The following is a 72089-nucleotide window of genomic DNA, read 5'->3' as shown; positions in this document are numbered from 1 at the left end:
CCCAAAGATAGTATCTTTTTTCTTTTTTCTTTTTCATTTGTTTTTTTGCTACCCTGGGCTGGGCTACAGAACCGGACCTGTTTTTTATATAAACCTCGGTATTTCACCTGACTTGACCTGAGCATTTCATTGTCGTGTTCATGAAGATTATAAAACACGGCAAGTCTTTTCAGGTATTTTATAACATTTTTATGAACAAGTTAGGGTAGAAACTCTATCTCGCAAATTGGAATCCACCATGGCAGGTGGAGGAGGAGGTTTTATGCACAAAGTTCTTACTTACTTGATTAATGAATTAGTTGTTAATAGTCTTGCTAACAGGTACAAAACAAGCCCTTAAATTTTCTTATTTATTCGTATGCAATTTATGAAATATTCTTACTTTAACTAAATAGAATTTCTGGCACAATTCATCTTGGATTGTGCTCTTTATAGGATTATCAAGCTTTTAACTAAAGCAAAAGCCTAAAGTGATACACTTTCTTAGAGGGGTACTAAAAATACGTTATCGAAGCGATGCTTTACAATATATACAAAAATATTTTAATTTATTTTTGCAAGTGATGTGAAAACTAAGAAAAAGGAAAAAGATGACGTAAAAAAAGTTGTAAGTAGAAAAAAAAATGTAATTATACGAATTTTTACTCTCTCGATGACTAGTTTTTTTCTTTTTTATTTAATCTAATTATATTTTATAAGCTTGAAGCTTTTATTCTCTGAACAATCGGCTTCTTATTAACTATAAAAGTTTTAACTCTCTTAACAACTAGTTTCTTTTAACTTTTAACTTATATAGAAGTTTTTAGCCTATAAAATAGAATATGCGTGGGCTTATTTTAGGCTTTAAAGAAAAATAAACAACACCATGACTGCTTCAAATGCACATAAAAAGTTTTTTAAACCATGACCTTTGGGAGATCTAAATTCAAAAAAGTAAAACTATTATATATACGAATAATTTTAGATTTCGAAAATTTTTAGTGGTAAACCAAAACTAGTAAAGACGTATCAGTGAAAATGTAAGTAGAATATTAGGAAGGACATGTGTAATTCACGGACAAAAAATATTTTATGATCAATTTTAACTTCAAATGTTTTGATGAATTCATTAATTACCGGATTTGTCCATCTTCTTAAGACTCCTGTTAATAGAAGGAAAAAATGGATTTGAGGAGGTATACAAACATATTACTCCCTTCGTCCCACTATAAGATGACCTAGTTCAAGTTTGAACAATTCTTAAGGCAAGGAATGAAAGGAGATATTTTTTACAATTATACCCTTATAACAATAATTTATAAAATTTAAAATTGATTTATCTCTCAAACTATACCATGGATTTTCGTAAACTTTGTATCATTGAAAAACATTTTAAAACACCTACGTAACGAATATAAACATGGATATCAAATTATACATATTTCTTATATTACCGATAATCAATCAAAAGGATAAATTTAGAAATATCCCATTGTTTAATGAAATAGGTCAACTAATAGTGGGAAAAAAATTTAAACTAAGTAGGTCATCTAATAGTGAGATGGAGGGAGTATATTCTAGTCAGTGTACAGTCAAAGTCAAACTAAGTGATACAAAGAAAAAAATGCCAACCATATATATCCTCGATATTTTTTCGATCAAAAACAAATAACCAAGCACTTGAGAGTTGATAAAACAATGCTCAAGAAAGATCCTCACCAAATAGTTAACGAGATCGTTTGCATAAAACTTTTAAATTCAATTTAAAAACCCTAAGAATCGTCAATCAAAAAAATATGCCATTGATATGATCCAATAATTATTTCGATTTTCATAGAAAGTGGAGATGAAGATTAGCACCTTTGTTTTTGTTTTTTTTTTTATCATGGATGGTTCATTCCGATCAAAGGGTATTGATTTTAGGTTAACGAAAGAGATAACATCTGAATCATTAATCAAATCCGCAAGTTAAGATGATTAAAAATTTTAATGAAAACTAAATGGTTTTTTATGATGACGACGATGGTGTTGGTTAATGGTGGTGTTGGTACTTTGGCGAGGCTCTGTCATTTTATGATAATGCATTGTTATTTTTGTATTTATGCTCATTGTGAGTTAAAGGATATGTTGGACATTTCATTGCTCTTTCGAGAAGTCAATCCCTTCTTGAAATTTTAATTCCCTCTTCGTAACCTTTCCCTCCTCAAATCCAATCCTTCCCTAATAACAAGACTCCTTAGGATCGTTTTTTTTTTCTTTTTCTTTTTTATAACCGATATGAGTGGACACTGCTCTATATGAGAAGCATGATTGCCTAAAACCAGTAACCACCAACACATGGGTACACTTGCCATGAAAACCAAGATGGTATTCTTGTCCTATGTTCCTTGTATTTTCTAATGCATGCCATCAAAGATTTATAAAACAACAGAATAATACTTTTGCATAATTTTTGAGGCAAGGAGGAGATACAAGTATTTTTTTTACAATTATACCACGAATATTTATAAATTCTATACCATTGAAAAACATTTTACAACACTTACATGACGAATATAAACATGACTATTGAATTATACATACTTCTTATACTAACAAATATTAAATTATAAATACTTCTTATACTAATAATAATCAATTAAAATAATTTTTACAAAAATGCCCTAGTTAATGATATATCCATTAGTGAGACAAAACTTTAAAAATGAATAGGTCATCTATTTAGTGACGGAGGGAGTACAAACAATCCCAATAAAATAGGCTGGCCAATGTTTGCACTCAAATCAACTTGATTAAAATTACACAGAAAAAGATCTTGAGAACTAGTTGGTATTGGTATAAATCAGAAAATCGAACAAAAAAAAACACATAATGGAATGAATGTAACCGTCTTTTTCCCCCTTACCTCACTTCTTTAGATTCAATATCGCCAAGTCCAAATGCTTTGCGCCTTTCTTTTATGGGCCTACCTTCTTTCAGTCGTTCTTTTTTCCTGCTCTTCTTACAAGATTTACCAGTGTCAAATCGTATGCCGGGAATTGAATTCCATTTCATATTTTTCTTGCTTCTCGATCTCTTTCATATCCTCAGCGAGAGAATCTAAGTCATCGAATTCACAACTCTTCCCCTTATTCCTGAATACCCACATTCTCTTCACCAAATAATTCTTCAAGAACTTGTCATCATCGTTACTTTGGCCTTGTTTGGCAGAATTTATGATTATCTATTTATGATTATAGATCACTGTAATAAAAAAAGGTGGTCTTTGTCTCCTTGATCAAAGAGTCAATTGGTGGACAGGATTCACCAGAGAGGATCATCCTGCGGTCGGGATCATCCAGATGATGTTTGACTTGGACGGCTGGGAATTTACGAGGAATTCCTTTTATGGAACCAGCTAATTCCTTCGGTCCTTCTCTTTTCCTTCCTCTCTTCTCCTTCCTGTCATCGATGGATGGACATCTGTACCTGTAGCTGCAACTGTAATTCCAACTGTAAGATCAATTCCTCTTCCATTTGATTCTGGTCGAAGTAACTTTCTCTCTCTGTCAAATTGGTAATGCCCTAGATTTTATTTTATCTTTCCTGTCAGCTGGGATAAACCGATTGACGGAAAAGATTTTATTTTGTCGAAATTTATTACTATGTCACGGCCCGACCGAATCTACCGATTGATTATTAAATTTGGTTTAGACTTTCCTCTATAGTTTGGGTACTATGATTCTTTGATGTGTCAGTCTCTGTCTCGCTGCGCAATGGTATTGAGAAAACTAGGTTTTCCTCACATTGATTTTGTTTGTCAGATATTTTGCTTAATTACAGTCCATCCCTGTTAAGGTTGTGTATTAGTAAGGATTATTTCATATCATGGGTAAATTAGATTTTTTTATTTTGTAAGTATGGTGTTTATCTCTTAACCAACATCCCTTTAGTTGGGGTTTTGCTTACAGATGTTAATGTACTATTTAGAGGTTTTTAATTAAGTTCTTCATGAGTTTTATATCATGATTATTTCACGTCTCGAATGTCAGTAAATTGATTTGGGTTTTGAATTAGGGTTAGTGTAAATTATTTTCTCAACTTATTAATTGAGTCATGGTGTATTTTTTTGTATGAATGCCTAAAAGAATTTGGAATTTAATCATTGATCAAGTAATCAGACGTTTTGTGTGGTTCAGTTCTGTTTCTAGAGAATTGTTGTATTCCAACCTTCATTCTCATCCCTGTACTCATGTGTTATTTACAGGTCTGTGACATTCACTTTATGTTAACAACGTATAAGGAGCATACATGACTATGTGTTGTTCGCAAATTTAACTTTTTTTAACTTATTGTGGATCAACCAGGTGATACATTTGCAATATAGTCTCCCGTTAACAAAAAAGCTTTGGAAGTCCCAATGTCCATTACGAAGAGGCCGACCAATCACCTGGGTGAAACAACAGGAAGAAGACCATGGGAGTTCGCATAGTAATTAAGCATGCCATGGACATGATCCATCTCCTCAGGGACTAAAAACCAATTCAAGTTATTGTTGATGTTGTCATCAACAGGTAAATGATTACATCTTATCTTCTACAGTGATTATGCTTTCATCGATATTGAACTAAATCAGACCATGATAACTTTGAGATATTGTATATTTAGATCATGATGTTTCCCCCTTATGTATGGTTTTTTATTATTGCATAGCTAATTATTAGACGAATGTCCACGAGTATCAAATATCACCCAGCTTAAGCTTAAATATCTTCGTATGAGCTAAAAGTACCAGGTTTAGTTTTTCTACTCTGAACCCTCATATCCATAATTAGTTCAAATTTATGAATCATATTTTCCTTACATCTTATCTTCTGGCATTTCTACCCGTTTTTAGTGGACCGGGAGACAATGCTACCCGAATTTGTTTGTTGATATCTCTTCTCTTAGAAGTGCCATATATTTCATTATGTTTTAGCTTTGTGGATATGCTTATACCAGCGCTACAGTTGTAAGCTGTTTAACATTTGATTCATGAGGTGGTTGTTCGCAGATTAATTTCTTCAGTATTATATGTTACTTGAGGTTATTTGCAATATTTTGGATAAACTTAGTTTACAAATGATTTAGTAGTGTATGATCCTTCTATGATTAAGTAGTATGTGTTAAAGATTTTATAAGCCCATATAACAACACGAAGTTGTTCATTTTCTAACAGGTTAACACGACGTTGTTGTCAACAAGTTCAGTCCGAGAAGGCAAGAACTCTTTCACTAGGAAGTCCTCTCAGCATCGAGATCACATCTACTATCGTTCTAGGAGACACCTGACGTCTAAGTTGTTGTCGGCAAAATCCTTATTCAGGTACATATGATTTTATCTGGCTTGGGAATCATATTTTGTAGAGTCATAACTCTATAAGTTCAGGCTCCATTGTTTAGGTCATTTGCTTTCCTCTTTTCATGCATTTGCTTTATTGTTTTCTGCTATAAATGTTATTTATGCAATTGCTTTATCTTCTTAGTGATTTGAATTGCATATGAAGAGATGGGTAAAAGAAGGGCATACCTCTAATCCGTGTACCATGATTAAGCAAACAAAAGAAGAGAAAACTTCTCTCTTCTGAATAAGAAAAGGAACTCTTCTTCCATTGATAGGAATCAATATAAGATACATACATGATTATGGTACCATAAGGAAATATCTGGAACATCTTCTTAAAGAAGTGTGAAAGAAATTGGTATGCCCTTTTAACTCTGATTATTTATTTATGTTGCTTTGGGTATTGGTTCTCCTTTGTTTTTTATTTTCTCTTACAAGAATCGACAAGTTCTTTGTCTTGGTGGATGTCGTTTTAGTATGTAATCTGATTATGGTTTCAATACTTAAGGCTCAAATAGAGTTCAATTTAAAGTTCCATTTGGTTTTACTAAAGATTCTATCTTACCAGAGGAAAGGAAGTTCATAATGTGATTGGGAGCAGTTTACAAGATTTGGTTAGCTATTACGGTGAAGTATTGTTAAAGCAGGCATGACTTAGTTCTTAAAACTCATGACAAAGAGTTGATTGATTTGAAGGTTCATTTGTGAACGAACATCTGAGATAACAAGACTAAGTATGAAGAAAATATGAGACTTGACCGATAGGTAAGTGCATGTTTGCTGTACTCTGTTGTAATACTGGGTATATTTTGTCCATTTTGTTCGTAAAGCTGCTATAGCTCCGCTTCATAATATCAATGAGATAGTCAATTGAGTACCACCCCCGCGAAAAATTGGTAATGACTTTTCCCCCATCACATTAACAGAAAGTGATTTTTCATAGTAATTAAATGAGGCACAAAAAGTCGTAAATGAGTACAACATACTGGGAGGTTCAATTCTTAAACTTATTCCCATTCATCTCACATGTGTTCTTAATCACTTTTCTTTATGCAGGAGTTGTAGGAAGCATCTACGTATAATAGTTGTGAGCTCTGACAGATTCATTGGTTTGATGGTCTATCTGTCTCAATATATCCAGGTAACAACAATATGGATTCATTTTTTGCCATTAACAAAGCTCCATTATCCTAAAAATAAAAATAAAAAGTGTTCTTCAACTTCAGGAAAACAAATAACAAACAAACAAAAAAAATAAAATATTTAGATCAAGTAATAGATCAAAACCGTTGCTCAATGTTTCATATTCATCATTTGAGAAATAAAACTCGGTCCTTTATTCCAAATCTTGTTTAATATTTTAAGGATAGTTTTTCAGAACAAAACTGTTTTTACTTTTCAGAGTTCTTATTGTTTGAATAACAGTAGGTTGCATCTTAATCATGATTTCTAGACCTAGATTCTGCAAATCTTATGAAGATATTTGTTGAAATCCTTAGTACAAGATTTTGGAGTTCATAAATCTTAATAAAAATTTACCTAACTTGGCTAATCATGTTAATAAGAAACCTTTACATAGAGAATTTACCTAACTTAGCAAATCACTCACACGGGTTTGTCTTATAGCTCCCAAGGTTACAAAAATCCAATCCCCCTCTACTAGGAAGCAGAAGACAACAAGGTTGTCTTCACACAATTGGAGGTGTTTGTTTGGGGTCTTCAGCTTGATGAACATAACTCTTTGTAGGTTTTCCGTGAGTAGAATTTTGTGATGTCATACTCTTGGTATTTTCTGCTTGATTTTTCAGTTATGTATATCATTCAGTTAAGTACTGCAGTGCTATGATGGCTGAATATTTTTCATGGTGGATTTGCATTGCTAGCTGACATGGGCAGTAGATTTTCAGAAATTGCTAAGACTGTAACCCAACAGATTTATGATGGAAAAAAATCATCCATTTTTTTTCGGTTTAAATTAGTTATCAAGGATTTTTATTTTTGCCCTAATTTTATGAATGTGGTATGGTTAAGACAACTGATAAATGCCATAAAGAGAGAAGGAAGATAATTGATGAAGTTAATTTCCAACATGTTCCCCTTGATGAATACAAGCTGAACGGGCAATCAATAATCTCCTTCATTAAGATCCTACTTCTCTCCATCTCTGACTACAGTTATTTCATTGTCCAACAATCAGTCATGGAAGGAGAGCAGTTAATCAATCAATCCATCACTCCAGACTCCTCAGTCAACGCTCTGTAAATCGGGCGGAATTGAGTCAACACAGTTTTTTTCAGATCCACTAATTTTTCAATCATTTTCACCAGATCTTTTGTTGATTCGGTCTGGATTACACCTTTTGTTCTCAGATCTGTGGATTACCCATCTTTTCCCATCGAAAATACAAATTTTACATCTTTTAGTGCTCTTTGAAGACTTGAAAATGAGCTAAGAAATCTCGGTACTCAAGGTTTTTAATTTCCATGTCTATTTGGCAAGTCAGATGAAATTAAACTTTACAATTTAGATGGTTATAAATTTGGATGCTTTGGATGTAGAATCTGTGTTGTGGTTCAGAATATGTGCAATGGTTCAGTTAAGTTCTTTGACTTATTTCTAATTTAGTAGTGGAACGTGCTGCTTTTAGTGTAATCTAACTTAGGAGAAGAAATTTATTTGAGCAATAAATAGTCTACATGGCAATGTTCCGCATTTAGTGTAAACTTATTCAGAATAAGTTTAAGGTTCGTTGGTAGAAGTACCAAGGTTATTTCATATTTGTGTAATTAACTTTGATATGGAGTTTGGGTATACTATTTGAATGCTTTAATCTTTTTAGTGGCTAATGGAGAATATAAAAGTTAGTGGTGCAGTGGGTGGAGCAAGTGGGTCATACTCATACAATGGTTTGATAAATTATGCATCATTTGGGTTGGTTTTTGTTTAGAATGTACATTAGCGAATAAATGATCAATCACACAACTATAATCTTTGAAGAACCCTTAAAAAATCGAATATATTTCTAGTAGTAGGATATGTTTCCTTATATTAGTTGGGATTCAGTTGGGTAGTATGATTGTATGAGTTTTTGGCCTGAATATTTCAGGTTCATACTCTGGAACAAGGTGGTCATGTAACAGGAGGACAATGGAAGGATTACTATTTTCCATAGTCAAGGATGGGCACAAATCTTTGCTGGCTTAAGCTTCAGGTTGAAGGTAGCTTCACTTTGCTGCACACCTTTATCCTTATCATTAACAAATGTGTTTTCTTCGGAAAGAAAATGAATAATTGGAATTTGTATACATATGTTTTAGGAGATTGATGTTTATTCATTGGCACAACATCCCAGTCATGATGCTGATACTCATTGCAATACTGAATTTGCTAATTCCATGCTAATGTTATTTACTAACCAGTAACTTATATTTAGTTTTCTTTCATTTTCATTCACATATCCATGCAGATTGTTCTTTCAGTTGTTGTTGGATACACAAATTGTTCTTTCAGTTGTCATTTCAAATTATATGTATGGATTTTTTATGTGATCCATTCACTCACTTGGGTTGTTGTTTATGTGTTTGTGTGGATCAGGCTAGACTTTCACGGAATGTATGAATGGATATAAATTCACTCAGGTTTATATCTAATTTATTGAACTCAATAGGTATCTTATTGAGTTCTTTGTGAATTGGATTGTTTGGAAAGAAAATGAGATGTTTTTTTCCCAACATAGAAAATGGTTAATAGTTGTCAATGAGATGTGTATTACGAAGAAATAGTTAATAGTTAACGTAGAAAATGATATTTGATGTCTATTACGGTTAAAATTTATGAAGAGGGCTATGCTGGTATGTGACTTATGTGATTTGAAATTCAGTCATTTATTTTTCTTGCACTAATGGAATGTGATTTTTTTCTCCACTCTTGGTCTTTTACCAAGGAAAACATATTGGCCTGTCTAACCCACTTAAACTTAATGGTCCATAAAGTTTGTTGTTGAGTTGGACTACTGTAATATTCCTTACAGAAAGTTAGGTGTTCATCTTATGTGTAGAATATAGGTTTTATGCTGTCAATGTTTGAAGTAACTTCATGGCTACAAGTATTTTCTTGAATTGCCGTTTTTATACAACTAATTTTGTTGGTCCTGATGTTTTCCTCATTCTATACTTTACATAATTTCAGGAGTGTTGAGATCCTGCAACTTGGGATCTTCCCGCCTCATTAATGATGATGGTTAATTTTGCTGCCAAAAATGTTGTATGGTAAAAACATTGTGTGCGGCTCTATGGAGTTTGAAGATGGTGATGATGGTTATTTCTACTGCTGAAAATGCAACTCACAAGTACATTGTAATAATCATGTTGGAATATATTCAGTATTCCATTTGCATCATGAAAAAAGAAGAGTTTCTTGATTCATCAGAATCTCAACCAAAAGCATCTCAGTTCTGGACAGACGGCCAACCTAAGGTATAACATAATAATTTACGCTTTACATAAAGAGAATAAGAAGCATTGACGACATCAGTGAAATGGGATATGAATGAATATGTTAGATGGTTATTATAAGACCGGAGCACACTTTAACATAAGCATAAGTATAGAGCCAAATTATATGATGAATAGTGGGTTTTTACACTACCTGTAATCATGATTTTAAGTGGTATCCTTGGTTATTTTGTTTCTAAAAACTAATGTGATAATATAAGAGCCAGGATGCAGACGATCAGGATTGTATTCTCAAAATTCTGGAGTCCTTTCTTTTTTCTTTTTGAGTTCAATGTTAAATTTCTTTATAGGACTGATGTTGTGTCATTTATATACATTTGAATTACTATGGCGTTAAGGCCTTGGTTTTAGGTTAGACTACAACGCTTCTTACCTTCATTTATGTTAATTATGTAATAATAAATGATTTATGCGTTGTTATCATCTATCCTACATCGGATGATCTTGACTTCCTTTTTTCTTCTTCGTTTGACTTATTTTTTGTGTAAATGAAGATGAGCAAAGTAAACAACTGTTGCACCCAGGGAAGAGAAAAAACATTGCATTGTTCCCCTAACAACAGTTGACAATCTTACTTAGGGTATTCTGATCAAGTATCTTAATCAGATTCTGCTTACTGAGCATGAAAGAGAACTTGGTGAAACAAATGAAAATATTTAAAACTGCAACAAACTTGCAACAACTTTTGGATAGTATTGCAGAAGGTATCTATTGTTTTACTGTTTGTTCTGCTTGAGGTTATTGATGATATTTTACTACCAAAACAAGTTTTCAATGCATATATAGTTTGTCGGCATATAAAACATAACAGGGTGTGTTGACTGCTTAACTTTATGGAGGTATACTAACCTGATGTCACATTGCAGACAGATGGCCGGAGGTGGTTATCTTAGACAAATGATATAATTAGTAGCCCAATAGCATTTCAGTTTGATGCAGTTAAAGTAAGATAATTTTATCCCTAGATATTTCCGTTGACTTTATCTTATCGAGTTTTGTGAGTCTATTTTTGTCCGATCTATTTCAACTTTGTGGGGATGGCATATTCTTTCTTTCCATGGTTTATAAGAATGATTTTGTTAGCATCAAAGATTCTGACATCTTTGTCGCGGTGAATGAGTTCAGTTCTACTATAAAATTATGGGTATTGGTAGCTGAGTTGCTGGCATCGTCTATGTATATGACAACAGTGGATGTTACTTATATTTTGCATCTTCGCTTAATGGGAAAATCTCTCACTGGCCTGATTGCAGAACATGTCCAAGACTGCCAGCAGGTTAGTTGCACCAGTCTAATATAACTACCTATAATCCCACAAAACAATTCTGAAGCACGAGAAGGGTTACGGTTTTGTTAGCAGCTGAAGGGTTTTTGTGTATGATATCAATGCGTAACATAGGTTTCACTAAGGAGCTAGAGGATAGCTGAAGAGAGGATGATGGAGGTTCATAAAGGAATACATAAGCAAACTTAAGATCATAAATAGGGTGTCAGGTACATTCTCTTCTTGCTGACTTAGCTCTTCTTGCTGTCTTAGCTCAAATGGCAGAGCGCATGGTTTTAATCATGCAGTTGTGGGTTCGACTCCCGCAGATGGCGTAGTTATTTGAATAAATCAGAACTGTACATGCTTCAGATACCAGTATATAGTGCGACATAGGTGTACATGTAAAAAACCTTTTATCTCTATACATTGTTTTCTATCAATCAGATACTAATACTGTTTTCTCAGCACTTTCCTTTAGAGGAGAATATGTTGATAGTCAGACATCATTAATCGTTACAGTACTCCGAGTTGATTTTTTTTACCCATTTTCTCTATTGTAGAACAATCTGATGAAATGGCGGACTTATTTTTGGGGTTATTTAATCACATTTCTGTTTTGTTAGATAAGAAGATTGAAGAGCGAAATGTTTTGTGACATTATGGTAATTGGACCATGGATGTTGAGAAGGGGTGATAATGGGGATACTGTTACTTTTAACTGCTATACCCATTAGGTGTTTCACTTTCTTATGAGATGAGATGAAAATTGGAAATCTATGAGTATTTAGACGTGAGATGAGAACTGAGAGTAGAACTGACCCATGCACGGGTGATGTTGAAAGGCGTAAGAAAGATGGCGATGTAAGGAAAAGGTTGGATTTGATAAATTCTAACGGTTTCTCAGTGAAAATGGAGGGATCAGGTGATGGACACATTTATGTGTCTAATATGTCTCAATTGTACCTATTGTTAGTGCTCGATTTTGTATTTATTTTGTTATTTTATGTCTTTGTAGGTATTTATAGAGAAATAAGCTCTTGCGGAGAAATTGGCTCGAAAAGTGGTGTTTTACACCCCAGGATAAAGTACTAAAGGCACCCCATAAAAAAGTTGGAAAAACCCCAGAAAATTACTAAAAGAACCCCATGGGAATGTGTTATTCGGACTCCAACAACGGATAAGGGGCGACCACTGGATAAGGGGTGTCCTTCTTCTAAAATTCAAATTTCATTTTTGGCGGGAAAATTTCCTTCTTCACTGGCAGATTTTTGATCGAACTTTTGAACGTGTTCTAGGGAGATTCAATGGCTGATTTTTGGTAGGAAGTTGTGATATGGCCTAGCAAACACGTTGTGGGCTTTTGGTTCGATCAGAATTAGCTAGAATCGGCTAGGCAATCCACGAGTTGCAAACAGGGAAAACACGAATACATGGAGAAGATATCCACGGGTTCTGGAAGAATTTGTACGTGTTCTGATGATGTGTAATGACTTGAACGACTTGTTGGAGCGTGACAAAGATAAACAGGGATAGTTTTCACGTAATCGACAGCTGAAGATACGTGATCGAGATAAAAAAAGGAAAGAAAAATATATCATTTACTGCCGAGTAATGGGAGAATATTTGGAGTGATTGAGCAAGATTTTATGAGGCTGTTGGGTATAAAAAGGATTCTCGAGAGTCATAGAAGGGGATGGAGAGTTGGGGAAGAGAATAGAGAGCTACAGAGAGGAGATTGGACGAGTTGCGGAGAATATTTTTCTGCTGCTGTAGAACACGAAGAACAGACTGCCAAAGACAGTCGTATTCCAACAGTGACAACGACGCTTAACATGGGTCTTAGAGCAACAGTATCAGTGACACATACTGTGGGTCGTAGTTCTCTGGTTTGTAACAAACATAATTGTTACAAACCCGGTTTTGAATTATTTCTCCATTTTCTCCTTGTAAGCACCTTTTTGAGCAATGAAAAATTCCTTTGAGTGTGTTTTCACCATGCGGAGCTAGACCCCATCACTGGGACAACGGAGGAAGCAACTTTTCATGATTGTGGTAAATGAATTAATTCTTTTATTGACTTTTGCATAGATTTAATTGCTTTATGATTTCTATTAATTATTTGTTATTTTGTTAGATGCCGCATGCTTAGTTCTAAATACTTTAGATGCGTCATGCTTTTAACTTACAAATAATATTTTACGAAATCTATTTTTGTCAAAGAACTAGAGTCACAACTTCTTTTGTTTGATCTATATTGTCTAGAAGTAATGACTGAACCACAACAATATGAAAAGTAGTGAAATCCCGAGTCCCGGTCTTTCTTCATCCTGTGACAAATTTTGTATATATATTTTTCCTTATTTTCTTTATTTAGTCTTAAAACAAATTCTCAACAAATCTGAGTGAACGAATCATCTTACTACAACATCATTGAAAAATACCAACAATTTTTGGCGCCGCCGACGCGGATTTGTTTATAAATTTGTTTTTAGTTTTTTTTTTATTTGTTCCTTTTTACGCCTTTTGGTATTTCTTGTTTGCTTTCAGATTTGGAACTGATCTAAAGAAAAGGGGAGAAAGTGCTGAAAACAAAAGCGAAGCCAAAGAAGAAAAGAAAGGAGGAATCCAAAAGGAGTGAAGAAGAAATTTTTTGTAAATAAATATTCTTTTTTTATTTTTTTTATAAACTGTAATTAAGTTTTTTTTTATTTTTGTAAAGTTTTATTTTTGGACATTTTTATTTTTGGACATTGGACATTTTTATTTATTTTGTTTTAAAACCCTACGGAAGGGTACTTTTAAATAAACTGTTTGCAGAGAAGGACGGCGATTACGATATCGCCTCGGCCCCTCGGGTTCGTACATGACATAGGAGTCGTGGCCCGAGTCGACTTCAACGGTTCATCCCCCGTCTGGAACGGGAGGTAAGAATTCTAAACACCCGCGAATCCCCTGTCAGCAGGTTTACTGGATGATTTTGTATGCATATATGTTGAGGACCTGAAATCGGATTTAATTTTCTAGTAAAGGGAAAGGCCTGGCCAAATCAAGATAAGGACTCGGATTTCATCACCGTTTCCTTCTTGCCCGCCTTAGGAACACGTAACCTACGCGAACCTAAGCCTAAAATTTTGACTAGAACGATACCGATAGGGTAACGAGCTTAATAGGAAAGTCTTTCGATAAATATTGGTTACTCTTTTAAGCATACTTCGAAGTTCATGATGGTTTCTGTGAGTTGAATGCGTGACTGTGCCGCCTTGTAATGCGGTGAGGCCTTGGGTATCAAAGATCCATGCAGCTTCCCTCGCCTCTATTCAACTTACTTTGACTCGGATTGATTCCTGAGGGGTTTGCTCAAATTGTAACAAATTCCCTTTCGAAGGATTAGAAGCTGGTCTAGAAACAATCTAAGTGGAGCCATCATGCTTTTTGTTTTCTAGATAAAATAGGCTTGTTGTGGTCGAGTCAGCCTTTTTTGTGTTTGTTTAGAATTCCCTTGCAGTTAGGATGTCGAACTGGTATTATAATAACCAATACAATGAGTATCCGACTGAGCAGCTTAGACATTATCCTTTTTATGACCATAGTGTGAATAGTGATTGGGAACGCGAAACTTTTGAAGGTTATGGTCCATACCATTTTGAGCCCAATTATTATCCACATACCCACAGGTCATACGAGCAAAACAATCCTTCTATTTTTCTATAAGAGTCCCTCAAGAGTTTCAATGAGTCAGCACGGAAGTTATTTATGAAAGATACTTATAATATTCTTCTCCCAGAAGAGTCCGTAGAGCGGTCAAATAAGATATCTCTAGAAGAGACCCTCAAGAAATTTACTGAGAATACAAATAGGATTGTGGAAAAACTTGCTCAGGATAGTCTTAATTTCCAGTGTAGTTTTCCCAATACCACCCTCGAAAATAAGGATAGTTTTTATTCACATAATCAAGATGACGAGGTTAGAAATGGTAACACTACTTGTTTTGATAAGGTTCGATCATTTTCATGTTATTATAGTGATGATTATGATGAGGATAGTATTGATGAAGAACATGAAATATGTAGGCATAGTGATCAGGAATTTGTTACTCCGATTGAGCTTTATAATGATAGTGTTGTTTCTAACAAATCCAAATAATTTTAATAATTATTCACCTATTCAAAAGGATGTGGATTTGATAGAGATACCACCGTTTTAGACGGTGTAGTTCATGATCCTTTAGCCTGCAGTATGTTGGATAATCCATTATTTGATGTGCCTATCAGTGAATCGGAGGAGGTAATATGGTTAAAACCTTAGTTGATGAGCCTTTATATGAAATTCTCTGATAATCCTTTATATTGTGATGATGGTTTAGAGGAAAGAGTGTTACCCTGAGAATACTGTTTTAGAATCTAGCGATTTAGAAACACTAGTCTTAGAAGATGATAAACTCGTAGAAATGAGTGAGGATCAACCCAACTTAGAAGAATCTATTGACCATTTCCAGGAATCTGATGACCTAGAAATTAGGGAAGTTGTGACTAGTCTTTCTAGAGACACAGAAAACTCTAAGTTTGGGGGTGATTATCATTCTCCGTGTGCTTTAACTCTTAGAAAGTACCCTCCTGTAGGAATTGACATTTGTGCCTCAACCATCTTACAAGATTATCTTCATACACGTTTTCCCGAACCTAATGATGTCCAGAAAGAAGCTCAGTTGTTAGAAACCCATCCTCTGGTTGATGTGGTTAACCCAGGCTATGATACCAAGATTGACTTTGTTTTCCCACCAAAAACTTTTCTTCCAATTGTGGGAACTTTTGATTTTAAGATGTGTCGGTTATTAAGTTTTGAGACTAAACCTAATCACTTTAGGATATTAGGGTCGACACATTTTCTTAAGGAAGACCACCTCTTTCATTGTGGTCAGCTGTGTGAGTCAAATCTAATTGACTTAGAGGATCCCCAATTATTCAGGTTGTTGTTATGTGCTTCTAAGTTCTTAGTTGAGTTTTTCCAGACTCTAATACCTGAACCGGATCTTAGCTTTGAGGAAATCCAACCGAGGAAAACCAATTATCTAGACCCAGTTATAGAACCTGAACCTGAGCCACAACTAGATGTAGTTGTCTTAAACAAGGGTATGTTCGGTATCTTTATGGTCTGTTGCAGTTTCCTCTTCTTGTGGGTAATACTTTTTGATCCACATGACCCACAGTTATTCCGACTACTTCTATATGATTCTATGAGGTGACTAATTCCTTCCGATGTCTGGATGAAGACTTTAAACTTATCACTTCTTGGGAGGTAACCCAATATTCTTGCGACACGGTAATATCCTTCCTTATCTCTTTTGCTTCAAGTGGTAACAATTTCTCCTTGTTCATGCTTTTAATTTTATCTTTAGAACATTGAGGACAATGTTAGATTTAAGTTTGGGGGTATGGGAGAAACATTTTAGTCGCATTTTTGAAACTTCTAGCGTCACATAGTACCCGGTTAGCTAAGTTTACATACTGTTTCTCACCGAAAAGATAGAAATTGGAATGCTAGAGATAACAACCTATTGAGACATTAGAGAAAAAGACATTGAGATCCTTGAAATTCAGGAGAGAACTTGTTCCTTTTAGAGGGTAACCGTGATGGACCGAACCATCCATGATGGAAAGGCGAGCAGGTCAGGAGGAAATGCCAGAAAGACAAAGCAACCTCACAATGTAGTCTTAGTTACTGGATTATTACGACTCTCTCTCAGTAGAAACTTATCATCATCAACAAGCGGAGCGACATCAAAATATATGAAGAAAGTTGAAGACGTTTAAGGTTTAAAAGTAACAATAGAAAAGAATATTTCAAAAATCAAAGTTGAAGACTTAGTTACAAAAAGTTATAAGAACAAATGATATAAGTTGTTGAAGTTCATGATACCAAGACATAAAAAGTTGTGAAGATCCAAGTTCTAAAGTCCTTCTCTCATGGCCATTTAAATTTTTGTCTTGTTATTTTTGTCTACAAAAAAAAAATGAAAAAATGAAAAATGAAAAAAAATAAATCATCGTTAAGTTTTGTTCAATAAGGCCATAGGGAAGTAGAAATCTATAAAGAAGTTTCAAGCAAGAAATTAAGGAGAAAGTTTATTGTCAAGGTTCTACGAGGTTCGAGAGTTTATCATCAACAGTAGAAGCCGAAGAAGACGTTTCTACTGAGCACTATGAGAGAGTCGAAGAGAGATGCATTTTGGTTGCTTTGTTAGTCCGCTTTCCATCTGGCACAAGATCTTTCTAGCACTGGTTTAACTCATCACACGTAATTAGTCCAGCTGTGTAGCAGATGTCCTTCTCATCTTTATCTCTCTCCTAATCTTATCCAGCTGTAAATCAACGGACGCATCTTATAATGTTTATCTAGTTGTGTAGCGGATATCTCTTTATCTAGCAGTATTGCGGATGTGTCTCCCCTTTTCTTCAGTCATCTTCAGAGCTGACACCTTTAATTTCTCTGGCATTCTAGTTATTTGGAGATAGGTTGAGAATATGTATGTCCTCATAGATCTTTGGATACTTGTGACCAATTAGAAGTAATGGTTTTGTGGGTACACCTCTGGTAAACCCTCCCGAGATTAACTCGGTCACTAGGGACACCTAGTGAGTTAGGATTTTATTTTCCATATTAGTTTTGCTCGAGGACTAGCAAATAATAAGTTTGGGGGTGTTGATAGACACATGTGTCTAATATGTCTCAATTGTACGTATTGTTAGTGCTCGATTTTGTATTTATTTTGTTATTTTATGTCGTTGTAGGTATTTATAGAGAAATAAGCTCTTGCGGCGAAATTGGCTCGAAAAGTGGTGTTTTACACCCCAGGATAAAGTACTAAAGGCACCCCAGAAAAAAGTTGGAAAAACCCCAGAAAAATTAATAAAGGCACCCCATGGGAATGTGTTATTCGGACTCCCGCAACGGATAAGGGGTGACCACTGGATAAGGGGTGTCCTTCTTCTAAAATTCAAATCTCATTTTTGGCGGGAAAATTTCCTTCTTCACTGGAAGATTTTTGATCGAAGTTTTGAACGTGTTTTAGGGAGATTCAATGGCTGATTTTTGGTAGGAAGTTGTGATATGGCCTAGCAAACACGTTGTGGGCTTTTGGTTCGATCAGAATTAGCTAGAATCGGCTAGGCAATCCACGAGTTGCAAACAGGGAAAACACGAATACATGGAGAAGATATCCACGGGTTCTGGAAGAATTTGTACGTGTTCTGATGATGTGTAATGACTTGAACGACTTGTTGGAGCGTGACAAAGATAAACAGGGATAGTTTTCACGTAATCGACAGCTGAAGATACGTGATCGAGATAAAAAAAGGAAAGAAAAATATATCATTTACTGCCGAGTAATGGGAGAATATTTGGAGTGATTGAGCAAGATTTTATGAGGCTGTTGGGTATAAAAAGGATTCTCGAGAGTCATAGAAGGGGATGGAGAGTTGGGGAAGAGAATAGAGAGCTACAGAGAGGAGATTGGACGAGTTGCGGAGAATATTTTTCTGCTGCTGTAGAACACGAAGAACAGACTGCCAAAGACAGTCGTATTCCAACAGTGACAACGACGCTTAACGTGGGTCTTAGAGCAACAGTATCAGTGACACATACTGTGGGTCGTAGTTCTCTGGTTTGTAACAAACATAATTGTTACAAACCCGGTTTTGAATTATTTCTCCATTTTCTCCTTGTAAGCACCTTTTTGAGCAATGAAAAATTCCTTTGAGTGTGTTTTCACCATGCGGAGCTAGACCCCATCACTGGGACAACGGAGGAAGCAACTTTTCATGATTGTGGTAAATGAATTAATTCTTTTATTGACTTTTGCGTAGATTTAATTGCTTTATGATTTCTATTAATTATTTGTTATTTTGTTAGATGCCGCATGCTTAGTTCTAAATACTTTAGATGCGTCATGCTTTTAACTTACAAATAATATTTTACGAAATCTATTTTTGGCAAAGAACTAGAGTCACAACTTCTTTTGTTTGAGCTATATTGTCTAGAAGTAATGACTGAACCACAACAATATGAAAAGTAATGAAATCCCGAGTCCCGGTATCTCTTCATCCTGTGACAAATTTTGTATTTATATTTTTCCTTATTTTCTTTATTTAGTCTTAAAACAAATTCTCAACAAATCTGAGTGAACGAATCATCTTACTACAACTCAATTGAAAATAACATCATAAGGATTTAGGGGTTAATTTGTTGATGAGATATGTGGTGGTTGTTCTAAAAGAAATATCTTTGGTTATCCATCCTAAAGTAGTCAAGTTCGCTTATACATACTTGCATAAGAACCTGTCTTTTTGTCAGTGTCAAACACGAAATGCTACATTATATATTCTGTAACATGTATGATAGGCTTTGTATTTACTAAAGTACTTGATTAGGGATTATATCTCCTTGATGAACAACTACACGAATCTGGAAAGTTTCTTGACGATTTCTAAGATATGCCAAAACCAATATAAAATTGGAGTGATGTCGCTGGTATATTTAGGAGTATCGGTTGCTGCAACTTGAAGTATGAGATTCTGAAGTCAATGAAGATATTGAACTTTTACCAGGTTCATCATGGTTACCAAACTTCTTTATAAGTTAGGAAAATATTGTTGGTTTCATACTTCAAGGGTTGCCAAATCCTACAAAAATTATTTATGTCGTTTTTGCCGTGAAGACACAATAAATTTTGCAAGAGAAGTTGGATACCAACCTCACAAGAAATTAATTGGTTTCATGCGGATAGGTGATGGGATTTTTCTCTCTCTAAATGGTAGTGATAAACATCATTTGCAAGTTTGCACGTAACTGAATACATGTTTCTCACTGCTGATTCTTCTTGAATTTTTTTGCTTCTTTTCTTGAAAGGTCGTCATGCCGCATATTATATGTACAAGGCTATCAAAGAAATAATTGAAACCAGTGTTTGTGGAATTGATCAAAAGGATCCACATGCCAAATTCCTGAGACAGATTAAACTAATTATGTAGGACGAAGTTCTATTGCATCATAGACTTTGCGTCGAAGTAGTTGATTAAACACTTTGTAATTGTGGGATCCTAAAAGACCATTTCGTGTAGTACAAATATTATGGGCAGAGTTTTTTTAGGAAAAAATTGCCTGATATCTCTGGATGATATTGGAGAAGAAATCGTGGAAGCATGTCCGAATATCATTTCTTTAGAAAGACATCATTCTGCTGACTCTTAGTCAATATATGTGCCTAGATAGGCGAGAGCGGAAAAATGTATCGTTTGCAAAATTCTGAGTAAAGATACAAATGTGGATAATATTATATTTACTATTTTGATTCATATTTACACACGTCATAATATTTCGAATATTCATATTCTGGATATTATTATAGGTTGGTGATAATTCGAAGGAAGTTGTTGATCTTTCCGCGTCAATGGGTAGGTGTAAAAACATGCCTAAATTAATAGTCGTCATTTATCCCTAGATTGCTAAAGATAAGAGAGCGCGCCAAATACGTTTTATAGAGCCGATCATACTGTCAACACGCAATGAAAATGTACACAAGATTAATATGGCTGCTTTGGAAAACATGTCTGCAAATATGTATATACATTGACTTGAAAATGTACACAAGATTACCCATGACAGCCATATTGTGATGGACATGAAAGTGTACCCAGATACATCTAAAAGGTTGAGTCTCGTTGTAGGTTGGGTTAGAAAATATAAGTTGTTGTCAGAGACTGACTTGAAACTTAATAACCAGTTAATAATATGGAAAACACTAACATGCTAAAAGAAACGACTTAGTGAGTATTCCAAATAGTTACGACATATAAAGGCTTCTATTAAAGCAAGTCACAAGAAGCAGGTCATGTTGAATTCTGAAATCAGAGATATATCAAAAGCGTAATTTAGGATCTGAAGCCGAAGTTTTAACATCCTAAAAATAGGGATCAAAATGTTGAAGCAAAGCGTGGCATGTTATAACTAATATGAAACTTAACAAAAAATAAATATTTTTTAGGATAACACAGAATGTCTAGAGACATCCTCGCATCCAAATGATGATGCAAAGTTGTAAGAACATAAAGTTATTAGTACAAGGACAAAGTTGATTATTGACCAAAAATTTATCAGTAAGGTTGGCGTATAGGAAAAAAAAATCAAGGTTAGGACCAACATTTAGGTTGGGGCATAAATTTTAAAATTGAATAAACTTGGTATTAACTCGAATACAAGAAATATCGTGGAGATACTTCATATGCTCTACGTATATACCAATATATGAAAAAAACGCTAAGCCAAAAAATTATATATCTTCTAGTAAAAATAAAATTGATTTTCCAACGATCTTTGATAGAAAGAACCATAAATTAACTAATATATTTGGAGTTCTTTAAATACAAAATTATTTATTTTAAGGTGTATCAACAAAACATAAGAGTTGAGCGTATTATGCGTGATAGTTTACCCATGTGATTTACAACATTTATGGTATAACCACATCTTATTCTTTGAATTCGACGATAATTTATTGTTTGATGTTACTTCTTTTTTATATTTCATACAATAATAATACGGATATAAAAAAATTGAAGCCCTAACAAAAGGTGACAAGATCTTAGAAGAAAGTTAGATATAATTAAAACTGTGGAAGATGTAACTATGACACACTTTCACAATTTCCACTTTAGATGGTGAATGGAGACCGGTTTCAGGAAATTTGAGATTACACCTTAAAAATATCTAACGGGTAATTGCACCATAATTGTATCTAAAGGTTGGCATGTATTGTTTATTTTGATATGGCTTAAAAGAAATGACAAAAGTCATGTTGTTGCAGATGTGAGAGGAAAAATGTTTCCGGATCTAAAAAAATAACTAAAATGCTAGAAATGGGTGTGAAACGTAAAGTCAAAATGTTGTGATACAAGATGAAAGAGGAAATCAAGAAAAAAAAATCCTACGTGGTTATTTATCCAATCAAATCACACAGGAAATCAAGGATCATGGAGAATACGAGGATATGATAATTGCTACCTCAACAAGGGTTGTTGAAATGAAAGATAATTGATTTTGAGAAAGATAAGCTATACATTTTGTAAATTACAAAGACATGGCGCGTACCATGAGTAACATATCATATTTCAACTGAAATAACAAGGCATAGAGAAAAAACTATATAAGTTGAACGTGTATGCAACAAAAATGTGCATAACCCCAAACGGGAAAAAAACGTACAAAGCCATAATTGATGAATTGATTTCACCATCATAACTTTACAAAGGAGGTAACAATAAAAAACAACATGGAGTTGGTAATTCGAAGACACAATATTTATATTAATTAATTAATAAGGATTTTATTTCATTCACGATAATGCTTATGATAATGTGTGGTCATTATCAATTTATCTATTACTCTTTAATATATTTTTTACGAAATTCTCGCATTCTAAAAATTTAATTCAATGCAATACAACCACAACATTTTATTCCGATAACAATTGTTGCATTGTAGAATGGACAATATTTGCTTATTAAGAAAATTTGAACTCATGAATTTGCAATTTAAACAACAAATTATGGGTCGTGGTGAATTCGATAAGGCACTGTTGAATGTAACTTCATCGTATTTTTATATTTAGGAAAACCAAGTATTTAAATTTTGCAATTTTATTTCACAGGTATGAACAACTGATGCATCGCCATGTTTATTCAATTGATTCAAAGTAACTTGGTTTAGCATTGGTCAAGGCATGGATAATTGATTCTCACTGACAACCAAAAACATAATATACAATGACTAGACTGTCTTTGAGCGTTGAATGTCATTACATTTTGATAGTCAGTTTACTTTACCATAATCAAGTATTTTACTTAGCCCCTATATACTGAGCATTTACCTAGCAGTGAAGAAATTAGAATTAAAGATCAAGTAAACATTTGAAAAATATAAAATTAAAAAACTTGTGTTGTATAACCAGAAACATGTATCAAAATACCAAAATCAAACTTTGAGAATGTAATAAGTGATAGCATATTGAATATGGGCTAAACTATTGTGTAAATCTGAATTTAGGCATTATCCATTATTGAATTAACAAACATTATATTAAATAACATGGATAAAAGGAAATATACCATGACGAAAGTTTGATCCAGGGATATAGGTCGGGTGATGCATTGAGACGGAGGAAAAGAAAATCATCGCTTGACAACAATGAAATTAAACTTTATAAAGGATCAAGAGGTCATGGAAGGTAAGACTGATACCGCTGCTGACAATAAAATAAAAACCAAATATTTCTTGCATGATTCTTACGTGTCCTTAATCAAGAGCCCAAATATTCGGATCACGAAGATAAATAGGAAAACTTATTGGAGTATCTAGATCAACAAAAAAACATCGAGAGTTGGGAACGTAAAAAAGATTATTGTTTAAACATATATGTGAAACGAAAAATTGTATGAAAGATTATGCGAAAAAAAGAAAGAAAAAAAAGAGTATGAGTAACTAACATTTAATCAACGCGAAATACTAAAGAAAAGAAAAAGAAGAGAAAACGGTATTACATTAAGATGCTCGATGATTATTTGAAAAATTAAAATTTCATTAAAGATGAGGAAGAACACAGTCACTTAACACTCAAGGAAATCAACAAGGAGATGATTGCGTTTACAGGAAATTGGGATATAAAAACGGTGTGTAAATAACGAGCATGCATCGGTCTTTTTGCTCAAACTGAGTCTGAACATGAATTTTACAAATATATGGTATTCGTCCACAAAAATCTGAAGAAGTTAAAATAAAAACAAAATACAAACTATGACAATTCGAACAACAAATATTCTGAACCAGCGTAGAAAAAATCTAAACGGGAGAGTAAACAACTACTTAAGAACAATTGAACGCCAAGAAATTCATGGACGGATCAAAAACATACCCATTCACTTTTAGGAGTAATTTTTGATGGATCAAAATTCTTTCGTTATCTTAGTAAATTTATATTTCTAGAAAGGTATGCTATAACTCCAGTTTATTTTTGTCATACTATCGTATGGTTCACCAGGTTTTTGGTTGAATCAAAAGGCACTAATAATTGCTTGAACATCTCCAATATCTTTTGCATTATTCAACCTTTTCTTTTTATCGATAAAGAATCTGATGTTGACGAGTTTTGAACTCAGATAACTGATACCATCACCCTATGACTTTATTACTATACTAACATACTACAATGACATTATCATCATTTACCTTATTATTATTTTGGTAATTTAAATTCGTATCTAGATTAGGACGTTATATTCTTCATAATAAATTTCCTGGATTGCTTTATTTTAGACTTAGTGGTTTCAGACCACGCTTAAGCTTGCATGTTCTAATTTGTAAAATAAAAACTCCCAATAATCGTCCGTCTAAGTCATATTATATTTTGATTGTCATCTTTTGTCATTACAGGTGATGTTTAAATTTAATCTATCATCACCATTTAATAACCTTGGAATCAACAAATGAAAAGGGCACCAAGGATTTTTTTTTTATAGGAAATCACCGATCGTGATACCTAGATAACATAAACCGGACTATATAGGTGGACATATCTGGATAAAAAAAGCATATCAATGATATTTCAAAATATTTTCACGGATCTTACCAATCTAGAAACCTTATGTCGGATAACGAAGATTACATGACCCATATAACTAACCAGAGGTTGAGCCGGGGCCTTAAGGCCCCGGTGGTATATAGTAATCATAAATAGATAAATGATTTTAGTATAATCATTTTTATAACAAATTTTCACAAACATCCTACTCAAATAAATTATTATCTTTGAAAAATGCTCTCGAAAAGGAGTGGAAAAAACAATGATCTAGAAATTTTTTCTAAGTTCCTAGTGTTTTTTTAACTCTCTCTTGATAGTTTATAGAAAATAAGAAGAAAAAACTCAACTCAATTTTTATTAAGAAAAAATAATTGATTATTATAATTTTTAAACAATTTTTTTATGTTTTTGAAAATAATGGATTTTTTCAATTATGATTAAAATAATCAATTATAATAATGGTTACCAAACATACACATAGTCCACTATGAACAATATAATGGATATGGGCTGATAATCCATTATAATAATGGTTACCAAACAACCCCTTTGTTTCTCCTTGCCCAATTTCCCATTCTCTTCCTCCTCATCAGTTTCTTCGTCATCATAGATTTCAAAGAAATTCACATCTTCCGGGTAAATAATTGGATCCTTATTCTTCTTCCGAATATGGCGCCGTAATTTGAACGAAATTTCACATTCTGAACTAGTACTATCAGAATCATATCTCTGGACAAATTGTTTATCAAACAACTCCATCTCCATTTTTACTGTTTAATATTCCTCTATTAGTACTATCTAGGGTTTACAATTCTTGCTGGAGCTATTGTGGTAGATACTCGTATATAGTAGTAGGAATTACCTATAGATCCTATTATAGTGTTCTTACTTAGTGGCAAGTCCACCCACTAAAGCCCGGTAATCGGAGGTCCATAATAAAAAGAAAACAGAAAAATGGACCCAACTTTTTAAGCCCTGGTCCTGCACACATGTGGAACATATGGGGACGTATTTTTAAATACCTAAAACACCCTCAAGTATATAAAAGCAGTAACCAAATCCATTTCTTCTTCATTTTCTCGATCTCTTCTTCTTCTTTTTGTTCTTCTTTTTCTTCTTCATTTTCTCATCTGTGGTTCGGTGAAGAGCTCCGGCTATGAAGATCTTCTGAGGTGTTGATCAATTAGTGAACTCAAACTAAGATTAATCGGTAGGTTCACTTCCTTACTGTTGGTATAGTTTAGGTTTTCATTTTTCCTTTATTCTTCAAAAGCTTATTTTAATTTAGGTTTTTTTCTTCTCGGATTAGAGAAATTTTCATGTTTATAGCAAAATCTAATGTTTAGGTATTAGATCTGATGTTGATAGTAAACTGGAAGAGTTTACTTTCGTCGATTTGGTATGATCTCTGAGTGTGTTTGTGTTGCATCGCGTTTTTTAATTGATTTTTGGGTTCGATCCATGGGTACGTATATGTAATACTGAAATATCTTCTTTGATTCGGTTATATTCAGAGTTTTGTCATTGTTTTTGGGTTCGATCCATGAGTACGTATGTGTAATACTGAAATATCTGCTTTGATTCGGTTATAATCAGAGTTTTGTCATTGTTTTTAGATTCGATCCATGAGTGTATTTGTGTTGCACCGCGTTTTTTAATTGATTTTTGGGTTCGATCCATGAGTACGTATATGTAATACTGAAATATCTGCTTTGATTCGGTTATATTCAGAATTTTGTCATTGTTTTTGGGTTCGATCCATGAGTACGTATGTGTAATACTGAAATATGTGCTTTGATTCGGTTATATTCAGAGTTTTGTCATTGTTTTTGGGTTCGATCCATGAGTAAGAAGATTTTTAGAACATCTTGATCGATTCAAGAACCCAAATCGATTCTAGCCTTTGGTAAGTTGATTTTCCTTATTAATCTTCTTCTCGTAATGTTTATTCGAAGGTTTCAAGATCTAATCATTAATTAGTTGATGTTTGATTATGTTTTTCAATTTGCACGCATGATTAATTAAGTGTTCCTTCATTTTCATGAAAATAATCCAGATCTAGATGAATAGTTACGTTTTTTATTCATTTCGTTACTAGATCTGATTATACTAGTTTTCTTTTGTTGGGTTTAGGTTTTTTCAGTTGTTTTTGTGTATGAACTATCAATACGTATATGATGTACTGACAAAAAACCTAGTTAATTGTTTAGTTTTTGTTTAAATAATTTTTTTTGTTGTTGTTTGATCCAGCAGTAATATATGCATACTGAATAATTACGTTTTTTTTATTCATTTTGTTACTAGATCTGATTATACTAGTTTTCTTTTGTTGGGTTTAGGTTTTTTTCAGTTGTTTTTGTGTATGAACTATCAGTACGTATATGATGTACTGACAAAAAACCTAGTTAATTGTTTATTTTTTGTTTAAATAATGATTTTTGTTGTTTGATCCAACAGTACATATATCGCATACTGGAAATAAGATGCTTTGATTTTATTTTTTTTATTCATAGACTTATCATTTCTTTTGATTTTGTTATATTCATAGATTCCTTACTTATCTGTTGATTTTTAGGTTACTATGAATCAATAGTACATATATTGAACACCGAAAAAACTGCTTTGATTATGTTTTATTCATAAATTTTATTCACTTAATTCATATGATCTGCCAGGGCGTACTGATAGAAACTTCTGATTCTGTTTTATTCAGAGTTTTGTCACTTTTTTTTGTTTGATCCATGAGTACTTATGCTCAATACTGAAATATGTGCTACTTTTGTATAAATTTTTATGTGTTTACTGTGGATTTGTAGGTTTTCCTTTTTTTTCCTATGATTTAATACTGTACTGAAGAAATATTATAGATTAATTTGTATGATCCTACAATATATGTGATGTAATACGTTTTCTAATTTATGTATCATTGATTCTTACAGATTTGTACTCTACCTGGAAGCAGTGCAGCAAATATGTACTCGAATTTGTAAGCATTCAGATATATAATCGGATTTGTAAGCAGTACGACAGATATGTACTCAGATTTCTAAGCAGTGCAACAGATATGTACTCAAATTTGTAAACAGTGTAGCAAATATGTAATCGAATTTTTAAGCAGTGTACCAGATATGTACTCAAATTTGTAAGCAGTGTAGACACACACGTTTGGTAGTAATGGGTATTATGGACATTTTCATGTTTTAATTAATTTTGAACCTCCGGATAAAAAAATGATCCGATTGGACCCTACTATAAATAACTATATGGACCTAGGATCAAACAAGAAATTTTCCTATATAGTATTTATACTGCCGACCGCGCGCATTAGAAGACGATATAATTTTGCCTAGAAAAATATAATCAGAAATAAATCTGAACCGTACAACTTCATAGGCCCACAACAATGACTAGACGGTTAACTATTAGTGTCTTTTTTTACCTATATAAACGTCGGTTTCTGCATTTTCACTGTCGTGTTCGTGAAGATTATAAAACCCGGCAAGTCCATTCGGGTTTTTTTTATAACATCTTCCTGAACAAGTTAGGGTTAAAAACTCTATCTCGCAGATTGGAATCGACCATGGCAGGTGGAGGAGGGGGTTTTATGCACAGAGTTCTTACTTACTTGATTAATGAATTAGTTGTTAACAGTCTTGCTAACAGGTACGAAACACACCCTTAAATTTTCACATTTATTCGTTTGCAGTTTCTGAAATATTCTACTTTAGCTGAAATAGAACAAATTCGTCATGGATATGCTCTTTATAGGAATTTGAACTAGTAACATCTATGGAGCTAGGACAGGGTCGGATATCATGGTTGCATACATACTTAGATTGTTCTTGAATGTTGGTAGGCCCTTTGCTTACTTGAATTGAGAATTTGAGATAGTTTAGTTTTAATTTTTGAGTTAGCCCTTTGTGGGAATCAAAATATAACATTTTATAGAATCTATGAAGAATTTGTGTATGATGACTCCATAGAATGTGTATTCACCAGTGTGTTGACTCTGACAATGAACATCCAAGGGAATGAGTCAATTTTCCTGGAAACAATGTTCCAACTTCTAAGACAAAAATCTATGAAAAAGAACTAGTTTAGCCTAGTTTTTGAACTGTATTAAAGCAGGCTTTGGCTAATTTGTTATGTTATTCTTGTATGCAGCCGTGGTTTTCAAAGATGGGCTGTTAGGACTAACAAACGAATAGAAGATGCTGCTTTATTTGGTACGTTGTATATATCTAATTGCCTCCATTGTCATTCCCACAGCTATTAATTATGTTTTTCCTAGTGTGATGCTTCATAAGTTGTTTGAATTTTCAATTTCCAGCTGCAAGGAGGAAACAAAACTTTAAGAATTTCAAGGAATTTTTCCAGGTAGCATTCGAGCCTTTTTTGAAATTTCCTATCTTTTTTGTTCCTTTTAGTTGGGCTGTCTTCCTAATGATCTTGCGCTGCTTCATTTGTCTTGCAGTCCTCGAAAGACCAGTGAAGCTGTCTTTGTTAAATAAAAATATGTCCAGTTCTGAATATTATCAGCTTTACGTTTTCGGTGTACATGTCCAGCAATCATATGTTACCAATTACCCTTTTTGTGGTCAGTTCAGGATTTCAAATGTGACTTATTTCAAGACTTTGAACAGATTTGATTAACAGAGCAAGTGTCAAAATTCTGACACTTCTTTTTGTAGATGCAGATGGTCTTGTTTTGATTTCCTTTCTTCTAATTAGAATCTACTTCTTTATTTCAATACCCACAATTGGTTGTACTTGATCAGTACCAAGATTTGCCATAAATTCATTTGTAGTTTTATTCAGAAAATGAAAGAAAGTCACAAGAGAATGGAAGGGGCGCTAACAGCAAAAACAAAAGCATCACATATTACTTCAACGGAACTGAAACTGTAATGGCTGCCATAGCTTTAGCGTCTTCCTGTTTCTTTCTTCATAGGTTTCATACCAAATAGGTGCCTGGTTTTAGTGAAACCAAGCTCTCAACATACGGACATGCTCCACCCATTTTGGCAATACCATTGAGCTCCACTTTCCTATAGCTATCTTTTCCACGAGATGGGTCATAGAGATAAAAATCGCCACTTCATCCCCGCCACTTCTGTAAAAGAATCTCACCAATGTGTAGAAGATGCTCCTGCCAATCGAAGGTTGTGTTTATGTTGCACACTTTAGTCCAAGGCTTTCTTGCACCATACTCTGACATAGAGTTGCCTTTGCCAAGAACTCCAGAGAGGTAAAGGCAACCTCTAATTACGCACAATTCTAGATTAGCAAGATCTCTGCTGGGTGGTGGAACTTCTTGTAAACTCTCATTAGCAATATTAAAGGAACTTATTGACTCCAAGGTACCACGATGTACAATAATCCAATATAAAGTTCCATCAAGAAACACATGTTGTTGTATAGAATTTGGTGTAAAACTTGAGAATAAAAAAGGAATGTTTGGAAATGTCTTGGAATTGTAACCAAACCCAAAACGGTATTGAGTAGGATATGATCCATCTTGACACGGATGCTTGGGTATTTCCTTCAATTCTTTAGTAGATGGATTCCAAACGTAAATCAAATTTTCACCCCAAGATTTCAAGCAAACTAAGCCATTACCAGAACCCAAAACTTGTAAATACCGTGTCCGTTTAATTGCACAATCAACTTGAATCATCTCGATTTGTTGCGATGACGACCATGATGGATCAATATTAATGGAGTAAATTCTGTTGAGGTCCTCATAGGTGCGCGGGACCTCCAGAACCAGGAAAGTAAAGTCATGCTTTTGTATAGAATGGTCAAGTTGCAATTTCACAAAATAAGGGTCTCTAACTAAGTTGTGGTAGGCTAGACATTGATGAAGAAAATCCTAGTCAGGGTTTAAGGAAAAAAACTTTAATCACTAGAAGAAAAAGATAAAATCGGTTCGGTTTCGGTATATATGGAGTTAGAGATTGCATGGGCTTGGGTCCATAATAAACCGACTTTAAACATAACTGGGCTTTATTCTCAAAGCCCGTAATTAGATCAAACTTCAAAGGGTTTTCCTCTCCGAAGAAAAATTCAATTCCTCTTCATCTTCTTCCTCTCCACTCTGAAGTGATCTCTAAAGAATTCGTCGATGGCTTCCTCTATCGTAATTAGAAGAAATCAGCATAATATTCGGTGCTTCAGTCGTACTTTAGTAACCAATACACATCATCACCTGAGTTCTTTGCTGAACCCATCATCTTCATCAGTATTACCTACCAATGAAATGTTAACTAGGGTTTCCGATGGTCTCATTCCACAGTCTAAACCGGTATAATTTTTTTTTTTTTACTTTGGATTCATATTTTTAATTTTGCCCTAACATTCTACTGATTGGCAGGTTGTTCCTTTAATTGGACAAAGATATGGTGCTTTGAGTTTGTATAATAGGTACTTATGTACTAAACCTGAAACCCCTAAATTGAAGAACCTTATAGAAGATGCTGGGAAGAGTAAAGAAAATGGAGGTGAAACTGATGATTCATCATCTCAGCAGCAGCAGCAGCAGACTGATCAAAATGCTGGGAAGTCAATACGAGGCGCTGTAAGTTTTAGTTTGTTTTCATTTCGGCTTTGATTAAATTGGGAATATAATGTTATCTGCTATGAACAAGTTACTGCGAGACAGTAAGAGGATAGAAGACATTTCACTTAATGTGGAGATTTTTTGTTTTGTATTTTGTTGAATTGGGTGATTTCTTTCTTGGTTGCAGCCGGTTTCATGGTTGAGCTTTTTCTTGCTGCTAGTAACTGGAGGAGGAGTTCTTTATTATTTTGAGCAGGAGAAGAAACGGCATATAGAAGGTAGATTACTACGGTGAGTAGGATTAGAATAGTATCAGAATGTTGGTACTGGAAGAGAGAGATGCGAGAAGCAAAATTTCATTTCTAATCTTCTAATTGAACGCCTTCATTTCATCTCAGTTTTGCGGTTTTCACCTTGCACCTTGATTCCCATAATCCCATTGTGATTTGTGGTTTAGGCAACTTTGGGGTTTTCCAAATGCAACATCGTAATCATCCTTTTTATGTTATTTTTCAGGTATACATAAAGCCTCCACTGCCGTTCAACAAGGACCATCAGCTGGAAAAGCAAATATTGGTGGTGAATTCAAGCTTGTTAACCAAGATGGAAAATATGTCACGGATAAGGATTTTAAGGGAAAGTGGAATTTGATTTATTTCGGTTTCACTCATTGTCCAGATATTTGCCCAGATGAGTTAATTAAACTTGCAGCTGCAATAGACAAAATAAGTAAGTGGTTTTTAATTTTTGCTGATGAACAATGTTTTTGTTAATCAATGTCTAAAATTTATGAACATGTTACATTACCCCTTACACACAACCGGAACACATATATTGAATTGCATTCCCAAATTGCTTGGACTATACTTTTAGAGACATAATTTAAGGTTTGTGTATGGAACAGTGGTCTGACCTTTCTTCTTCTTACCTGCAGAGGAAAAATCAGGCTATGAAATTGTACCTATATTTATATCAGTTGATCCTGAGAGAGATACTGTTGAGCAAGTCGGTGAATATGTCAAAGGTATCATCTAACTTATACACTTACACTGCAACACTTCATATTAAATGCATGCTGTGTCAGCAATTTTGTAATAACTTTCCATGAACATCATCGCTTACATTCTGTTGTTGTTCAGAATTCCATCCTAAGATAATCGGGTTAACTGGTACTGTGGATGAAGTAAAGAAAGTTGCTCGTGCTTATCGGGTTTATTATATGAAAACAGAAGAGGAAGGCTCAGACTACCTTGTGGATCATTCTATTATCATGTATGTCCACCCTTTTGCCTGTTCAACTCTAATTATGTTTACATCTCACCTTTTTTTTAATGGTTGCTCTCTAGCTTGAGCCTTGAGTTTTCGGAGTTTCTTGTGATTGTGTGTGTATTTTATGTTTGTTCCTCACTCCTCAATCCAAGCACTAAGCACCTTCGTCTTCTTTATATTTCTAGGATTACAGGTTCACATGATTATGCTATTCTTATATTCATTCATCAAAATGGTAGAACTGGTAGGTTTAAATGAGCTTTGTTCTGCTAGTAACACCCAATGGCGACTCTCATTTTTGTAGTACAGTTCCTATCATTTTTGACAAGCTGATATGTAGCCATCACCCAATGGCGACTCTCATTATGCTATTCTTTTATCCGTTCTTCAAAATGGCAGAACTGTTAAATGAGCTTTGTTCTGCTAGTAACACCCAATGGCAAGTCTTATTTTTGTAGTACAGTGTCTGTTCCTATCATTTTTGACAAGTAGCAATCACCATTGTTACTAGAAAGGCATGTGCAAATATTTGTAATTATCTCTATCCTTTAACGGAGTCAGTTGTATGTTGCTAAATGTAGAGGTGAAATGCAAAATTGCAAACATAATATAAGTGTTGAGAACTTAAGATGAGAGCAATCATACAACTATGCCACCTTCGTCTTCTTTATTATTCTAGGATTATAGGTCTACATGATTATGCTATCCTTACATCTGTTCTTCAAAATGGTAGAACTGATAGGTTTATATGAACTTCGTTCTGTAAGTAACACCTAATGAATCTTTTTTTTTTTTTTTTGTGGTGCATCATCTGTTCCTAGCATTTTTTGACAAGCTGATATGTAGCCATCACCCATTGTCCATATCTCTTGGCTACTAGAAAGGCATCTGCAAATATTTGTAATAATCTATCCTTTCATGGAATGAGTTGTGTGTTGTTAAATGTAGAGGTGAAATGCGAACATAATATAAGTGTTAAGATGAGAGCAATCATACAATTATGCCAAATCCTAAATGGTGTTATCTGTGAAAATCTTGAAAATGCAACTTGGACCGTGGATTATTGAATACTTTGTGTGGAACCTATTGCATGTTAGCTTTCATCCTTGTAGTTAGCCTTCTGTGTTATGATTATGGGTGATGTTTTCTTGTTTGTTTAACATCTTGTGTGCTGATTAATAGGCTTTCAATGACGGATAAACAAGTTTATCTTTTTACTTCTCTTGGCTACTAGAAAGGCATGTGCAAATATTTGTAATAATCTATCCTTTCATGGAATGAATTGTGTGTTGTTAAATGTAGAGGTGAAATGCGAACATAATATAAGTGTTAAGATGAGAGCAATCATACAATTATGCCAATCCTAAATGGTGTTATCTGTGAAAATCTTGAAAATGCAACTAGGACCGTGGATTATTGAATACTTTGTGTGGAACCTATTGCATGTTAGCTTTCATCCTTGTAGTTAGCCTTCTGTGTTATAATTATGGGTGATGTTTTCTTGTTTGTTCAACATCTTGTGTGCTGATTAATAGGCTTTCATACTTCTATTTAAGTTGAACTACTTGAATAACCTTGAGTAGGTGGACTTGACTTCTTCAATTTGACAGTAACTATGCAAAATTAATTTCAGGTATTTGATGAACCCTGAGATGGAATTCACAAAATATTTTGGAAAGAATGAAAATGTGGATTCACTTACTGATGGCATAATTCACGAGGTTAAGATGTACAGCCAAAGTAAAAGTCTCTTTGCGCGTCTTTTCAATTTGTGATTCTCATGAATCACAGGGATGATGGCTTCCTCCTTTAAATTTTGGCAGGTTATGAAATTGATATGAATGAACAACACTATCTTTTGCTTATTACCCATTTGTTAGAATTGATGTCATACAGCAGAAATTTACAATGAATAATAGACCATTTTTTCAGTGACACAAGGTTGCGCCTTGGATATGTATTAATTTTTTGTTTTATTTTTCTGAATAGCTCTTCTACATGGTGTTTACTTGTATTTTTGTCTTCACTGAATTCCAACTGAAATGGAAACTGGAAAGTGCCTGAACTTTGTCTCAGCTTGTGATATCTCAGAGCTATTATTATGCATGTTGGAACTTGGAAGTTTTGAGGCATACTCATTCATTATATTATCTAGGGTGGGCTTATAAGGGTGTCTAAAGGTAGTGTAATTACCTATATATCTCTAAATAATTTCAATTTGTCATAGTTCCCTTATCCTCAAAAACCTAAAATTAAAAATCAAAATAAACTTTAAACTTAAACATCTAGGACTCCAATTTAATAAAAAAAATTAATCAAACAAAGGAAACACGAATCGAAGTGAGCGATGTTGGAATGCGAAATCCAAATCTCAATTGCTCTTAGATGTATTTTAGAATGTATGCGTAACAAACCCATCTTGTTTTTGATTGATTTTATTTTGTTTGATCGGTAGAATATGATTTCAAAGATGAAATTAGGGTTTTCAGAAGATCAGTTCGGTTGATCTTGCAGTATCAATTTTGATCTGGACTTAGTGTATGATTTAGAGAAACACTATGTTCGGCTAATGTGACTTTACAATATTTTCAGCCGAACCTCAATTTTCAGCCGAACCTCAATTTTTCAAGCCGAACCTAGTGGATGATTCAGTTTCTGAGTGAAGTTCGGCTGATAACTTTTGAGCCGAACCTCTGTTTTTTTTGAAATTATACCTAGGTTCGGCTGATATGCTCAAAAGTTATCAGCCGAACTGTTCATCTGGTCAGCAGATCTGGGTTTTAAAAATTGAATTTTTTGGCAGATTCAACTTATTAAAGGAAATTAAACCTCGATAGAAGTTTACCTCTGATTTGAATCACACATTTTGGTCACTTCTAATCTCTAAAATCTCAAAAGTCAAAACCCAAGCTTTTTTTCTTCACTTCTTCTTCTTCCTCTCAAAAATCTCAACTCTCTCACATAAATTTGATTTTTCTACTAATTCACCACTAATAATTTAATGTTTAATCAATCCTTAAAATTCATAATTAATCAATTCTAATCATAATCATTTACACTAATTATATAAGGGTAGTTATGCCATTATGAAAAATGGTGGATGAGGGGTGATGTTGTTTTTTATTTAGTGACCCTATTTTGGCATTATCTAGTATGCCTCAAAAAAAATCTAGTATGACTCAAAATAGGTTTCAATATCTGCGAGTGAATTTCCACATTTCTCATGAGCCATTGCCTGCAATCCTGGAGATGTTTCTAGGTACCCACAACTTGCCGTATGGAGAGTTTCCGATTGGGAGTCAAAGAAAAAATAATTAAATCTGAAAAAATATTCAAACCTGACCAATGACCACATCAGACGTAATGAAGATTTGGTTAAAAATGAAAATCCGAAGGCGGTAGGAGAGCTCTGTCATGGGCCTTATGTGAAAACTGTCACACAAGCCCAGGCTATCCTCTTCTGTTATCCGTTTCTCATTTTCTCCAGCTAAAATCTTCTTCCTCTCGTTCTATCTACACAGTTGGTGACTGAACTGAACTTGTAAAGGTTAAGGTCGTCAATGGCGACCGTACTGAACTTATCATCTATAAGAGTTTCACACAGAGGAGGAGCTGTTCGTCTTTTAAATACTTCTTCTGTTTTCAGACCAAACTCCGTTTCTTTCACTAGTAAGTACATAACATATTCATGCAATTTTAAGCTCTATGTTTCTCTTATAGAAAATTGACTCTCGTTCATTTTTCAGAAAGAAAATCTATCATCAGAGCTACAGGAACAAATGCTAAAGACGAAGGTTCACAAACTCTCTCTTTCTCTTTGGTGTAAGACATTTCCATGTACTCAAATTTTAATTTGGTTTTGGTGTCCTTTTTGTGTGGTAGTTAAATCTAAGGCACCTGATAAGGCACCGAGTGATGGTGGTTCGAGCATAAATCAGATTCTCGGCATTAAGGGAGCTGCACAAGAAACTGTGAGTCTTTTAATTTCTTGATTCCTGTTGGGAATTGCCTAAATTCTAGATTAGTTCTTGTAATTGTGTCATGGACAATGAGACTATGAGAGCATGAATGATCTTATTTATTGATTTGTATGAGCTTTCATGCATATCTATACTTATGTTTATTGGTTGCCACATGGATAATGACTGTCAATTAGAGCTTGATTAGTCTAGTGTTATTTGACCCTTGGCCACTGCTCGTAAATATTGAGGATTTGGGAATTTGAATTGGCCGCTGGTAGATTTCTTGTAAGGAGCCTGCTCTCAAGTATGCTGCGGATAATTCTCCAGTTGAGATCTTAAACACGTTTCGCAGTGGCGCTAGTGTGTTTTAAAAGGACATTTAGCATTTTATGATATAAAATAGTAACTCATTTTTCCAATTATCAATGAAGCATGTAGTTGCAGATCACTGACCGGAGAGACAAGTGAAGATAGATTTAGATACTGAAACTTTTATATTTTTTATTATGTGGGATCCAGAATAAACTGAAGATTCGAGTTCAACTTATGAAGCCTGTTACTTGGCCCCCGTTGATCTGGGGAGTGGTTTGTGGTGCTGCTGCTTCCGGTAATCATTCTCTCTGTTTACAAAATTTTGTATAAACGTCGCATTTATGATTTTAGTTGATTTGTTGGAATCAGCCTCACAATTGTGTAAATATACGTTTGGCTTAATTCTTGGCACCAATTGCTAGTAACTACGATACTCTGGCCGAATGTAACCAATAGAACCATTCTTTACACTCACTTACTAGTGCTAGTGCTCTTTGTTACTTTGTATGACATAAAGGGATTCTAGTCAGACTCTTTTTCACCTCATAGTGTGTTTACATTGCAGGTAACTTCCACTGGGGAGTGGAAGATGTTGCTAAGTCAATCCTATGCATGATTATGTCTGGACCATGTCTCACCGGTTATACACAGGTAACTTGTCTCTCCTCTTAGTATAATTATATATTAGCTTGGTCAGATTCAAATTTCTCGTACTAAATGAATTCCTAAATCTGATTTTATCTTGAAGACAATCAATGATTGGTATGATCGAGATATTGATGCGATAAATGAACCTTACCGTCCAATTCCTTCAGGAGCAATATCTGAAAGTGAGGTGTGTACTTAAATTATTAACCATGCAATCTATTATATGTTCATACCATTTGACTTGTTCTTATTTTGTGAGGGTTTTTACTTTTACAGTTTCCCTCATGTAGCACTTCAACTTTTGCACATCATCTTGATTGTTTCCATGCCAGATGACTCTCAAATAGGGTCACTAATTTGTTCACGGAACTGTTATTTCAGGTGATTACCCAGATTTGGGTGCTACTTTTAGGAGGCCTTGGGATCGCTGGTGTTCTAGACGTGTGGGTAGGTTCCTTAACTAGTCTTGTTTTTTTTCTTATTATATTTATATAAATTATAATAATTGACTAATCTTATATTCCATCTCTTTGTAGGCAGGGCACAATTTTCCTACCATTTTTTACCTTGCTGTCGGTGGATCGTTGTTATCATACATATATTCTGCTCCACCTCTGAAGGTAAAGTCATTTACTTCTTGCTGCTACATTACTAAAACTGTCAAGATTTACTTTAAAGAATCCAAGTAGCTTATATTCTACCGACGCTTCGAATATTGCAGCTAAAACAGAATGGATGGATTGGAAATTTTGCACTAGGAGCGAGCTATATCAGTTTACCATGGTGTGTCTTTTTTTAACCAAGGAAATTTCATTTGCAGAACTGACACTTACAATGTTTGATGGTTGGCGTTGTTGCCTACGCTATCTAACTTATATTATCGACTTTGTTAACTAAGGAACCTGGTCAGGACTTGCAGATATTACATAGCCATAGGACATACTAGACAAGTGAGCTAGTAAGGGACACAAATCCTTTTTTGGTCGTCGTTGAAAAACCCAAAATTGTTATGCCTCCCATGCTGCCTTGTGAAGTTTGTTTTATTTCCAAAACCTGGGTTAGGAAGACACTTTGTTTTTCACTTCGTCAGTTCTCAACGCCTATTATACATAGTAGATCCTCCTTTTGAAAGCTGGACCAACCAATTGAATGACTCAACTTGGGTTCCTGTGAACCCTACAGTACTGATATTGTTCGGCTGAGAGCAACATTGGGTTTTGTATGTAGACTTGTTTGTACGTAAGATTTAGAAGCACTCTGAGGGTTTAAACCGACTGACATGATTGTATCAAACCATTGTATTTGGCAGGTGGGCTGGCCAAGCTTTATTTGGAACTCTTATGCCAGACATAATTGTCCTCACAATCTTGTACAGCACAGCTGGGGTATGCTCTCTAGTCTAGCACTTCTGACATTTGTGATCCAACATAACCAGACCTAATATTTCGTAATTTCTTGATTTCAAATGTCAGCTAGGTATCGCCATCATTAATGACTTCAAAAGTATTGAAGGTGATAGAGCCATGGGATTACAGGTATCATATACTTCTCGCACCATCCTTTTGTGTGTAGAAGTTCAAGTGTCCCCTTGTGTGCCATTACTAACTAATTTCACCATCATGCTCCTTGAACCAGTCACTTCCGGTGGCCTTCGGTGTTGATGCGGCTAAATGGATCTGTGTTGGTGCCATTGACTTAACTCAGTTATCTGTCGCTGGTATGTTACTTCAACCATGCTCAAACTTTCCAATTGCCTATCTGTATCTGCTGATTTTACTGAGTCACACTTGACTGCTTGAAACTATGTTTTTATGTACTATTTTGTGGTTATTGCAGGTTATCTTTTATATGCTGGTAAACTGTACTATGCATTGGCTCTACTTGGTCTGATAATTCCTCAAGTGGTTTTTCAGGCAAGAAAACTAACCTTTGAGCATATGACCTCGTCACTTCAAAATGATTCCAGAACTGGCTTTGCCTGCTGAGGCTATGTCCTCACTACCTAATACCAGTAAATTATGTTCAGCTGGATTTTATCTAAATATTTATTGTGGTCCTGAACAATTATAACCTGATGTTTGATGTTTCTAAATCGACCACTTTTACCCCTACTGTACCAAGTCCAAGTCCAAGTCCAATTCAGTTCAAGATATATATGTAGAACACTGCTTGATCAGTTAGCCAGCTTAATTCAGATTTCAACACTACATAATCCAAATATACGGTGCATCCTTACTAGTTTCATCTTTGTTGCAGTTCCAATACTTCTTGAAGGACCCTATCAAATATGATGTCAAATACCAGGTAATTTTCGAGAATCAATAACAGATGGGTCATTGTTGCAAATTTCCATAGCCTTTGTTTTAAGTTCAGTGATTAACCGCAATGCCACTTTTATATTTTGGTGGGTATGGGTCATACGAGTCCGTTAGCTAAATGAAATGGTAAACACTTTCTTGAAAATCTGCTCAAAACTGAATCTTTGATTTACAGGCTAGTGCACAACCTTTCCTTGTGTTGGGTCTTTTGGTTACTGCATTAGCAACAAGTCACTAATCTTCGGGTGTGGAGATGCTGATATGTAAGATCAAGAACGAGTCCTGGAGGGCTTCAGGGTAGGTTACTGATAAATTTTGTTTAGATATTTGTAAAAGAGTAGTCACAGAATAAGCTTTTTTATCAAACAATCTTCTCCAGAGTTCGACCTATGTTGTAATTTTGTATGGGTAACCAGGTGCTATGTAAATTGAATTTCCTTTTAGGTGCCTATTTTTCTTGTTCTGTGTTGTAACCTTTTCCCACATATATAAAAACTGAGAGAGATCCCGCCATGAAAACAAACAAGAACACTCTACTATTACACACAGATAAGCTACAAACTGGTTTGCTGCCAACGTAGGCTTATTAAGAACATTCATAGGCAAAAACAACCCCCTTCTTTTACATTGTGGACTCGTCTACGTCTAGACCATCCTCTGGATCATCCTTGGAGCCTTGCCTCACCGCTCCTCCTCCAGATTGGGAGGAGCGACCACCCTTTCGACCCATCTCCTGGTACCCTTCACTCCCAAGTTGTTCCTTCCTCGTCTGCCCTCCACGACTTCGTCCTGTATCGTCATCAAAAAAAATTGAAACTCTACCACTGAGCTATGGACCCATGTTGTGCTACTGTTTAATTCTATTAGTTATTTCAACGTAAAACAAGTTCTTGTTAAGAAATTATAAGTACCTTGTGCGAGATTCTGTTGAGCTTCAACTGTCTTTCCACCAGTCCCACTAGGAACTACAGTCTCTCCTTGTCTCGCCTTCTCATCAAGTTCCGACTTGCTCGGCTGTTGCTGTCCAGATGCCATCACCTGTATTTTCAAAACCTTGAAAACGCTTATTAGACCTTGACAGTTCACTATCAGTTCACTCGGAATACTCTATGACCAAAACAATAATAGAGATAACTATATGACTATTTTAATAAGTGAAGTGTGGAAACAGCGGATAATCATTTATAATGATCAAAGGAAACTGCCACGTTATACACATAAAACACGTCTTAGATTCAAGATTCAGAGCATGGATGACACGCACAGATATAATGTGCAGTTTTTTTATGTTCATGGCCCATGATAAAGACACTTGTCTTCTTGACTTCAATGGTCTAGACAAGTAAAGAGCTCAGTAGTAAACCTAACCTTTCTGGCATCTTCTGGCTTGATTTTTCAACACACTGATGATACTCTGATTTGTCACAAGTACCAGGTGACTCAATTGTGTCTCCCCCAGCTGTAGTGCAACTTTGCAGTGGCGGCAGTTAAGGGCTGCAAGCTGTGGATAGTGATTCAAGTCGTCCTTTTTTTTCCCAAGTTGTTGCTAATATTACGAACAACGGCCGTTAGTTAGTCGTCGTTGGTATATTAACAGCACGTTGAATGTGGATATGACGTAAGGAATGATGTATTTGTAAGTGTATTTGTTTTCAGCTAAGGTTGCCCACCCAACTGAAAATACATGTGTGATCCTTGCCAACCAATTGCCAAGTTATGGTGTAATAATTTGATTAGTCTTTTCCTTGAGGGTTGACAGTTAAGTTAGTTTTGAAAACTAGATGGCCATATGATCCAAGTACTGTGTATAAGGGGAGCCAAGAATTTTGTTATGGAGTGCAGAGAAAAATAAATAATAATAATAATAATTTAGGGTGTAAAAAAACAACAACAGGCTTAGATGTAAAAAAAACATTTTCCCGTTGGGTCTAAAATAGGTTTTGTAGCCAGCTGGACGGGGGTCCATAAGAGGCCACGATGGAAATAGAATTGAAATCTTGATAGAATATGATAGTTATATGGACGAAAACTAAATTTTTTAAGAAATTTCTTTATGTTTGGAAAAAAAATTTACTACTGAAAGATTGAATCAATGGTAAGTTTTATAAATTTGCAGGTGGCTAGAGCACCCCAGGCCACCCCTAGATGGATGCATGGAAACCCGGTGGATTTCGGGAGGTCATTTTTGTTAGTTTATAAAATCATTTGGACGACCAGATGAAATATTCAGTTATCATAATTATTTTATTTTATTTATGCGATTTTTTTTTTATAATGAACCAACTAAATTACATTGTTTTCCTCTAGAAGAACTTGATTTAGAATGTAATTGAGATGCAATTACTCCATTCTTTGCTAAGTTTTTCATTTTTAGGAACCTTTGATAAAACGTCAACTACTTTGTTATCTTCTGGTACATAATAGCATCTTCGACTTTGAGACTTAATTCGTTTAAATCCAGTAATAACTTCTAAAATTTGGTGATGAATTTTTCATATTAAATTATTCCTTTGTCACTACATCATTTAAAAGCTTCGATAGTCTAACTCGAAATTCTCATACCCAGCTACAAGTTATTTGCTTACTGGTACGCTTTTCCTGGCATGCTTAGCATTTACCGGTTTATTGAGGTAACCACATATTGCTCCATTAGGTTCACATGCAAAATAGCGAATGATTAGACCAATACCACCCGAGTGAATCATGTAATGAAAATTACGATTACAATTAATAGTTAGAGCTCCGGAATAAGGAAAATTCTAGACAAGTTATCCCTGCTAATTGTTTTCACTTTATTATAATTTAAAATTTGAAGTTGAAATTAGTTGAGAATTTAGAAGACTCCTGATTTTAGTCAGAACACTTTGGATATTGACAACCTTGCTTTAAAAGATTGTACATCTTTTATTCCAGATTACCTGGGCAACGGTATTTTTTTTCTTTTTTCTGATCACACTTTCAGTTATATAGCCTTGCTGACAGTCTTTGAAAAAGCTTATAATCTATTTTCTGAGAGTTTGATGTTGACGATCATAGATTCATAGCTTTCAACAATATCCAACAAGAGGGCTCTAGAAAAGCTGTATTGAATGATGAACCTGTGCTCGTAGGTAATAGACTTCTTATAACAAGGGTTTAAACATTAATATAACCTTTGACTTTAAGCCTTTTCAAAATACATGTTGATGTACTTACATAAAAAGTGGTGAGATTTATAAAATGAAATTATATTTTTGTAGTCCTTATTAGATGGCGCGTCATCCGTAACAATAAGCCGACTTTTTATCTTTTGTGATCCTAGGATGTAATCGGAGTCCATAAGTTATGTGAATGTTACAGATAAAAGTTTCACAAACTCTTTTGTTATTCTTGTAAATGGGAACTATCCTTATGTGATGCCCTAACTTGTTCTCAGGATTAACTCAACCCATTTGGGCAGTATTCCAATATTTGCATTAGGAAAAGCCAAAAAATCCACATGTGGTTTCCTTTATAACTTTAGATGTTCAAAACATAATCCATAGATGATAGTTTCTCATGTTTATATAAAGTATAAATGTCTTACTATTAAGACACATCATTACATACATGTCAATTATTCATAGTCCATGGGGTACTTTGGTTATAATGTCAACCAAATGGAAAAAGAAGAGAAAAATATTTTCTCTTTTTAGTTCTCGTTTTTTTTTCCTGGTGTGTGTCTGTCAAACTCTAGCAATTGATGACAAAAAATTAAAGGATGGTAGAGTAAGAGAATCACTGAGTTGATATTGTTATAGACTTCGTGTTGGATTGAGGTAGGGATATCATAATAAAACTAACATTTTGCAAAAGTATGGATATTTCACTATAAATCTTGTACTTTGTCCAACTTGAAGAAATAGCTAGTTGTAATTACCCTTGAGTTATTACGGGATGGAGTATGCTCAGAAAGTCCTTATTGACTTTCACAACATATTTGTGAACCCCTTTTGGGAATCATGAGTATGCGATATGGGATGTATGCTCGAAAGGTCCTAATCAACGTTCATGACAGAGTCGGGAATCATTGTGGATTTCTGATTATGTCATGGGACATATGCTTAAAGAACTCTAACCCTTGGATCAATGAGATTCATATTTAGTAGGATCTTTGTATCCAAACTTTGGAATTTATTTCGGAGATGATTGTATTCTATGAGGTGTTTGAAATAATTTGTCTGAAAGGACGCGAAAGGAGATTGTTATCACTTGTTGAAGTAACTCATATCATCTGAGGATGATTATTACCCATTTGAGGTAATTCATATCATCTGTTAGTTGCGATAAATATCAGTATTGGAATCAAAAACTACAAAGCAGTTTGACAGATTCAATAACCTTAGATGTTAGTATCGTGCTTGTTGATGATTGTTACCATTTGAGCTAATTCATACCACCTCTTCGCATGTCCGCATATCTGAAAGAAAAAATTAGTAACTGAAAATTACTGACACTTAATTAGTAACTGAGTAACAAATTTTGCGCCAATTTTTAGAAAAAAAATTAATATGAATATAGAGCTTTGGTAGAGACCTGTATCACCAAAAAAAAAAAACTTCAACTTGATTGTGGTTTGCGACCAAAATCTACCTTAATGACTCAAAATTTGATTTGTGTTGAAAAATCTACCACATGTAACTCAATCTTTGGCTCATGATCCAGAATTCACAAGAAGTCAAAAGTTGCCAACGTACGTAAAATTAGTCTTATAACTTATTAATGTGGGATGTAACTCGAAACCTATTCATGCGACTTAAATTTGTCACATGACCCATAATCTTCCGGAGAAAGGATCCCTTGACAGGCTCATATTAAACATGATCTGATATGCTTGCTTTGTCCGTCGGATGTCATAATACTAACGGTCCATATAACCTCATTGAATCCAGGTTACCAAATAGCCACATTGAAATGAGATACTCCTTTTGTTAGTTTTCTCTCTCTTTTTTCTCCTGACTATTCTCTCTTTCGCATTCCTTTACAATGAAAGCTCTTGAATCATGCAAAAATAAAATTATGATTTAATCAAAATTAATAATCAGAAGAAGGCCGAAGTAATTGTATTTTATGGATTTTTTGGCTTTGGTTATTTCACATTTTCTGGTTCAAGGAATCAATTAATTCCAAACAGAATGTCAAAATCTAAGATTTACAGGTTAATGGTCATGTTCAAAATTACATCATTTGATTGACAAACAAAGTTTCCCCAACCAAACACTGATAACATGTGATTACAAACCTTAAAATTAAAATAAATTGTACTTATTCCATTCTTCTATTTCCCAACCAACCAGATCGCAGAACACCATTTTAATTAGTTTTTTTTTTTCTTTCTTTAACCAAATATCAGTATTCTACATAATGGTGGGGATAACAGTCGAACAAATTATTAATAATACAATGACTCAACTATATCTTTTCTATAAAATTCAAATTTCACCAATTAACTAATATAAGTTCTAAAAGCTCTTCTACAATCAAAACTCTAATGATTGACCTTAAGAAGCGAAGATAATTTTTTTTCTAATAATCGATCCTTATTCGATGTCGATATTTTTTCATAAAGTTTTTCGGCATAAAACAAAAATTCTCTCGGTTTTACTGGAGAAAACAAGAACAACGTGTATGACGTGTGTACGAGAGGAAAAATAAAGGAAAGTTGCGAAAATGGGAATCGGGTAACCCAGATTCAATTGAAAAATCTTAATTATCTTTGTATAATCATCCAATGATTAAAATGAGGCTGTCATATTCTGTCTAATAAGAGCATGTCAAGAGATCCTTCCTTTAATCTTCCATTTAACCAAAGTTTGCATAGTTGCCATTATGAACCAAAATTTTCTCGAACTTAGAATTTTTTGTATGACTTAATTATATTTAATAACTCACATCTGCAACACATAGAATAATTATTGATGTGATAAAATAAACATGTATTGCGAGGACAAGTGACTCAAATTTGCCATTATGACATAAAACTGCAGCTTACTTTAAGAATCCAAAATCTACTTCGTTGGCAAAAAATTGTCTCGTGACCTGAAAATTAGCTGATGAGCCAAAAAATTGCGTGGTGAATTAATATATGCAACGTGACCTTGAACCTGTGGCGTGGCCCAAATTTCCTACCGATTCAAATTCTGCTTAATGACTCATAATGTATGGTAGAATGCTTAATACACATACACATATTTTTATTAATATTAAAATTAGCTTTACTAAAGATTGATAACTTACTATAAAGCGGTAGTTGTTATTCTAATTATTTGCATTACTTCTATGAAAAAATCTAGTAAAAAGTATACAACTTATTTTTTGAATCGAAAAGTTATACTTTTTGCTAAGTCAAAAAAAAAAGAAAAGAATAATTACATCTAATAGTTAAAAAGAATACAAAAAGTAAGAGTGAAACAAACCTATGAAAAATAATTATAATTATAACTTCACCGAAACTTAAACACACCTACGATTTCATTTGATTCAAGAATCCTCCCTTCAAGGCCATAATTTTCGGTGTTGTATCTTTTATCTTTTTTATCCCCCCCCCCCCACCCCACACCCACACACACACAATATTTGTCTTTTTCCTCCATCCTCCTCTTCTAATAGATCATACCACATCTCATTAAAAGATTGATCATTCTTAATAAAAGCAGACAGATCCATAGCCTCGTTAATTATTATCGGATGAACCAGTTATCTAAGGTATCTACACTAAATTTTTTTTATACTTATGAGTCACTCTCAACATATAAAGCATCAAATTTACCCTTGCTACGTGATAAACTCTCAGATATCAATTTATAAATAGTCTATTTGACGTGATGATTTTTCATTGGCCACATGTTTCTCTTGAATATATTGGTGATAAAATTGCGAATTAATGTCATCTTCAGAAGCAAGCTCCGCGTTTCCAACTTATTAATCATGACCTCATATAAGGTTTTATTGTGTTTGTTCCCTTTATGTTTCCTTGGTTTTTTTTTCCTCCATGGGTTTTAAGGGATTTTATCTTCACGAATTTCAAAAAGCTTATAGTTTTTGTCAATGACTTACATTGAGAGACCATAGGGCCTATGATCTTGTAATGAGAGTAAAACTTAGGAGATTTAAGAATCCATACATGCTACAAAAAACCACTTGCATTATACTTTGATTTCCCCAAACCTTGTTAATACTAGCATAAAGAAATTGCGTAGAAACCAAAATCCTCATGCATAATGATTTCATCCACCTTGATAGGTTTTCCCAAGGTTCTGCAGATTGATTATAAAAACATTTTCGTCCAATATTAAAGTATTAATACTCGAATTTGCACCCGCACCATTGAAGTGCGTAGCTTTTTTTTCTCAGGATCAAAGTTTGGAACCCATTTTAGAGGTTTGCAGATGTTTTTGTTCTCAACAATAGATTTTAGATTCTATGGTCTGTCACCCCAAACTATTCTCTAATCTTGTTGGTTAAAGAGCATCATAGTAAAATAACCTTTGAACTTCGGAACTTGCATTCACCCTTTGATCATGGATTAACCAATTTTGTTTTCATGGATTAACCAATTTTGTTTTCACATCTTCTAACTTCAACTTGTTGAAATCTTAGTCTTAGTTAAATAAGACTAAACTTCAATTCACCTATAGCTTCGTATCAGAGAACATCAGTAACTCAATAAACGACTAATCACCCATTATTGTAGTTTCAGGCAGCAAACCAAGATTAATCTTCTTTGAATGATGACTTTTATTTTGTTGATTTATCACAACTTCATGAAAACTAGGTTGTTTATGCCCCATTCATATCATCAAACTGATTTAGTAATGGTCGGTTGATGCGCCATCACTAAAGATGAAAACTCAAAAATAAAAAACCAGGAAAAGGGAGACCGAAAACTCTATATCACTCTTCAAAGTTAGGAGCACATTAGGAGTTCCCATTGAGAAGGATCCCTTTTCTTTTTAAACATTTCAAAAGGCTATTTTGAATTTTAACATCATTATTCGCAATCTTATGGACATTCTATATTTGTGCACCCCAAAACAAAAGTGCACAGATACCTTCTTTTCTCATTAGTGAGTAAAAAGCAATGTGTTTTCATTTGTGTTTGTAATGAAAATAGAAGAAAAATAATAACGTAGTGGTTTTCAAAATCAATCCTCCAATGAAAATATGCGTACTTGTGCACCCGGTTTTTAGTAAACGCACAAACTTACGTTATACGACGGATAATGCATGCAATTAAATGTGTAAACATTATAGTGCTACTATGAAATTTATTTGATCAATGTATTTGATTACCAAGCAATCTAAACTCCACCTTCTGGCTCGAAGGTTATTCGGTTAAAAATTATCCAATAGTAAACAATTAAATATGCTCGAGTTAAGATGTAATATATTTTCGTAAATGACATCTCATTTTTAATTTTTTCAAAAATGTTCACGCAGTTATTTAGTTATGTAACTACTAAGTTAATTGGACAATATTCACGTAAGGTGGTTGTTTGACAGTTAAAACGATAGAAACTATAACTAAAAAAATTAAAATTGTCGGCAATGATACATCCGTACTTAATCCATGTCATTCATTTACTGATGGGTTCACTTTTTCCATCCTAAAATCTAATGCTTGTTTCTGAAGTGGTTCAGAATCAATATAACATTGAAACATATTATTCTTAAAAAAAGATTCATCGACGTTCTACTCAAATATTTTTGATCTAACAACATTTTAACAAACAATTTTAATCTAACAACACCTCTTAACGCTGCTTCACTACCCGGTTAATGGCAATGAATGCCTAATAGAGATATTTTCCCAAAACAGTCCTCTATTAATCTCTAGGCAAGTTGGCAACTTGGCACTGATCAGAAGAAGAATCTAGATGACTACATGCGAAATATTAGCAGTGTCTCGTGGAAGACATATGAGTAAAAGCCTTTAATGACTTTGCTAATTGAAATCCTCAAAAATGGCCCGACCTGACAATCAATATTAATGAGACAAATATTTTTCAAATCAAATGTCTTAAATATACAGTTCCGTCTTACATGTACGGCCAACTCATGTCAAACTAATATATACCACAAACCTCTATGGTTCTTGTTTTTTTTAATCATATTCTCTATCACCATTTGCACTACTTTGTTTTCACTTGACTTTGTAGGGTAAGACAAAGCATTGCGACCAAGTTTGCATAGTATTCTTTCTTTGTTTAGAGTTAAGAAAGAAAAAGAAGAAGAAAAGGTGACAATGAATGGTCAAATCTCAGCAGCTATTGGTATTCAAAGACCACTTAGCAAAATTCAGGTATATCTACTCTCTTTTAGTCTTTTCTTTTTCGAATCAAAAGTCTAGTATTTATGTTACATTTGCCTTCATATTTCTACATATTACACATTTAAAATTAAATCATAGCGCTCCACAGATCTAGGGGTATGTGAAATTCACAAAATAGCAAATGCTCTCCAAAATATGATGAAAATCACAAAACAATTGATCACAAAAATATAACTACATAGAAATTGATGGTTGCTTTTTTATTTTTTTTTGAATGTTGGTTGTGGCCTAGTTAGGGTAAGTACCATGAAAAAATAGCTATAAGCTAAAAGAAAAAAATAAAATAAAGCATTAGAACTGAATTTTAGAGATGATTTTTTTTCTTAATCGGTTAAAAATTTGGGGTTGTCGAATTTCAAATTCAAACATAAATCTTTCAGAAATGAGCTTTTAATCCATCAATGTATCATATATTTTTGTTATTCTTAATGCGTCAATCCTTGACATAATTAGTGCATTTTATCCTCTTTATAAAGCATCAACTTATCTAAAGTTCTTGTGGGTTTTTATTATTTGAGTAACCACCGAGAATAGTCTTGTTGGCTAGACGAATTCTTATTTTCTTTTTTAGTTTAAAAGTTTTGAATATCCGCGCTGATTATTTAGGCTAAGTATTATGGGGTGCTAATCTAGCAATTAGATTGGCAATCCACGTCAGCTAGGACAACCACCCAAGTTTTATGGGAGTGCTAATCTAGCAGCTAGATTAGCAGTCCACGTCATTTGGAACCACGACCGAGTGCTGAACGGTTCAGCGCTTTAAGCCTCAACCGTTAGATCAAAAATAAATCTCCCAACACTGAATGATTCAACGTAACTATCTAGTTGCTAGTTCACATGCTAGCAACTGGTAGGAGAGAGAACTAGTGTTAACAAATAGGCAACACTTTTTCTTTGAATTGCAACACATTTCTGCTAATCTAGCAGCTCAATCCAACCCATTAAGATTTAGTCTTAAGGAAAAGAGAAAAGTCATTGTTTAGAGAATTATTATCCAAAAAAGAATTGATCTAGATCCTTCCGTTTACTACTTCAAAATTTTAAGACACTTGCTATACACAATCTTCCTAATAAATACACAAAGACAAGTCGGCACCTTTTAGATCACCCAAAGAAGAACAAATGGATAACATTAGCTCCCACAGTTATGGCATACTCAAAAAATCAACCCAATCAATACTCATTCAAAACCCCCAACTTATAGCAATAATTATTCCAAGTTGGCAAAAATGAAATAGCCCACCCTGCTAGAAACAGAAAAAGTCCATACCTTCTAATAACTTCTACAAATGTATCCATCAATTTTTAGGTTCATACATGCACCGGCCATTTTGCACCGTTGACTTCCTATTTCCATTTTAACTTTAGTTAACGTTAATTAACGACTAATCCATTATCTTAAACGGTGGTTAACTATAAATTACCACCTGGTTTTGACCAAATTAAGTAACCCCCAGCTAAGCAAAATCCATTGACCACAAACTTAATTTTTATCTGACTTTGAATGATTAATACTTGTTGACCTACTCACGCACATAAAACACGGAATTATTCTTCTCTTTATGCATCGCCTGAACCTTACAATTCCTATAAATACTCTATCTGTTTGATTCTTTCCCTCTCAGAAAACTTCTACTGAAACAAACAAAAAAAAATCACAGAGAAAGGAAAATTTAAATCATGTCTTGTGCAGTTGCAGTTTCGAACAATTTAATGTCTACAGTATTTTCACCAACTAATTCTAGAGTTTCTTCTTCGTTGTTTTGCAAACCTTCAACTTCATCTTCTTCGACAACTACATCTGCGGTTCCAAAGAGACACAGGCCAGCGAGAATTGACATACCAGTTGTTCCGTCGAGTTTTTTAGCTTTAGAAACACCGAAAGGAAATGATATCAACGGTATTATTACTAGAAGGGAGATCGAGGTTGAAGAAGAAGAATTCTCTGTTTATTGTAAGAAAGGAAGAAAAGCTGCAATGGAAGATCGGTATTCTGCTTCTGTGGGTCTACTTGGTGATCCTAAACAGGCATTCTTTGGTGTATATGATGGTCATGGTGGTGCAAAAGCTGCGGAATTTGCATCCAAGCATATGGAGAATAACATTATGAATGAATTGTCGAGTAGAGGAGCTGATGAACAAATTGAGGAGGCCGTTAAATCTGGTTACTTACTTACAGACTCAGAGTTTTTGAAAGAGGATGTGCGTGGCGGGAGTTGTTCGGTTACTGCGTTGATTAGAAATGGGCATCTTGTTGTCTCCAATGCCGGTGATTGTCGGGCTGTTATAAGTCGAGGAGGAATTTCAGCGCCCCTTACAGATGATCATAAACCTTCAAGACCAGACGAGAAAGAAAGAATTGAAGCTCTGGGTGGTTATGTGGATTATGTTCATGGTGGATGGAGATTACAAGGTACTTTAGCGGTATCTCGAGGGATTGGGGATCAACATCTTAAACAATGGGTTATTGCAGACCCGGAAACTAAAATCTTTAGGCTCGAATCTGACTGCGAGTTCTTAATTTTAGCTTCTGACGGGTTATGGGAGAAGGTTACCAACGAGGAAGCTGTAGATGTTGTTCGTGCTCTGTGCTTCGACGGCAATAAACGGCCATTGTTATCGGCATGCAAAAAGATTGCTGCAATGGCTGTATCTCGAGGTTCTAACGACGATATAACCGTGATGCTAATCAAGTTGGGCAATTTTATTTGATGAGCGTAATTGGGTGGGAAGGGCCCAAGTTTTTTTATTGGAACATTTTCTTGTTTTCTTTGCAATTGCGCAAGCAGCAAAATAACTCCAACAATCCAAACACTATATTAGTAGTACAGTTTTTGTTAACAATTCTTTTTAGAAGGGAAGGGGAAATCCTTCCAGCCATCTCGTTGTCAGCCGGTTATGTTTTGTCCGGTGATTGTTGTTGATGGTGTTAATTACTGATCATAATGACCGCATGTTTGTCGGTCTTTTCTTCTTATATAAAGAAGGTTATTATTGGGGCGTCACATTTTATTAGTAGGGCGTCACGTAATAGGATAAAAACAGGTCACCTATAAATAATATCAAAAACCCCTTATCTAAAATAAATTTGTAATGACTAAACAACCCTGTTTACTTAATTTTGATTTAATTTAATTAGATAAAAATTAAATTAATGAATTTTGTTGTATACTTGGTGAATTCTGGGACAAAGTTTTTGTGGGAAGAAAAACTGGTCGTAAAATAAACTTCTACGGTTGGAAATAATCCAAACCTGGACGTAAAATCACTTCTACGGTTGGAAATAATCCAAACCTAGACGTAAAATCACTTCTACGGTTGGAATTAAAAGAAAACTAGACATAAAATCAGATTCTACAGTTGGAATTAAAAGGAACCTGGACGTAAAATGAGCTTCTACGGTTGGAACTAATTCAAAGTTGGACGTAAAACTACATGCAAATAAAGTTTTACGGTTGGAATTAATCCAAACCTGGACGTAAAATCACTTCTACGGTTGGAAATAATTCAAACCTGGACGTAAAATCACTTCTACGGTTGGAATTAAAAGAAAACTGGACGTAAAATCGGATTCTATGGTTGGAATTAAAAGAAACCTGGACATAAAATGAGCTTCTACAGTTGGAACTAATCCAAACCCGGACGTAAAACTACATGCAAATAAAATTGTATGGTTGGAATTAATCCAAACCTGGACGTAAAATCACTTTTACGATTTTTAAGTTTTTATTTTAGTTAAAGGGTAATCTAGACATTTTGTATATGTGTTAGGATATCCCATAACCACTTTTTTGGACATTAAGAATCCAAGTGAAGTCCCTCTATTGGAGTGTGACACCCCAATAATAGCCTTCTATATAAAATCCAATAGTTGCCATTGTTATTGCTGCCAAAATTTGCTGCTAGTAATAGTATTGAGTTGTGACCAAATGCACTCCATATGATAGTAAAGTGTATGAGACAACTTAACCGATTGATATGCGATACTACACCTAGTTAGTATTATTATTTGGTCTGATGATTCTAACATAGGCAATACTTCATGAGTTTAGGCCTTCAGATGCTAGGTTATGCGGGTGCACAGTAGTCTACTGGACCTTGCAACCTGGAACTTAAGGAAACTAATGGTCCAATTTGCAGAATCTTTCTATGGTGAGAATAGAATTGGCTAACCATTTAAGAAAATCCAGTTGTCCAGGGGTAGTGCTATGCTCTTTTAAGAAATTATACAAGACAATCGCATTGGCTAGAATGGTTTCAACTTCCAAGTGATTTTGATCTCTCAAAAAATACCTTGTGTAAGACTGTTTGGAAGTTCTTATTTCTTCCTTCTTGTACCATCATATGTTAGTTCTGGCCAGTCATATATACGGATTGCGAAAACCAAGATAAATGTAACCGCTGAAAACCCAACTAGTGGATCTAGCTAGGTTTGCAGTACATTCAAGTAAATTTTTTGCACAAGTCAAGTTAATATAAATAAATAACATATAAATCGTGATGAATATAAGTACAAGTGAACATGTAAATGATGGTAAAGTAAATGACACAAGTGTTTAACATGGTTCAGCCGAAGCCTACATTCACCGGGATAATGAGTTTGATTGGTCAAGGTGGTTACAGCGAGATATGACCTTTTCGCATATGTAAGGGAGACCCTCCAAGTTGCAATGTTCCTAACTTAATTCCTAACTCTCCAGGTAAATCTTCCAACCCCCAAGTTGTATATTTATAGAGTCTTGATTGGGCTTGCTAAGTGACTTCCCTATCTTCCAAACCAGGGATTGAATGCCGTTTATCGTGGTTTACGCCTTCCTCTGATAGCTCGCTCCGCTGGAAACCCGCCACGTGGAAGATAGAGTTAGGTGGTTGGTGGGGTATTAAATGTTGAGTTGGTTTGAAATGCGCGCTGGCAGGACCGTTTTACAATATTATGGTGTTCTAGGCGAACAAAATAAAATAGGGTCATTTCTGTATTACAAAATCACCAGTACACTACAACAAAAAATTTACTTGACAACAAATGATGATTCAAGTGTAATACTAACTAACAAAATATTTACCTCATAATAAATGATGATTCAAGTGTAATATTAACAAACATTTATCATTTTTTTTTGAAGAAAACATAAAGCTAGTAATGGATGTAAAGATCGACCTCTCAGCATTTACTGATGCGAACTCATTTATAATAATTTTGTCATAGTCCAATACTATTTATCATATATGCTTCAATAGATAATACTGCTAGTCCATTTAATCTCTTTTGAGACCTCGTTGCTCGCAGGTAAGACTTGATCAACTTTAACTTCGAAAAACTTATCTCTGCAGACGCAACTGGAACAGAGGTTGTCAATAAAATTGTATATGTAATAGACGCATTTGAATAGCAGCCGCCCATATCCGTTAAGAAACTCAACTCTTGGATAGCTTTTCCAGTTTCCTTAGGCAAAAAACTTCATAAAACCTTCAACTTCGTATATAACTCATTCCCATTAATGTCTAATTCTATTTCATAGCTTAGGTATTTTTCAAGTTTAACACAAGAATCCCTTAAAGTATTATTATCAAGAGACCTTAATTTTTCTATATGAAACAAAAACCCAAAAGTTTCCTCGTATGCTTGAAATTGTTTAAACCTACGTTTGAGAGAAAAAATAGCTTGGTCCAGTATGTACATGAAGTATTAAACTCGGAAAGCTTCCATACCTTGCAGTGGTGGTTGTACTTCTTCTGTCTCAATTTCATTAAAGTACTTCTTTCTTTTTCATACTCTCGGACTTCTTAAAAAAAAGGCTCTACATTCATAGATGCTGCAAGTGTTTTAGCTTCTTCAAGTGCCTCCTCAAATCTATTCTTTCTGTAATCCTTAAAGAAAGAAACGAGATCTTTTAATTTAGAAACAACATCATCAAGATTCATATCTTCGGTTTGAAGTTTAATGCTCACAGATTTTGTTAGAGCATATCTCGGTCAACCTCGCATGCGTTGATATCTCAAGCATGTTTGTCAATGTTAGTGATCAAAACTATAAGTCTTGATTTCCAGCCTACATAGCTAAGTCTCGGACTAGGATAGAAAGTGTAGTTGAGCTCAAGGACTTCATGGCGATTCATCATACAACGACGAAGATCTATACAAGGAACCGTGGAACTTCATCAACAAAAAGGTATGTGGAGACTTGAACTTATCTATCATCAAAAGTCTATCTCTTCTATCTCCTACTTCTTATGAGACAAAAGTCGTATGCTATATAGACTAGATCATACATACTTGACATTTCGAGCTGAGCATTCATTGATTATATTTTATCCCGAAATCGTGTGTTGGTAAAACGTTTCGCTTTGATCAAGTTTATCTTCACCTAGTGACGAAAGTCATGAAAAGTTTCAATCACTTTGAGAATTGCTCTGACGTGAATCGGTCTGTGAATAACGGCTACATAGCGTCCTCTGAGAATGTCTCAATGATTGAAATGAGAGTTTAGATTATATAACCATGTATTCCTTGAACCGAAGTTTTCGAACTTTGTTGATCAAGAGAAATCGGGAGGATTGTGGCATTGGCTTGCCAAGTCCGCGAACTGTCGGAAGTTCTCGACCGAGAATTTCTGCTGGGATTTTCCAAAACTCGTTTGTGTGCTAAGTACGCGAACTGGCGGAAGTTCTCTTTCCGAGAATTTTTGCTGAGTTTGGAAAACTCAACCGATTAACTTAAGTCTGCGAACTTGTTTGTGAACTTAAGAGGTTATGATCTAAAGATGTGCTCTGAACATGAAACATTAAATTACTAAGGAATGCTTTATGCAAACCGTGGCTATAATGTTCATGAGCCGATTCAATCGAATCGAATCATCTTTGTTTCAATTGTGTCTTGTGTAGTTACATAAGATCTCATAGCAATTGAATAACTCTGTAACTAGTTCATTTGAGTCAATTGAACTAGTTATGGTGAAGAAGAACAAGGTTAATATGAAATGCTCATATGGTTAACCTTTTGGGTTACTATGTTGAACCAATATACACGTACACATATGGGCATGGTTTTTACGAAACCAGTAAACGTCTACCAAAGTGTGTGTGACAAGCTAAGTTTTCGATGTAACGGTTGAGAAATATTAGCTTGAATCTAAATCAGGTTTTCATCTAACAGTGAATAAGGATTGCTTTGTAACTAAGGTAAAACCCTGATTTGAAGGCTATATAAAGGAAACATCTAGCATTGTGAAAAACTAATCCCCACACGTCTGTGTGCTACTAGTGCGCCTGATAGAGTCTATCTCCATTAACCTTTGATTTTCTTCTCTAAAATCAGGTTAACGACTTAAAGACTTCATTGGGATTGTGAAGCCAGACCAATACTACTTTATCGTAGCTGTGTGATCTGATCTTACATCTTCTATCGTACGAGTACAATCGATTGATTGGCTTGAGATCGTGAGAGTTCTACGATAGGCAAGATAAAGAAGTCACAAACATCTTCGTCTCACTGTTTGTGATTCCTCGACAATCCGCTTGTGTAGTCAGGAAGGATTTTAGAGAGGTGACTAATTAATCTAGGCTGTTCTTCGGGAATATAAGACCGGATTATCAATTGGTTCATGTTACCTTGATTTTATATCTAAAGACAGAACAAAACCTAGGGTTTATCTGTGGGAGACAGATTTATCCTTTTATAGACTTTTATGTGTGAGACAGATCTGTTTATTATCAAGTCTGTGATTTTGGGTTACAGCAACTCTTGGTTGTGGGTGAGATCAACTAAGGGAATCAAGTGCGCAGTATCCTGCTGGGATCATAGGCGTAGGAGTACAACTGTACCTCAGATCGGTGGGAGAATGATTGGGGTTCAACTATAGTCCAGTCCGAAGTTAGTTTGTAGTAGGCTAGTGTCTGTAGCGGCTTAATACAGTGTGTACTCAATCTGGACTAGGTCCCGAGGTTTTTCTGCATTTGCAGTTTCCTCGTTAACAAAATTTCTGGTGTCTGTGTTATTTCTTTTTCGCATTATATTTTATATAATTGAAATAATACAGGTTGTCGTTCGTGATCATCAATTAGAAATCCAACCTTTGGTTGTTGATTGATATTGATTGATCCTTGAACATTGGTCTTTGGTACCGTCCAAGTATTCCTTGTATTTGATAAAGACTCACTATTGTTTTTAGGTTGAATAAAAATCAAATCAAGAGAGAGATATTAACTCCTTGAGATACTTTTATCTAGATTGCGTCTGACTGTCTAGTTGATTCTCTAGCAAAGTATTTCGGAGTTAGTCCATACAGATTGCTAGTCGAAATATTGGGTGGTGTTGTTAGACCCACGCTTTTTCAGAGTTGACCGCAAGAAGTGCTCTACGCCAAACAACCATACCAAGTATAAGCTCAAAATTATCAATCTCTCGGGTCAATATCGAATAAGCAGTACCTGTTAGAGCATAGCTCGGTCAACCTCGCATGCGTTGCTATCTCAAGTATGTTTGTCAATGTTAGTGATCAAAACTATAAGTCTTGATTTCTAGCCTACATAGCTAAGTCTTGGACTAGGATAGAAAAGTGTAGTTGAGCTCAAGGACTTCATGGCGATTCATCATACAACGACGAAGATCTATACAAGGAACCGTGGAAATTCATCAACAAAAAGGTATGTGGAGACTTGAACTTATCTATCACTCAAAAGTCTATCTCTTATATCTCCTACTTCTTATGAGACAAAAGTCGTATGCTATATAGACAAGATCATACACATTTGACATTTCAAGATGAGCATTTATTGCTTATCTTTTATCTCGAAATCGTGTGTTGGTAAAGCGTTTCGCTTTGATCAAGTTTATCTTCACCTAGTGAGGAAAGTCATGAAAAGTTTCAATCACTTTAAGAATTGCTCTGACGTGAATCGGTTTGTGAATAACGACTACATAGCGTCCTCTGAGAATGTCTCAATGATTTAAATGAGAGTTTAGATTACATAACCATGTATTCCTTGAACCGAAGTTTTCGAACTTTGTTGATCAAGAGAAATCGGGAGGATTGTGGAATTGGCTTGCCAAGTCCGCGAACCTAGTTCGCAGACTCAGTCCGCGAACTGTCGGAAGTTCTCGGCCGAGAATTTCTGCTGGGATTTTCCAAAACTCGTTTGTGTGCTAAGTCCGCGAACTCAGTCCGCGAACTGGCGGAAGTTCTCATCCCGAGAATTTTGCTGAGTTTGAAAAACTCAACCGATTAAATTAAGTCCGCGAACTTGTTTGTGAACTTAAGAGGTTATGATTTAAAGATGTGCTCTGAACATGAAACATTAAATTACAAAGGAATGCTTTATGCAAACCGTGGCTATAATGTTCATGAGCCGATTCAATCGAATTGAATCATCTTTGTTTCAATTGTGTCTTGTGTAGTTACATAATATCTCATAGTAATTTAACAACTCTGTAACTAGTTCATTCGAGTCAGTTGAACTAGTTATGGCGAAGAAGAACAAGGTTAATATGAAATGCTCATATGGTTAACCTTTTGGGTTACTATGTTGAACCAACATACACGTACACGTTTGGGCATAGTTTTCACGAACCCAGTAAACGTCTACCCAAGTGTGTGTGACAAGCTAAGTTTTCGATCTAACAGTTGAGAAATATTAGCTTGAATCTAAATAAGGTTTTCATCAAACGGTGAATAAGGATTGCTTTGTAACTAAGGCAAAACTCTGATTTGAAGGTTATATAAAGGAGACATCTAGCATTGTGCAAAACTAATCCCCACACGTCTGTGTGCTACTAGTGCGCCCGCTAGAGTCGATCTCCATTGACCTTTGATTTTCTTCTCTAAAATCAGGTTAACGACTTAAAGACTTCATTGGGATTGTGAAGCCAGACCGATACTACTTTATTGTAGCTATGTGATCTGATCTTGCATCTTCTATCGTACGAGTACAACCGATTGATTGACTTGAGATCGTGAGAGTTCTCCGACAGGCAAGATAAATAAGTCACAAACATCTTTGTCTCACTGTTTGCGATTCCTCGACAATCCGCTTGTGTCGTCAGGAAGGATTGTAGAGGGGTGATCGATTAATCTAGGCTGTTTTTCGGGAATATAAGACCGGATTATCAATTGGTTCCTGATACCTTGATTTTATATATAAAGACGGAACAAAACCTAGGGTTTATCTGTGGGAGACATATTTATCCTTTTATAGACTTTTATGTGTGAGACAGATCTGTTTATTATCAAGTCTGTGATTTTGGGTTACATCAACTCTTGGTTGTGGGTGAGATCAGCTAAGGGAATCAAATGCGCAGTATATTGCTGGGATCAGAGGCGTAGGAGAACAATTGTACCTTGGATCAGTGGAAGACTGATTGGGGTTCAACTATAGTCTAGTCCGAAGTTAGTTTGTAGTAGGCTAGTGTCTGTAGCGGCTTAATATAGTGTGTATTCAATCTGGACTAGGTCCCGGGGTTTTTCTTCATTTGCGATTTCCTCGTTAACAAAATTTCTGGTGTCTGTGTTATTTCTTTTCTGCATTATATTTTATATAATTGAAATAATACAGGTTGCGCGTTCGTGATCATCATTTGGAAATCCAACCTTTGGTTGTTGATTGATATTGATTGATCCTTGGACATTGGTCTTTGGTACCGTCTAAGTATTCCTTGTATTTGATAAAGACTCACTATTATTTTTAGCTTGAGTAAAAATCAAATCAAGAGAGAGATATTAACTCCTTGAGATACTTTTATCTAGATTGAGTCTGACTGTCTAGTTGATTCTATAAAAAAGTATTTCGGAGTTAGTCCATACAGATTGCTAATCGAAATATTGGGTGGTGTTGATAGACCCCCGCTTTTTCAGAATTGACCGCAAGAAGTGCTCTACGCCAAACAACCATACCAAGTATAAGCTCAAAATTATCAATCTCTCGGGTCATATAGAATAAGCAGTACTTGTTAGAGCATAGCTTGGTCAACCTCGCATGTGTTGCTGTCTCAAGTATGTTTGTCAATGTTAGTGATCAAAACTATAAGTCTTGATTTCTAGACTACATAGCTAAGTTTCGGACTAGGATAGAAAAGTGTAGTTGAGCTCAAGGACTTCATGGAGATTCATCATACACCAACGAAGATCTATACAAGGAACCGTGGAACTTCATCAAAAAAAAGGTATGTGGAGACTTGAACTTATCTATCACTCAAAAGTCTATCTCTTCTATCTCGTACTTCTTATGAGACAAAATTCGTATGCTATATAGACTAGATCATACACATTTGACATTTCGAGTTGCGCATGCATTGCTTATCTTTTATCTCGAAATCGTGTGTTGGTAAAGCGTTTCGGTTTGATCAAGTTTATCTTCACCTAGTGAAGAAAGTCATGAAAAGTTTCAATCACTTTGAGAATTGCTGTGACGTGAATCGGTTTGTGAATAACAGCTACATAGAATCCTCTGAGAATGTCTCAATGATTGAAATGAGAGTTTAGATTACATAACCATGTATTCATTGAACCAAAGTTTTCGAACTTTGTTGATCAAGAGAAATCGGGAGGATTGTGGAATTGGCTTGCCAAGTCGAACTGTCGGAAGTTCTCGGCCGAGAATTTCTGCTGGGATTTTTCAAAACTCATTTGTGTGTTAAGTCCGCGAACTCAGTCCGCAAACCCAGTCCGCGAACTGGCGGAAGTTCTCATCCCGAGAATTTCTGCTGAGTTTGGAAAACTCAGCCGATTAACTTAAGTCCGCGAACTTGTTTGTGAACTTAAGAGGTTATGATTTAAATATGTGCTCTGAACATGAAACATTATATTACTAAGGAATGCTTTATGTAAACCGTGTCTATAATGTTCATGAGCCGATTCAATCGAATCGAATCATCTTTGTTTCAATTGTGTCTTGTGTAGTTACATAAGATCTCATAGCAATTTAACAACTCTGTAACTAGTTCATTTGAGTCAATTGAACTAATTATGGTGATGAAGAACAAGGTTAATATGAAATGCTCATATGGTTAACCTTTTGGGTTACTATGTTGAACCAACATACACGTACACGTTTGGGCATAGTTTTCACGAACCCAGTAAACGCCTACCCAAGTGTGTGTGACAAGCTAAGTTTTCGATCTAACGGTTGAGAAATATTAGCTTGAATCTAAATCAGGTTTTCATCTAACGGTGAATAAGGATTGCTTTGTAACTAAGGCATAACCCTGATTTGAAGGCTATATAATGGAGACATCTAGCATTGTGCAAAACTAATCCCCACACGTCTGTGTGCTACTAGTGCGCCCGCTAGAGTCGATCTCCATTAACCTTTGATTTTATTCTCTAAAATCAAGTTAACGACTTAAAGACTTCATTGGGATTGTGAAGCCAGACCGATACTACTTTATCGTAGTTGTGTGATCTGATCTTGCATCTTCTATCGTACGAGTACAACCGATTGATTGACTTGAGATCGTGAGAGTTCTTCGATAGGAAAGATAAAGAAGTCACAAACATCTTCGTCTCACTGTTTGTGATTCCTCGACAATCCGCTTGTGTAGTCAGGAAGGATTGTAGAGAGGTGATTGATTAATCTAGGATGTTCTTCGGGAATATAAGACCGGATTATCAATTGGTTCATGTTACCTTGATTTTCTATCCAAAGACGGAACAAAACCTAGGGTTTATCTGTGGGAGACAGATTTATCCTCTTATAGACTTTTCTGTGTGAGACAGATCTGTTTATTATCAAGTCAGTGATTTTGGGTTACAACAACTCTTGGTTGTGGGTGAGATCAGCTAAGGGAATCAAGTGCGCAGTATCCTGCTGGGATCAGAGGCGTAGGAGTACAACTGTACCTGGGATCGGTGGGAGACTGACTGGGGTTCAACTATAGTCTAGTCCGAAGTTAGTTTGCAGTAAGCTAGTGTCTGTAGCGGCTTAATACAGTGTGTATTCAATCTGGACTAGGTCCCGGGGTTTTCTGCATTTGCGGTTTCCTCGTTAACAAAATTTTTGGTGTCTGTGTTATTTCTTTTCCGCATTATATTTTATATAATTGAAATAATACAGGTTGTGCGTTCGTGATCATCAATTGGAAATCCAACCTTTGGTTGTTGATTGATATTGATTGATCCTTGTACATTGGCCTTTGGTACCGTCCAAGTATTCCTTGTATTTGATAAAGACTTGCTATTGTTTTTAGCTTGAGTAAAAATAAAATCAAGAGAGAGATATTAACTCCTTGAGATACTTTTATCTAGATTGAGTCTGACTGTCTAGTTGATTCTCTAGCAAAGTATTTCGGAGTTAGTCCATACAGATTGCTAAGTGAAATATTGGGTGGTGTTGTTAGGCCCCCGCTTTTTCAATTGGTATCAGAGCAGGCAAACACGTTCAAGACCTAACAAGTCTGTGTTTGTAGCGATCTGACTCTAGGGACAGAGGTGCTATCTCTATTAACGTACCACCAGTCCTCGATGGCTCAAACTATCTATGCTGGAAAGTTGTTATGCGCACTGTTCTTCAGTCGCGTGACTTCCAATCATGGATATGTGTTGTGAATGTCTATGAGACTCCCGTTGTTATGGAAAGAGATGTTATTGTACCAAAAGATTTATGTACGTACAATACTGTCGAGTTAGTTGCTGCAAGGCAAAACTCCGACGGGTTGAACGCCATCCTACATGATGTTTCCCCAAACCTTAGACACCATGTGGTCTCATGCACTACGTCTAAAGAAGCTTGGGATACTTTAGAAAGCGTATTTGAAGGTAACCCCAGTGAAAAGGAAGATAGGCTTCAAAACCTTAATTCCGAATGGGAAGACCTTTCTATGGCAGAAGAAGATTCGTTCGAAAATTTTTATCACAAACTGTCTCAAATTATTAATGCATCATGTGCATTGGTAGGACAATTCCTGAAAAGGAAATTGTGATGAAAATCCTTCGATCGCTGCCATCCAGATACGAATCTAAAAGACATGCCATCGTTGAAGGAAATAACCTTAATACTCTTTCACGGAACACACTGGTCGGAAAAATTAGAATTTTTGATCGCGAATATATGGGGAGAGACGATCATCATTTGCTTGGAAACTGTGTCACCTCTCCTGATCATAAATCTTGTCATCCAAAATTGACGAAAGAGAAAAGTGAGAATTGCTTTATTTCTACGTTGTCTTTGTTTATACAAAAACTTAAGAAGATCCTCAGACGTAGTAAAAGAAAGTCTCAAAAGGAAACTTCGTTAGTCAGTATAAAGGATAAGAATACCAAGAAGAGTCGTACTAATGAAACTGGTCTTATGTGTGTTCAAGCCTCTTCGAAAAATCCTGAAACGAAGATAAGAGAGATAACTAAAGCATGGATGAATACTCTTGATTATTGTCCTGAGGAAATCTATGATTGCTCTCTCAGTCTTTTTGCTGAAAATCATTCTCATGATTCCTTGGTGACATGTCCGCTTGTGTTGGATCAGCAAACCTCTCCTGATTTTGTGTTGAACTCCAGGAGTTTATCGGAAAAGAGTCTACCAAATCACTTCGTTCAGTTGAGTTCACCTCAGGATTATCTTAGCACGTCAATTCAAAAACAGTCCTTCCTGGCTAACCGTAGTATGCTGAAAACAAAAAGGAAGTCTACCTCTCATCAAAAGGTGTTTTCAAAAACGGTGCAGAATTTGCAAAGATCTGCAATCAAGTTTTCTAAAACTCTGATCACAATGGATAAGCAGAAACCTAGTGAAATGGGTGGTTTCTCTCTTTGCAAAGATTATCCCAGTCCAATCTTGGATTGGAGGCCTTATGCTCAGTAATCTTGTTGAAAAATGATTCTTGTGTTCTCTTCCTCTTATACAAGAATCATAATATACAAGGGGACTGTAACATTTTTTTTTTTGTGCTTTTTTTTTTCAGGTCTTGTTCGAGAACGACTTCAGTTTTTTTTTTGATAACCAACTTCTGTTATGATTTGGTAAAAAGGGTGTTTCTGGGAATTCTACACATGTATTCCTTTTAAAAGTCTCTACCTCTTCAGCACTCTGATTTCATCCTCTACATCATGTCCTCCTCTAGTCTTTCAAGTAAAGAAAGTGATGTGTGGACAGTTCTATTTCCCTCAAAGAAGATTCGTTTCGATTCTTCTGACAATGAGATGTTCTATGACAAACATGTCTCTTCTTTTGATGAGAACCCTTCTGTCTCTCAGTTTGATAAGCTCTCTCTAACCATGAATCTCGTTTTGGAACAAGTTCGTGCTCTGAAAAATGAACTTGATGTGTCTTCCAAAAAACTTGAGAAGAAAATGGATAGTCTTGAATCAAGGATTGACCTAATCGAAGATGAGCTTGAAGAATATAGGGAATACGAGAAGAATATTCAAGGTAAGTGAAATTATTGTTAAGAGGTATAGATACCTAGTATGTCTTCTTTTTGGATTAGTTGGAAGAATAACTAGTGCTTTGAATAGCGACGATTGTGACTACACATAGCTATTTCGTTTTCATCTTCTTATGTTATTTTTTAGGTTTATCGGTATTAAATTCTAAAAATATTTGGAGGATGATGTTTATTGCAGTATTTTAATGGTTTGTGATATTGCAATATTTTTATGGGATATGTATTGTTTACGTCCGTGAACTTGAAGGTCCCATATTGCAGTCAAAAGTAAAGTCGTTCATGAATCGGTATTCGTATTGATGAAAAGACGAATGGACTTTTGACATATACAAAATTTAAGCCTATGTAATCATTAATTTGATGGAAAATAGGATAAATTTTTTTGTTCAACAAGGATAAAGTCTATTATGTCGTTATGATGGAAAATAGAATAGATCCTTGTATGCTATCCACTGTATTGATCTTCATTGATCCATTTTATTATGTTTTACCGTGAAGGCTCCATTGTGTGTCTTATGTTTAGAACCTTACAACTAAGTCGATTTACCTTGGCTTTGTTGGTTGTTCCATAAGATGCTATATGTCGAGCATAAAGAACTAAATTAATCAACCTGTTTGGTTATTTAGTTTGTACTCCATAAGTTTTCTTTCTTATGTCGAGTACATGTACGGTTAAGGTTGTCATATTCTATGATGAACTTAGTCGGGGTTCCATAAGTTCTCTTATGTTGATCCCAAAATAATTATATTGATTACTTCGGTGATTAGTTTGGTTATTTGTATTCCAATTAAATTAATTATAGGTTCTCTTGTAATTAATCTAGTTGAGTTTTCATATATTCCACAAGTTCTTGTGTTGAGTATATGAAAGGTTACACTATCATGTTCTTTGGTTAATGTAGTCATATATTCCGTAAGGTTTTCCTTATGTTGAGTATTTGAACGGTTAAGTTAGTCATCTCTGTGTGATTGACTTAGTCGTAGCTCCATGAGTTTAATTATATTGAGCACTTTCAATTAAATTGATCACTTTTGTGGTTTGATTTAGTTGCACATTCCAATTGAATTAATCATGGGATTACTTGTGGTTAATTAGGTTGAGCTTTGGATATAGAAAATTATTCCTATGGTCTTTGGTGTTCAATAAAATCCTTCTTTTCTTTCGAAATTAAGGTCGCTCTTGTTGTTCTCTCGGGAATGACATCAAATGGGGGAGAGTTCTTTTGAACTTGTGCTTAATGGTAATATCTTGGGAGTGCGGCTGTGGAATTTTATAGGGGTTATCTTGTATCTTAAAACTCCTTGATGAATGTTGTTAGCTTCGGCTATTAGATTGCATCTAAATTAAGTTGGTATGTATTTTTCTTTTGGTCATGAAATGTCTCTTGTGGAAATTTCATTATGATCCCATTCTTGTACCTTTGCCAATTTTATTGACAAAAAGGGGAGAAATATTGTAGTTCACACTACAAATACATATGGTTTTCGGATCATTGTGTAAGGGGGAGTGGTTTCCATGATCGAGATGGAGTATTGACTAAGGGGGAGTGATACATATCACCGTAGTATTATTGTTAAAGTCGTGATACAATTGGACTTTGATGTTATAATAATACTATGACATGTATAATAATGATCGAGAATCTGATTTCTCTCATTGTTATAGCTACGGATCTTCAACAACGATGGTGCTAAACTTACAACCTTTGGGATCATTGGAGTACTTGGAAGGACGAAGATTTCAAGGAACGTTGAAGATTAGACTATGGAATAGGAGCCACTAAAGTTTATCTTTTTTGTATTCCATATGTATTAATAGTTTTGTCACTAAAATTGACAAAGGGGGAGATTGTTAGAGCATCTCGGTCAACCTCGCATGCGTTGCTATCTCAAGCATGTTTGTCAATGTTAGTGATCAAAACTATAAGTCTTGATTTCTAGCCTACATAGCTAAGTCTCGGACTAGGATAGAAAAGTGTAGTTGAGCTCAAGGACTTCATGGCGATTCATCAACGACGAAGATCTATACAAGGAACCGTGGAACTTCAAAAAAAAGGTATGTGGAGACTTGAACTTATCTATCACTCAAAAGTCATCTCTTCTATCTCCTACTTCTTATGAGACAAAAGTCGTATGCTATATAGACTAGATCATACACATTTGACATTTCGAGCTGAGCATTCATTGCTTATCTTTTATCTCGAAATCGTGTGTGGTAAACGTTTCGCTTTGATCAAGTTTATCTTCACCTAGTGACGAAAGTCATGAAAAGTTTCAATCACTTTGAGAATTGCTCTGACGTGAATCGGTCTGTGAATAACGGCTACATAGCGTCCTCTGAGAATGTCTCAATGATTGAAATGAGAGTTTAGATTACATAACCATGTATTCCTTGAACCGAAGTTTTCGAACTTTGTTGATCAAGAGAAATCGGGAGGATTGTGGAATTGGCTTGCCAAGTCCGCGAACCTAGTCGCAGACTCAGTTGCGAACTGTCGGAAGTTCTCGACCGAGAATTTCTGCTGGGATTTTCCAAAACTCGTTTGTGTGCTAAGTCCGCGAACTCAGTCCGTGAACCCAGTGCGAACTGGCGGAAGTTCTCATCCGAGAATTTCTGCTGAGTTTGGAAAACTCAACCGATTAACTTAAGTCCGCGAACTTGTTTGTGAACTTAAGAGGTTATGATCTAAAGATGTGCTCTGAACATGAAACATTAAATTACTAAGGAATGCTTTATGCAAACCGTGGCTATAATGTTCATGAGCCGATTCAATCGAATAATCATCTTTGTTTCAATTGTGTCTTGTGTAGTTACATAAGATCTCATAGCAATTGAACAACTCTTAACTAGTTCATTTGAGTCAATTGAACTAGTTATGGTGAAGAAGAACAAGGTTAATATGAAATGCTCATATGGTTAACCTTTTGGGTTACTATGTTGAACCAACATACACGTACACGTTTGGGCATGGTTTTCACGAACCCAGTAAACGTCTACCCAAGTGTGTGTGACAAGCTAAGTTTTCGATCAAACGGTTGAGAAATATTAGCTTGAATCTAAATCAGGATTTCATCTAACGGTGAATAAGGATTGCTTTGTAACTAAGGCAAAACCCTAATTTGAAGGCTATATAAAGGAGACATCTGGCATTGTGCAAAACTAATCCCCACACGTCTGTGTGCTACTAGTTCACCTGCTAGAGTCGATCTCCATTAACCTTTGATTTTCTTCTCTAAAATCAGGTTAAAGACTTAAAGACTTCATTGGGATTGTGAAGCCAGACCGATACTATTTTATCGTAGTTGTGTGATCTGATCTTGCATCTTTTATCGTACGAGTAAAGTCTATTGATTGACTTGAGATCGTGAGAGTTCTCTGATAGGCAAGATAAATAAGTCACAAATATCTTCGTCTCACTGTTTGTGATTCCTCGACAATCCCCTTGTTTAGCCAGGAAGGATGTAGAGAGGTGATTGATTAATCTAGGCTGTTCTTCAGGAATATAAGACTGGATTATTAATTGGTTCATGTTACCTTGATTTTATATGTAAAGACGGAACAAAACCTAGGGTTTATTTGTGGGAGACAGATTTATCCTCTTATAGACTTTTCTGTGTGAGACAGATCTGTTTATTATCAAGTCCGTGATTTTGGGTTATAACAACTCTTGGTTGTGGGTGAGATCAGCTAAGGGAATCAAGTGCGCAGTATCCTGCTGGGATCAGAGGCGTAGGAGTACAACTGTACCTCGGATCGGTGGGAGACTGATTGGGGTTCAACTATAGTCTAGTCCGAAGTTAGTTTGCAGTAGGCTAGTGTCTGTAGCGGCTTAATACAGTGTGTATTCAATCTGGACTAGGTCCCGGGGTTTTCTGCATTTGCGGTTTCCTCGTTAACAAAATTTCTGGTGTCTGTGTTATTTCTTTTCCGCATTATATTTTATATAATTGAAAGAATACAGGTTGTGCGTTCGTTATCATCAATTGGAAATCCAACCTTTGGTTGTTGATTGATATTGATTGATCCTTGGACATTGGTCTTTGGTACCGTCCAAGTATTCCTTGTATTTGATAAAGACTCGCTATTGTTTTTAGCTTGAGTAAAAATCAAATCAAGAGAGAGATATTAACTCCTTGAGATACTTTTATCTAGATTGAGTCTGACTGTCTAGTTGATTCTCTAGCAAAGTATTTCGGAGTTAGTCCATACAGATTGCTAAGCGAAATATTGGGTGTTGTTGTTAGACCCCCGTTTTTTCAGTACCCCTTGTCTTCGCATCAAAATTAGCCGAAGTTGATAGCTCTAGTAACGCATCTCGTATTTCTGGATCTTGAAGTAGGATTGCTTTGATAGATTCAATATGACTTTCCCGTCGAGTATCAGATAATGGTTTAATCGTAATTTTACATGTTTCTTAAGGCTAACCCCTATGGTCTTCTAATCTAGCAGCTAGATTAGCCATCCACATCAGCTAGGGCAACCTCCTAAGTCATATGGGATGGCTAGTCTAGCAGCTAGATTAGAAAACCACGTCAGCGGGACCACCATCTAGCGTTGAACGGTTCAGCACGAGCGCTGTTTGGTTCAGTGCTTTAAATCTCAGCCGTTAGATCAGAAAATTTTCTCCCAGCACTGAATGGTTCAGCGTTTTGGTTACTTTTTGAGCGCTGAACTGTTCATCTTTTGAAACTAGCTGCTAGTTGAACTGCGAGCAAATGCTAGGAGAGAGAAGTAGCAGGTACAGGTGTTAACTTTTTTCTCACACTTATTTTTTGATTGCAACACTTTTTGGCCAATCTACAGCTCAATCTAGCCCATAGGGGTTAGGCTAACCCCTATGGTCTTCTAATCTAGCAGCTAGATTGGCCATCCACGCCAGCTAGGGAAACCTCCTAAGTCCTATGGGATGGCTAATCTAGCAGCTAGATTAGAATACCACGTCAGCGGGACCACCATCTAGCGTTGAACGGTTCAGCGCTGAGCGCTGTTTGGTTCAGCGCTTTAAATCTCAGTCGTTAGATCAGAAAATTTTCTCTCAGCGCTGAATGGTTCAGCGTTTAGGTTACTTTTTTTAGTGCTGAACGGTTCAGCTTTTGAAACTAGCTGCTAGTTGAACTGCGAGCAAATGTTAGGAGAGAGAAGTAGCAGGTACAATTGTTAACTTTTTTCCCACACTTATTTTTTGATTTGCAACACTTTTTGGCCAATCTAGCAGCTCAATCTAGCCCATAGGGGTTAGCCTTAGCCTAGATACCTTAAAACTTTTTGTAGATGCTGAAAAGAAATTATTTACATGTTGCATGACTTGGAAAAAGAAAACTGCTCTAGGACATGAACTAGCCACATCGCAAAGTGCAAGGTTAAGACTATGACAAGCACATGGCATATAAAAATCTCTAGGATTTACCTTTAGTAGTCTCTTTTGCACCTTTATTTTTTTCCGGTCATATTAGCTCCATTATCGTACTCATGCCCTCTAACGTTTCGAATATCAAGGTTTAGGTTCTGCAAGAGTTCTTCAAGTTTATTAAAAAAGTCCTCTTCCCATTGAGTCGTCCACCTTTATGAATCTCAAAAAGTACTCCTCAACTTTGGTCGGATACATGGAAATATCTACATATCTTATGATAAGAGACATTTGCTCTATATTACTAATGTCCGGAGTACAATCAAGTATTACGTAAAAATATTTTGCATCTTGAATTTTCTGAACAATTTTGTCTTTCACATGACGTGCCAACAATGAAATTAATTCATTTTTTATTAAGGTGTAAGATAATTTCTTATATGATAATTATCTCTATTAGGCCCACGTGAGAATCTGGTTATATTTAGGATATTGCTAAATATCTAATCCATGGTTTATATAAGGAGTTAGTATCATATTTATGCTCTTCCTTGATGGACGGTCGAGATCTAATGTCTAATACTAAAATCCTAGGAACCTGGCCCTCTCTCTACCTATGAAAGGGAAACAATAACCATTACTATTGTATCTAAAAAAAAATTACCACTCATTACAGCTAAGGTCAAGAGAGAGAAACCATGACCTCCACAAGGTATTATTCCTACTCCAAACATGATCGGCGTATGATGGATTTGCGATCCCAGGTACTCCGTATAAACTTATTCTTGTGTGTTTGATTGTGTGATTATCATGAAGTTCACGATCCTAATTTAAGTATCTATAAAATTAAATCTTATAGTTGGCATCTAGAGATAGTTTAGAACTCATGATCGTTCGTTAATCGTATGCAATATTTACCTAATTTTTGATCGGTTTTCATTCTCATTTTTTGCGCTCATGAACCTCCATCTGACATCATAGATTTAGTTCGCATCATGACAGACTGCGACACATCGATCTAAATGATAAAACGGCATAACAGCCGATTAAGGTTTTCTTATTTCTTCCGTAAATTTGGAAGGAAATTAAGTTCGGAAATCCTATATCGATAAGTTGGACGTTTTGAACGCGTGGGCCTGTGGATGTGAGTGAACTTAATGGGCTTGTATTTTTAAAGACTGATGGGCCATGTATGTTTTTACACCTTTTTTCTTGAACGATTTTTTTGGGGACCATGGTTTTCTGGGGACCATGGTCCTATTAGGCCACCTACACTATAGTTATAAGGGGTGTGCTAAAGAATTGAAATGACTAACTTACCCTTAACCTAATTTAATTTAAAACCAACCCAATAACTACCTATATATATATATAACCAACACCTCCTCCCACCACCGCCGATTATCACCACCACCACCTCCGATTATCTCCACCACCAACCACCGATTACCACCACCGCCCACCACCGCCGATTACCACCACCACCACCTCCGATTATCACCACCACCAACCACCGATTACCAACACCACCTCTGATTACCACCACCAACCACCACCACCACTATATATATATATATATATATATATATATAGCTTAATTTAAAACATTAACAAAGATATTCTCACAAACCCATTACTTGTCATTCATTTTTGGTTGAATAAATGAGAAGTAATCATTAAAATGAGTTGAAAATGGAAGTTGCAGAGAGGTTTAATGGAGGATTTTTTTTCAGAGAAAAGTTCGGTTATAAGGAATTAATTTTTTCTTAACCGAACTCAGAGTTCGGTTGATTCGCAAAAAAATACTTTTAACCGATCTCCTTGTATTAGAACAACACAAGTCCATAAGTTCGGTTCCTTCGCAAAATAAGGATATCACCGAACTTTAGTTTACGAAAATAATAAAAAGTCCACAAGTTCGGTTCGTTCGCAAAAATCTTAAGTTTTCTTTGTGACTGAACTCTACCTTTGAAACTTCGTAACCGAACTCTACCTAATTCGCCAAGAAATAAATTTCGTAGTAACCGAACGTTTGCCTAATTGCATATATGCATATATAAGCCCAATTCGGTTGATTCGCAAAATATGTTGAAGTTTGCGAACCAACCGAACTTCTAACACTAGGTTACTTTTAACCTGCAGTTCGGTTGGGAACTTGGTTGCGTTGAAGTTTGCGAACTAACCGAACACACAAGATGTACCCAAAT

At 35.1% G+C, this 72089-nt stretch overlaps 5 protein-coding genes and 1 long non-coding RNA gene across 6 annotated transcripts; 4 read left to right on the top strand and 2 right to left on the bottom strand.

The window, feature by feature from the left end:
• Nucleotides 1-28289: 28289 nt before the first annotated feature.
• On the top strand, nt 28290-29392 carry LOC113309957. The gene is made up of 4 exons (XR_003340832.1): nt 28290-28411; nt 28913-28974; nt 29079-29125; nt 29223-29392. It is a non-coding gene; the product is annotated as an uncharacterized LOC113309957 (long non-coding RNA).
• Nucleotides 29393-29846: 454 nt separating this feature from the next.
• On the bottom strand, nt 29847-30425 carry LOC113312420. The gene has a single exon (XM_026561172.1). The coding sequence runs from the start codon at nt 30423-30425 to the stop codon at nt 29847-29849; it is 579 nt and encodes a 192-aa protein (XP_026416957.1).
• Nucleotides 30426-30827: 402 nt separating this feature from the next.
• LOC113308405 (protein SCO1 homolog 1, mitochondrial-like) lies at nt 30828-34651 on the top strand. Its single transcript, XM_026556867.1, has 7 exons — nt 30828-31052; nt 31122-31325; nt 31495-31585; nt 31824-32036; nt 32242-32331; nt 32447-32579; nt 34210-34651. The coding sequence occupies exons 1-7, from the start codon at nt 30873-30875 to the stop codon at nt 34349-34351; spliced, it is 1053 nt and encodes a 350-aa protein (XP_026412652.1). The 5' UTR covers nt 30828-30872; the 3' UTR covers nt 34352-34651.
• A 1405-nt stretch (nt 34652-36056) lies between these two features.
• On the top strand, nt 36057-40275 carry LOC113313327 (chlorophyll synthase, chloroplastic-like). The gene is made up of 15 exons (XM_026562089.1): nt 36057-36245; nt 36323-36370; nt 36459-36547; nt 37058-37145; nt 37416-37501; nt 37599-37685; nt 37880-37945; nt 38035-38118; nt 38220-38281; nt 38808-38883; nt 38971-39033; nt 39134-39215; nt 39335-39411; nt 39755-39802; nt 39992-40275. Exons 1-15 carry the CDS (start codon nt 36137-36139, stop codon nt 40052-40054), a joined length of 1128 nt encoding a protein of 375 aa, XP_026417874.1. The 5' UTR covers nt 36057-36136; the 3' UTR covers nt 40055-40275.
• Nucleotides 40276-40393: 118 nt separating this feature from the next.
• Nucleotides 40394-40926, bottom strand: LOC113313328 (late embryogenesis abundant protein B19.1A-like). The gene is made up of 2 exons (XM_026562090.1): nt 40728-40926; nt 40394-40605 (listed from the first exon to the last, which is right to left on the bottom strand). The coding sequence occupies exons 1-2, from the start codon at nt 40849-40851 to the stop codon at nt 40439-40441; spliced, it is 291 nt and encodes a 96-aa protein (XP_026417875.1). The 5' UTR covers nt 40852-40926; the 3' UTR covers nt 40394-40438.
• A 9849-nt stretch (nt 40927-50775) lies between these two features.
• On the top strand, nt 50776-52170 carry LOC113308345 (probable protein phosphatase 2C 25). Its single transcript, XM_026556817.1, has one exon. It carries the CDS (start codon nt 50846-50848, stop codon nt 51875-51877), a length of 1032 nt encoding a protein of 343 aa, XP_026412602.1. The 5' UTR covers nt 50776-50845; the 3' UTR covers nt 51878-52170.
• Nucleotides 52171-72089: the final 19919 nt, after the last annotated feature.

The sequence above is a fragment of the Papaver somniferum genome, chromosome 9, assembly GCF_003573695.1.
Source record: "Papaver somniferum cultivar HN1 chromosome 9, ASM357369v1, whole genome shotgun sequence".
Lineage (NCBI taxonomy): Eukaryota > Viridiplantae > Streptophyta > Magnoliopsida > Ranunculales > Papaveraceae > Papaver > Papaver somniferum.
The sequence above is the reverse complement of the archived record's forward strand: the minus strand, read 5'-3'. Positions and strand labels throughout refer to the sequence as shown.

Bases quoted from the DNA above. Each gene is read 5' to 3' on its own strand.
- LOC113312420 (XM_026561172.1), bottom strand. From the start codon at position 30,425: ATGATTCAAGTTGATTGTGCAATTAAACGGACACGGTATTTACAAGTT.
- LOC113308405 (XM_026556867.1), top strand. From the start codon at position 30,873: ATGGCTTCCTCTATCGTAATTAGAAGAAATCAGCATAATATTCGGTGC. The intron at 32,332-32,446 runs GTATCATCTAAC...GTTGTTGTTCAG, and splicing joins AGTCGGTGAATATGTCAAAG to AATTCCATCCTAAGATAATC. The intron at 32,580-34,209 runs GTATGTCCACCC...AATTAATTTCAG, and splicing joins GTGGATCATTCTATTATCAT to GTATTTGATGAACCCTGAGA.
- LOC113313327 (XM_026562089.1), top strand. From the start codon at position 36,137: ATGGCGACCGTACTGAACTTATCATCTATAAGAGTTTCACACAGAGGA. The intron at 37,146-37,415 runs GTAATCATTCTC...TTTACATTGCAG, and splicing joins TTGTGGTGCTGCTGCTTCCG to GTAACTTCCACTGGGGAGTG. The intron at 38,884-38,970 runs GTATGCTCTCTA...TTCAAATGTCAG, and splicing joins TCTTGTACAGCACAGCTGGG to CTAGGTATCGCCATCATTAA.
- LOC113313328 (XM_026562090.1), bottom strand. From the start codon at position 40,851: ATGGCATCTGGACAGCAACAGCCGAGCAAGTCGGAACTTGATGAGAAG. The intron at 40,606-40,727 runs GTACTTATAATT...ATGACGATACAG, and splicing joins TCAACAGAATCTCGCACAAG to GACGAAGTCGTGGAGGGCAG.
- LOC113308345 (XM_026556817.1), top strand. From the start codon at position 50,846: ATGTCTTGTGCAGTTGCAGTTTCGAACAATTTAATGTCTACAGTATTT.